Source organism: Ruditapes philippinarum, unplaced genomic scaffold (genome assembly GCF_026571515.1).
Source record: "Ruditapes philippinarum isolate M1 unplaced genomic scaffold, ASM2657151v2 ctg1157_1_1_1_1, whole genome shotgun sequence".
Lineage (NCBI taxonomy): Eukaryota > Metazoa > Mollusca > Bivalvia > Venerida > Veneridae > Ruditapes > Ruditapes philippinarum.
This window is the reverse complement of record NW_026851538.1, coordinates 132,482-185,558: the sequence shown is the minus strand read 5'-3', so window position 1 is coordinate 185,558 and position 53,077 is coordinate 132,482. Positions and strand designations below refer to the sequence as shown.

At 31.7% G+C, this 53,077-nt stretch overlaps 4 protein-coding genes across 4 annotated transcripts; 3 read left to right on the top strand and 1 right to left on the bottom strand.

Annotated features, from left to right (window-relative positions):
- Window positions 1-14,219: 14,219 nt before the first annotated feature.
- On the top strand, window positions 14,220-15,098 carry LOC132739869 (ryncolin-1-like). Its single transcript, XM_060727727.1, has one exon. The coding sequence runs from the start codon at window positions 14,331-14,333 to the stop codon at window positions 14,877-14,879; it is 549 nt and encodes a 182-aa protein (XP_060583710.1). The 5' UTR covers window positions 14,220-14,330; the 3' UTR covers window positions 14,880-15,098.
- Window positions 15,099-22,997: 7,899 nt separating this feature from the next.
- Window positions 22,998-27,304, top strand: LOC132739777 (fibrinogen C domain-containing protein 1-B-like). Its single transcript, XM_060727610.1, has 2 exons — window positions 22,998-23,244; window positions 26,407-27,304. Exons 1-2 carry the CDS (start codon window positions 23,139-23,141, stop codon window positions 27,063-27,065), a joined length of 765 nt encoding a protein of 254 aa, XP_060583593.1. The 5' UTR covers window positions 22,998-23,138; the 3' UTR covers window positions 27,066-27,304.
- Window positions 27,305-41,859: 14,555 nt separating this feature from the next.
- Window positions 41,860-45,310, top strand: LOC132740624 (angiopoietin-related protein 4-like). Its single transcript, XM_060728603.1, has 2 exons — window positions 41,860-42,256; window positions 42,673-45,310. Exons 1-2 carry the CDS (start codon window positions 42,116-42,118, stop codon window positions 42,916-42,918), a joined length of 387 nt encoding a protein of 128 aa, XP_060584586.1. The 5' UTR covers window positions 41,860-42,115; the 3' UTR covers window positions 42,919-45,310.
- On the bottom strand, window positions 45,026-52,496 carry LOC132740532 (uncharacterized). The gene is made up of 5 exons (XM_060728488.1): window positions 52,453-52,496; window positions 51,933-52,002; window positions 51,239-51,449; window positions 48,621-48,764; window positions 45,026-47,637 (listed from the first exon to the last, which is right to left on the bottom strand). The coding sequence occupies exons 3-5, from the start codon at window positions 51,441-51,443 to the stop codon at window positions 47,468-47,470; spliced, it is 519 nt and encodes a 172-aa protein (XP_060584471.1). The 5' UTR covers window positions 51,444-51,449; window positions 51,933-52,002; window positions 52,453-52,496; the 3' UTR covers window positions 45,026-47,467.
- Between the last annotated feature and the right edge of the window lie 581 nt (window positions 52,497-53,077).

The following is a 53,077-nucleotide window of genomic DNA, read 5'->3' as shown; positions in this document are numbered from 1 at the left end:
TGTACTTGTACGTGTTGTTACATTGAAATGTGCTTTATTTTTACAATTTACAGGAAAGAAATCTACGTAAGTCTTTTGACTTCCTTTTTAATCCTGTTTATATAATGTTGTTGTATCATAATTGTATATGTTTGTATTATATAAAATAAATACTGTTTAAACAATGTCAGTGTTGTTGTATTCCCTCGTATTTATTTGCTGTATTTTAATCTTTTAGATTTCATTATTTTTAATTAATTAAAATCTGTAAAGCACCATGTTTGGTGTAACTTCTGCTTGTTACTAATCCAAATATGTCACCGTAAACGGTAGTAATATCGCTTTTGCTGACTATAATAATAGTCATTTTAAAAGGTTCATATATAAATTAGGGCTGAGGTATAAAGTAAACTGAGCTAAATTAAGCGTAGAAACGCCTTAATTTCTATTTCTGTCTGATCAACAGTATATGAACGTGACATTCAAAGAATGTTACATATATCTGAAGATAACTTCAAAGATTTATAAAAGTTTCAGCAGAAAATAATGTTAAATACGTCAGAACCGGTATTGAAGAAATGGAAAAGTCAATCTTGATCTTGATTGAAATACTTAAGACGTGACCATAAAAGTATATTACCTACCCTTTAATATCGACATAATGTTCAACTTTAAATTAAATAAACAAATTCACGGTTATACCAGAAAACGCCTGTTTCAGAAAATTGCTAAGTTGTAATGTTAATCTTTTCTAAAATTGTGGCGAATATTACATTATAGGATATAAATATTGTACAGGTGCCTCTAATATAAAACGCCTAGACTTATAATGAATTGCTTTGTCTGAAATGCATTATCGTTCTGGTTTTTAGACTAAATAGGTCATATTGAATGAGTGTAGGTTTAATACTAAATTTATTGAACGACTTTATTGTTCTGATATAAAGGATAATATGGCGTTTAGGTGCCTCTTAATTTATAACTTAAATGCATTATTTAAATGGTTTATATGTTAATATGGCATATAGGTGCCTCTTAATTTATAAATAAAATGCATTATTGTTCTGGTTTCTAGATTAAAAAGAAGCGTTTAGGTGCCTCTTTATTAATAAATTAAATGCATTAATGCACTGGTTCAAAGGATAATAAAGCGTTTAGGTGCCTCTTAATTGACATCCCAACATCAACTAATAATAGGTACAACCTAAGAAATATTGACAATATTCCGGGAATATATGCAAGAACTACACTTTATTTTAACTCTTTTTTTCCGACTGCAATAAGGGAATGGAATAATCTTCCACACGACGTCCGTAACCTTCCAACTATCACATCATTTAAACAAAATTTGAAGAAAAACATACGGCACACGCCTAAGTATTACTTGTCTGGTGAAAGAAAACTTCAAATTCTTCATACAAGACTTCGAACAAAGTGTAGTTCTCTAAACTACCATTTGTTTTTGAAAAACATAACTGCATCACCTTTATGTCTTTGCGGCCAAATAGAAAATAACTTTCATTTCTTCTTCGAATGTACACAATTTGACACAGCTCGACAAAAGTTACTTCGAAATTTAAATAACTTTGACATTGATTTAAATGTTCTACTTTTAGGCAACCCAGACCTTTCTGACCAAACTAATGACATAATTTTTTCACACGTACACACTTACATCCAAGAGACAAAAAGATTCATTTAACACCCAAACACTTAAACATTATATTCCTATACTTTATACCTCATTATTTATCTTTCTCCTTCTTCACTACCTTTTCACCTTTCTGTGTTCTTTTCAAATACTATTCTACTTTGTATGATAATATTTATTTGAATGTTAATTCAATCTATTGATATATTCATTCTAAATATATATTCATCCTAAATATATTCAATGGAACATATACAATGTTTCTTAAAGCATTTGAATACATATCAATTTCTGTGTTTTCTTTTTCTCTAATATATTTTGTTTTCAAGATTTTTTTTCTATATTATATTCGTCTCAGATTATAAAATATGTAATTATTTAAGCGCCTATTACATGTCAATTACTCACTTAGGAGAAGAATTTCATAAGACATGTTGTCTTTCATTCTAATCCTGTTTTTTAAGAATATTTGAATTGCATCTGTATATTGTGAATTATAACATGTATATATATTCTGAGAAATAAAATATGTTTAAACTAATTGACATCTTAAATGTATTATTGTTCTGATTGATAGGATACAAATTGGCCTCATAATAAATAGCTTTTAGAAAAGGACAAAATGTTTGATCTGAAATGCATCATCGTGTCTTGTACATTAACCTGCAAGATTGCTAAGTTATTTGTAAAACACTATTTTCTGTCGCATTTAAAGTTACATTAAATAAATTTCATAAAAAAGAAATATCGACATTTCATTAATAAATTGGGTTTCATATCGACTCCAGATCTTATTTTGGTGTCCAGACAACCAAAATGAGTTTAATGAGCATACAAATGTGCAACCTCATTGTGGCAAATTCGGAAGTACAATTTCTGTTTGCATGAGAAACTCCGCCTTCAGATCATCCGTACATCAATATTAAATCAACAAACATGACTATATGTAGTAACTATAATGTAAGTAGCATTCCTAATTTAACGGTATATTTCCGCATTGTAACGGATATTTTCATACAAATTTAATCTTTTTTATGAGATGATTACTTTTTCTGAACCACAGGCCTAGTGCACCGTGAAGCATAAACGGTAAAAGTGTGTTTGCACAAGAAAATCTTATATTTGCTGTGTTCCGGATAGCAACTATAACACCGTGACGTAGCGCATACACGAGCTGATTATAGTCTTCATTTGCATGTAAAAATTCGTATACGAACTTTAGTGTTACCGTGGGGTTTTCCGTTTAAAATCCTAATTTATGAACAATATTTGATGAGATTTACAACATAACTGTTAAAAAGGTTTATGAAACTGTATAATGCTTGGTTTTTAGGCCGACGGCAAAATATTTTTACATATTTATTTAATGTAACTTTAAGTTACAACTGAATTTTAGAGATAAGCAAATATACTTAGAATGTTACAATTGATATATACATATCAACAATGAATATAATTTAGAAATGGCGGCACTGATGTTTTATTTTTTGTTACATGTATATTTGGAAGTTCAAGGAGATGCTAAATCTTACTATCATTATCTGTAAACAGGTAATTCACAAAGATAAGGCTTTGTAATTTGCGTATACTGTTGTAACTTGTGCAAATCTGATGAATATTCAAGATTAACAAAGAAACCTCAACGGCCAATTCATTCATTGAAAAGAAGTCAATTATCTGGCCATTTTGTCCTGTTTGTCTTTATTTCAATAATTATATTTCTTTTGTTTTGTTGGTTTTATAATGTTTCATTTATTTAGGGTGTGGTGGCATTTGTCATCAATATACATAAATTCCAAAATCCAATATAAATTTATACACAACTTTATTTTTAGAACGATGGATGGTGAATGATGTTAACAATATATTTTATAATAACGTCGGTAAATTATAAAATAATTGCATGAGTATGTAATTAAGTAAAACTAATATTTAATTGAAATTGTAACATTGATTGTATACATTCTTACAATAGGGGAAGAAGCAAAATGATATACATATACAATTAATTTAACCAACATAAGTAACAATTTATTAATTAGCTTGGCAGTGAAAAGGTATACCGAGATCTTGGTCGATGACTTAACCCGAGCAAATAGGTACTTAATTAAAATATAGAAATTAGCCGAATCATCTTGTTTTATTGACCAATTTATTTAAAATGTATTTAATGTGCACAAAGAACAAAATAATTAATTGAACTTAAAATACATTGTTTGCAGATAATAATTAAGACTTTAGATTTTAAGAAAATAGTATAAAATAATTCATGTAACAAAAATTTAGCCTGATGTAATTTAACAGATAATAATTGATAAATAATGCATGTTAGATTTAAATTTTCTATCCTTATATTTAATATTTTGTTACATTCTTTTTTTATACTTAAGAAATATCAAGGCAATACATTAAAGTAGATAGAATATTATAGCATATTGCTTGATATTTCGCTACACAAGATTTATCAGCATAATGCTATTTTGTACTACAAGTAAACTTGTACACACATTACAATGTTATATACAATAAAACTAAGAATAATAAATGTTAAGAAATTAATGAAATATCATAATTACAAAGAGTACAATATCTGTGTACAAAAAGTTTTAAAAAAATGAAAGAACATAGAAATAAATTTACCTGAAAATCAATATAAATTCCAAAATCCAATATAAATTTAAACACAACTTTATTTTTAGAACGATGGATGGTGAATGATGACCATAGAAAAATCCACCAAGTTTTTATACAGAAAACTGTCGAAAGCTGTGAAAAATAACAGGAAGCCATTTCCAATAACTTTGCAAACATTAGTTAACAACAAATCACCTTTTTATTATTTGTATTTGTGAAAAGTTATCACCCTGGCTTCCTTGTTTGTATAATAAACAAATTGGCTTGGGCTTAAGCCTTTGAGAGTAATTGTAACTAATCAGTGCCACTATTAAGCAGGAAGACTTAAAATGCCATATTGTATTAAAATTTTTTGCTTAGAGTTGTTTTTATAATATGGGAAATTTTTAAATGTTTAAAAACAATTTTTAAGAAAAAGCTCCTTATTGAAGTAAACTTGCAATTTACTGTAATTAAAGTTCCTAACAAAACTCTATAAAAACATATGATCATTTTGATACTAAACATGACTATATTAACTTTAAGGAAAAATATAAAAAATAATTACATATACACATACAATACAATGTTCATAAAGTTGAAATGACATTAACTTAAAAATGCATGGGTATAATTACAATACTGATTAATAACTTGCATTATAAAATTTACATTAAAACAAAATACTAAGTAGTTGTTATTGTTTTATGATGTTTTGTGTCTGTGTTTCTTTATATTTTTTAGAAGGCCGAATTTGAAATTAAGATATGTAATCTGTTTTCTACGATGGTATATCTTCATGTGTAACTTTCTTTAAATAAAGATATTATTAATATTATTATTAATTATTATTTATTGTTATTATTATTATATAAATGAGGGAACTAAATTATGTGATAACACGGTTTACTTTATGCACGATAACACGATTAGATGAAATATGATCCTATCTAACTACTAATTTGCTTCATGTATTTATAATAAAGTAAGCCGGATTTCATATAATCAAGTCTAATGAGGACTTACGTAAATAATCATTTTTAATGAAATTAATTAGTAGATGAATAAACATACTAACAAGCCTTCATATGTTTACGGTCAACAAGTGTATAAAGTGTATATAGTTAAATATCTATAATCAAATACATTGCGACATTTTCAAATCAAAAGCATAAGAAAGTTTGGATTTAGCTCATGATAACTATTAATGTACATTAATTACACACACTGAACATGCCATGATTTATTGGTAGGATTTTGCAAATTTATATTAGTTGAATGCTTGTTTTCGCATTGTATATAACATTATTTACCTGTTAGTAACTGTAATTTTAAAAAGCTTTCTGATGTTAGATTCTAGCAAAACAATTGTGTATTTTATATTTTTATTTCTGTCTTTTAACCTTTGTAGATAATGTAAAATAATATTTGTAATACTGCGCCTTATTTTATTTAGTTAATACATCTCATTACTAGTTATCTAATAAACTTCGGTAATATTATTAGAAATATAACTTATGTTGCACGATAGGTAAAAATAGGAAAGCATATTTTTCAAAGGTTCATATATAAAGTAATCTAAATGAAGAAAACTGAACTATATTAAGCAGAGAACGACCACTGCCATCAACTCTATTGATTAACAAGTTGTAAACGTGACATTAATAGAATCTTAGAATAACTTCAAACATTTGTCATAGTTCTAGTAGGAAAGAATGTAAAATACGTAAGAATTTATATTAATTTGAAGAAATAAAAATGTCAGTCTCGTTTGTCAATAGTTAAGACGTGACCATAAAAGGATATTGACCTTTAATATCAACATTATGTTTAGTTTGAATGGTAAAGAAACAAATTCACGGTTTTACCTAGAAAAAGTATATTTCAAAAAATCGTTTGCCATACCAACCTGACTTGTATTCTCTGTGCAGTAAGGTACTTTACAAAGATTAAGCTTGGCAATTTGCGTACACTGATGTTGTTTGTGCATATCTGGTGAATATGTGAACTTAAAAATCTCAGCCTTCGTTAAGATTTTAAGCATGTCTATTCATACTACGCAATAATTCAATTCTTGGAACTTACTAATACCAGTGCAATATGAGAGACTATAGTTCAGAACTGAGGCAGGCTCAAACCCACAGTCTAAGACGTACACCTACCTTTCTATTTTGAGACTGTTTGTTATTATAGATATAACATTGTTTTACGTTCACGTACATTAATACCACCATGGTGTTCCAGACTCTGAATGCTGGTGCTGGTTATCAATCAGAGACCGGTTTTCAATGTTTTTATAATTGTTTTGATTTCAATAAATCATGACAACTGTCTAGCGCAGTGTAAGTTTAGTGCATTCTGGTTCCTCCGGATGCAAGTTTTGTCGCTTTCCATAGCACAGTTGAAGTTTAGATTTCGGAATGTAAAGTACGAATCTTGTATGTTTCAATTTACTAAGTTTTTGAGTAAAAATCCTACATGCTGCTACTATACGCTGTATACCATACACTGATAGAAATAATCTGAAATAAAAGTGGAAATACTTGCCCAAGCACTTAGTGAAGCTATCGTAGTGTCCCTGTAACAGCCAGAGAATATTTGTACGTGTTCTCCGCTTAAATTAGTGAATGTATGAAGCGAACACAAGTATAGACGTGTTCTCTCTCATTCTGCAGTATCGAACAGTTGGAAGCGTATAAATGTGTTCTCTACCCTCTCAATGACATAACCAATATTGAACAGTTGTAAGAGAACACTAGTATAAATGTGTTTGCTCTCTAAATGACGTTACCGTTATTGAACAGTTGTAAGCGAACACTAGTATAAATGTCTTCACTCTCCACGTTACATATGGCCATCTTCACATTATATGTTTTTCCTTTGTTCGTGTTGTTGTTGTTTTCGTTTGTATGTTGTCTTTTTGTTTTGTTTTTGTGTTTTTGATTGTTTTGTTTCTTGTTTGGTTTTGGGGGGATCGTTTTGCATCCACATACAGAGGTCTGAAAAACGGAATATTGACATGTCCGCCGGTATATTTCTCGCGTATAGTAAACGGATAGCCATCAAAGGAAGCACTGACTAAAGAAGAATACTGGTTTAAACATATTTAATTATTTATGCTCGATTGCGAAACAAGTTCTTGCAACTTGTATTAATCACTTTCTGGAACCAACCAGTACTGGTGTTACATGAAAAAAAACATGATAGTGGCAAGATTAGGGCCGAAATCCACGATCCCTGTGTTGAGAGGCAGGCACCTTAACCACTAAGCCATGCCAAGAAGAACATAAAACGAGGGAACTGGATGAAATGATTACTATGTTGGCTCTTTGATAAAGTAAAATATAATGCTATGCCATTATTCGAAAAGGCGGCGGTCAATAAACAATGACTATTGAGTGGGCAGTATCTTACAGAGTGGCGTCTAAATCTAAGGAATATCTTGTTGGAGATTAATATGCTATAACTAATAATTTAACTAAAACGTATTGCCGACAAATCAGTTCTTTGGTGTACCATTAATATTTCAAGTACGAGTTACTATAGGTTGCGTACGACTCAGATGATAATAGGAGGATTCATCGTGCTGAAGAGCGCTCTAAAAAAGCTGACAAAATCATCTCTCTTTATGGTATATTTTTGCAAGTTCTTTACAATAGAATGTCTAGTGTTATGGAAGGACGGCGCATCGATCAGGGAGACATTAAATGGAGTTAATTTCCAAGAAGTCACTGAATTATCTATTTGAATGTCAAGGTCTGGGTTATTTCATTGCTCCTTATGGCCATCTAGCCTAGCTTACACTATGATTTTCAGACATACCTCAATTCCTAAATATTTCATTAAGGACGTTATTTTAAGCCAACACAGCATGTTAATGTACAAATTCAATTATCGGAAATAAATAATTTACTAGGAAAGTTTCAGTTGTGTGACTTGACTGAAAATCTTCTTTGAATGGGAGGTAACTGCAAAATGAACTTAAATTTACAGACCGTTAATTATTTACCTTTGTATATTTTTATTGATATGCAGGTCTGTTTGATTTGTGTAGATGAAAAGAGTTAACAGACACATGCGATAGTTCTGGTTTTCAAATGCCCGTTATTTCAAAAGTAAAACAGACTATTCCGGCAAGCAGAGAAAAAAGTACAAATTGTATAGTAAAACAATATACGAACCTTTTTGAAAGAATTTCTTAATTGGCGAATATCCCATTATTCTGTGTCGTACATTAAGATGAAAAACTAATCAAGTGGAAAGTTAAATCAAATATGTAAGGCCATGTGTTGGGCGCATGGAACTGCATATTGTTAAGAAAATCCTTGTCTAGATAGATGGTATAGAATATGATAAGAAGGCTATATACATGTGAATGAAAGATTTTATAGGTCGGTTCAGAAGAAAAAACCTATCGCTCGTGATGTGCTGAAATTACTTATTATACATTTTGTTAAAAGTGTTCATTGACTGATCTAAGAATTGTGACATGATTTGTGTCACAGTTTTGAACAGTTCACTGTGAAATTTGGCGACCAAGATGGGACCATGACTGCATATAGCTCAGAGTTTGGTAAGCAATTTCTTTAATCCTGAGAAATTCGGGGACGAATTCAATAAAGCGGAGGAATATACCACAGTTCAGAACACTATTTATGGGAGAAAATGTGTAAGTGGCCGAAAAGGTCAATCGGTAGAGCCGCGCGAGGAACTTTATTCCGAAGGCCCTGCTTTCGAGTCCTGGTCAAGCTGCACATTTTTTCACTGTGACATTTGTAATACGTTCTATTGGCTTTCTTAGAATTTCAGGAAGTCTTAGTTTCAAATGTTGAAATAAGATGATCATTATTTTTATGAAAGTGCTTAAAAGATTTAACAAACACTGAAACGTTTTCTTGTCCTGTACAGTCATAACAAGGATATGTTACAGAAGCCGGCTTGATAGAATGTTATGATCAGTTGAACAAAGTTAAGTTGAGTAAAAAGACAAGTTTACAGGCATTTAGAAAAGCGTACATATGCCCCACTTTCTTACACAAGAACACGGGAGCTTTTCAATAAACTATGAAAAAAGGTCAACAAGGAAGTGTGACATTTAGTAAACGCACGCCCCTAATAACTCTTATAGTATAGTATTAGATAGTCGTAAATTAAGATTTCATTCATAAAGGTCAGGTGGGGCAACATTTTGTACACTTAATAGACTTTGGAAAAAAATATGGAGGTTGGCGTTCAGAGACAGCTAATGATGGATATGCTAAAAGCACCTTGAAAGAATTTTAGTTTTATGATGAACGAACAAATCTTTTGTCTTACGGCGCCGGAAAAGTAAAGATCATTTTGGCTCATCTCGGATGTTACAAACTTAAAGCAACACCAGAGGTCAAAAGCATCTCACCTACTGGAGCTAGAATAGGAATGCTGAGTTGGATTAGAAAATTATATTAGCTAAAGCCTACCATAGGATGTAAATCTATCGGTTAGATATTATTTTATTGATGGGTTAAGATCGATTTATTTTAACACACCATATGGAGCGTAAAGTCGTGCTTAACACAATGTTATGAGAATATTTCTTAAAACCATGGCTAGCTATAAATATTCTTGTGGAGATTAACCCTTGATTATTATAGGTATTTAAATTGCCATCATCTTGGGACAAAAACAGAGTACGACAAGATGCTGTTTTTTCTTGCTTTCTTTCTTTGTGGAAGATTTGCTTGTCGGACTCCGACCACATAGACCCATATGTTGTAAATCATAGTCTTAATCTTTTGTAAAACAGTTCTTTCTAAGGTTTACCGATTATCTTGCCTTTCTCGCCGCCGAAGTAGCTTGCATGGGCCACAGTTTGGCCATAGTATGCTTGTGAAACATTTTTATGACACCTTATAAGGATTCTGTTTCTTTAAATCGTTTCTCTACTAAAAAAGACGTTTCATTAAAATTGAACTAATCTTTTAAAAATGATCCTTATTTTATCAAGATTTAACGCGTGATGATTTCACAACGACTTTTTTTAATCAAAACTTAATGTTGAATAGCTGTCAGGGTCAATCTTTAAAGTTAAAAAATGAATAGGTTCAGTTTTCAACATTTTAGAATAACCCATAGGGTAAATTTTTTACGGGTTCAAAATTTAATGTTACATCTTTAAAGCACTGAGAATAGTCGAGTACCTTGTCCAAAAAAATCTGCAAACAAAGTGATCCCTCGGAGGTATTAATCACAACAAAAATTGCAAGAGAATTGCAGACTCGGTTTGATTGAGTCTGTACATGAGGGATGATATTGAATACGTGCCTTACGCCTCCTAGCACCGGCTTGAGCGGTACTCAATTCTCAACACTTAATAGTGCTGGCATCAATTATCCCGAAGGACCAGAAAAATATAACAACACTTAAGTGCAGTACGGGGCAACTTTTTACAGCTGCCACACAGCATTTGACACCATAAAAATCTGGAAACAAAGTGATCCCTCGGAAGGAATAATCACAACAAAATTATAAGAGAATTGCAGACTCGGTTTGATTGAGTCTGTACATGAGGGATAATGAAATCGTGCAACATCCCTCACACCCCCGAAGGACCAGAAAAATATAACAACACTGAAGTAAAAGTACGGGGTAACTTTTTACAGCTGCCACACAGCACTTGACACCTGCTGTTGTGAAGTATAAACCTTTGTTACAAGATTTAACTCAGATTTTAACTCATTGTATAACCTTGTGCTAACCCTTTTTAGGTAATTTTTTTATGTATATATGACCACATTAATAGTAAATATGACAACATGTTTAAAGATTAGATAAAATTATATATTTATGAAGCTATTTCAATTCATTACTTATATCATGCTCGATAGTTCTGGAAAAAGTTTAACTATTATTCTAAATTATTGATAATTAAAAGTCACTGTACCTATTGGACTGTAGAAAAAGTAGGACTGGTGTTTCCTCATGGTTAACTTTCATTTCATTTGAAAAAAAATATCATCTGGATAGGGTTTTTCTTTTACATTAACATATATATCTTTAAAGTCATATTTAGTCTCAATCTAAATTCTTTCTCTGCAAGAAAATTGAACTTATTTTGAAAGTTGAAAATACCATAATGGTTTGGATCATGAACATTGTCATTGTTTATACATTGGTGGGAATCAGTTTTAGTACAGAATGGAAAACTTCAAAGGGAACAATTATGTTTAGGTTGACATATGTAACAGATATACCACATATGGATAACTTTGTCAGTTTCCGGCAAAATATTCCCTTACCAAAATGTAAATTTCTGTGTACGGATCTGAAATATCTACATCGAAAACAATGAAACGTGTCTTTGTAGCTCGGAAGTTTATGCTAATACTGAAATCAATGCAAACGCTGGTGTCATTTACGGAGTAAAGACAGCTAATGCTTCAATTGCTTATGTACAGGTAAGCTTTTTCTATTTGATTTATCAGTGCGTGCGTGCGTACGTGTGTGTGTGTGTGTAAATTTGTTTATACTCGGCGCCGGAATAACCATATGTCCGAGATTATGGCATCCTTGCCGGTCCATTACGGTAGTCACATTGGGGACGTCTTTTTCAAGCCGAATCTTCTAGTAGCCCGTTCTTTGTTCAGTGGTGGTAAAGGAGACGACAATACTGTCAAGGCATCAGCTTCCTGACCGACGATAACAAAAACGACATTCGTTAGCGCCAACCCTCCAGAGTTAGTCACGACAGGTCAACCAATCATCTCTGGTACTTAAGGTGACTTGACCTTGACCTGCCGCGTGCCTTCTTTGCGACGTGCACGCCTCTGGAGGGATTTGGACAAGAAATTAATCAGTTCACGTGTGTACAACACATATATCAGTTCTTCAATGACGTCATATCATTGTCACGTGTGATATAAACGACAAACAATAAATTCGCAAACTTAAAAACTAAGTTAAGTACTAACTTATGTCATGTGAAGAGTAATCCATTTTTTAATATATTTAGAAAATTTATATGTTATACCAATCTGATTATTAACTACGATTCCAGTTTAAATAACAGCCAATTATTGTATCAATGAATATTTAATTCCGAGCAAATTTCATGATTACGTTATACTTTATTATCTAAATTTAAATATGAAATTCAGAAGTGGTATACTGATATAAACAATTCTGGTCGCCTGCAAACTTATAGCATTTTTAAACATGATTTTAAATGTGAAAAGTATTTTGATTTAATTAAAGACAAAAATCATAGAATTGCTCTTACTAAATTTAGAACGTCATCACATAACTTATGTGTAGAATCTGGTCGATATGAAAATATACCAAGATCAGAAAGAATATGTAAATCTTGTTTAATGAGACAACCTGAAACAGAGTATCATTTTTTGTTAGTCTGTCCACGTTATAGAGAATTGAGGAAAAGGTTTTTTAAACCTTATTATTGTCACTGGCCGTCTGTTATAAAATTCGACAGCCTAATGTCTTGTAATTCTAAGAAAACTATATGTGCTTTATCTAAATTTATTTACTTAGCAAATAGACAACGTATTTCATAGTATCTCTTCTAGTAATATCTGAAAATGAAATATATTTGAACCATAATTTATTTTTTAAGATGTTTGCATTTGCATGTATATCTTTCAAAGGAACTGACTTGCAACAGTGAATATTACGTTTAGTATGTAGGACTTTAGTGTTCTTCATGTCTTTATATTTTAGAAAATGACAGAATAAGTTAAGTGCAAACTATTCAGGATATTGTAGGTTGGCGTCTGTTTATTTTAAACTTATGCATGCAAGTGCAACATATATATTAAACATGTAAAATATTGAATATTAAACATAATATTCTATGAATCATCCTATGTTTACTGGAAAATCTATGTTTTGATCTCCATATATTGTATATATTACAATTAATACTTGTTATAAAATTCGGTAGCCTAATGTCTTCTAATTCTAAGAAAACTATATGTGCTTTGTCTAAATTTATTTACTTAGCAAATAGACAACGTATTTCATAATATCTCTTCTAGTAATATTTGAAAATGAAATATATTCGAACCATAATTTATTGTTTAAGATGTTTGCGTTTGCATGTATATCTTTCAAAAGAACTGACTTGCAACAGTGAATATTACTTTTAGTCTAAAGGACTTTAGTGTTCTTCATGTCTTTATATTTTAGAAAATGATAGAATAAGTTAAGTGCAGACTATTCAGGATATTGTAGGTTGGCGTCTGTTTATTTTAAACTTAAGCATGCAAGCGCAACATATATATTAAACATGTTAAATATCATATTGAATATTGAACATAATTTCCATGAAACATCTTATGTTTGCTGGAAAAATCTATGTTTTGATCTCCAAACATTGTATATATTACAATTTATACTTGTTATAAGCATTGTATTATGCTTTATACAAATAAACTTTTCGTATTCGTATTCGTATAAAGAACGTAAAATTCACTCATTTTGGACACCAGTCAATCAACACACTAAATAGATTAAATTTTATAAAATCAGCTAAACATGTTACAAACATAATCATCATTATGACACGCGCTATTGAACAATTATCGTCTAGTTTGTGTTTTTACACGTCTGAAGGGAACATACGAAAGAAAACTATTACTCGAGATAAACAAAGGATAATAGTGTGAAAATAACTGTTGGGGCTAAAATTGTACATCGAGATACTGAAAATATCGAAATAAAAATATCGAGACAAACAAATATTTCCAATATAGATAAAGAAGGAAGAAAATCAAAATTTCATCGAGATAACGAAATATCGAGAAAAGCGATGTCGAGATAACGATAGTTGACTGTATAAAGAAACAAATAATTTCTCATATTGATGAATAATATTGAAGGAAATGATGTTTTATTGGGAGAATTGTATTTTATTTACTATATTCTTTATATGTATAAATTGTAATTTTTTCAGGGAGGCAATCAAAAAGTAAAAAGAGTACACAGGTAACCAGAGCTCGTTGATTGCCTTGCACTATATCAACAAGGTTATACCGAAGACGGTGTTTATGTGATTAAACCAACTGCACATTCTCTTACTGATGTATGGTGTGACATGTCAAATGATGGATGGACTATTATACAACGACGTCAAGACGGATCAGAAGATTTTTACAGAAATTGGGAAGAATATAAAAACGGATTTGGGAATACCACTGGAGAGTATTGGCTCGGACTAGAAGATATGCATTATTTAACAATTAACACAAGTTCACTTTATGTATACATGGAAACGTTTGAAAATGACAATGTTGATCCGGTTTCTGCCTATGCTGAATATTCAACCTTCAGAATTAATCATGAGAGTGATAAATACAGATTGTCGGTTGGAGGATATGGCGGCTCGTGTGGCGATTCCATGTCGAATCATAACAATAATCAATTCACAACAAAAGACAGTGATAATGATCAAAACGGCGACAGGAATTGTGCAGTGTCCTATAGCGGAGGTTGGTGGTACAGACATTGTCATCGTGCAAATCTGAATGGACTATATCTGGATGGAGCAGATACTGATTTCGGCCGAGGTATCAATTGGAAAATGTGCTGGGGTTATTATTACTCTCTCAAGAAATCTGTAATGAAGATTAGAAGAAACAATTAACACTTTAATTCGTTTCATTTGAAACCTTTAATTACACTAGTTTAAATTTAATTATTATAGAATATATTTTGTTGTTTGCACATGCTCCAAGAATTCTAAATGTATAGACTGACAATCCTTTTACAAAGTCGAAGATTGGTTGACTCTGTTTTGTCCAGATGACCAAAAGTGTGCATATCGACGACATGAAGAACGCTTTACCGACGATTACTTATTGACCGTCCTCATGTTGTCGGAATGTGACGATTGCTTTCATGGGAGGAATTTTAGGGAGACTGTACAAGGAAATGTCTACGTTAAAAGTGATAAATGCGAATCGAACTGTGGTAAAATATTGGAATTAAATCATCATATCTATTGCAGTCCAAATGTGCAACAGCAGCAAAGCCTAATCATCCATCATGGTTTTAACTAGATATTTGTCGAGCCTTTCTGGCAAAAATTGCCGTTAACCTACTTAAATGGTATCCGTATAGTCCAGATTTGTTCCAAATTGAAGTCTTTGACATAGGGTAAAGAGTCGTTCGAATCTCCTGCTTCACTTGACAAACCTCCAGCTATTTAGGGGGTGGGGAATAATATATAAATATAAGAAATATATACACTAATGAATGGTATGCATCCAATAATCAGGGTTGCGACACATACAGGTGGAGCATTTAACATACGATTTTATATTAGAAATAGGTTAGAATCTATTAATGTTTGGATAATTTGGTTTATGAAATATATCTTTTAAACTAATATTGACTATTGCATTGAGTTATAACTTCTGAAAGTATACCTTGTGTTTCTGTTTTTGGTTGTTATACATGTATAATTAATAGTTACCATATATAACAGTGTATAAAGCTATATATCTGATGAAAAAAATTATTGTTAATTTTTTTCAAAAAAAGAACGTGTTTTTTAAAGCGTCAATGAAACCGAGTCTACAATTTTATCTGATGTTCGAGTGTCTCCATTTCCAGATATTTCCAAATTAATGATTTATGAAACTGAACAAGAAATATTTTACTAGTAATTTATCGTGATTGAGTGTCTATGGATTATGTTTATATCTTAAACAGAAAATGTGACTGTGTAATATATCAGTTTATAACATTTTTGTAAGATAATAATAGGTTATTTCAAATGTTGTCATTTCGCATAATATCTTAGAAACTCTATACATAAATCATGTAATACATGTATATCTATTTTGTATATGTCTCTTGGCATTTAATGATTTTTTTTGCAAATATTCATGCCTTATTTCTGACGTCTTATTATAATGTTGTCATTTTTCATAATATGTTAAAAACTCTATACATACATCATGTAATACATGTATATCTATTATGTATATGTCTCTTGATTTTTTTGTTTTTGCAAATATTCATGCCTTATTTCTGACGTCTTATTAGATCCCATTCCAACCGTTTAGATAATGTTGATACCTAAGCTTACTATTTAATGCATCATCGTCTTAGAATCGGCGTTTTGTGTTTATCATGAATATCAATGGCACTCAAATAACGAAAACATCGTTACTTACTCAATACCACATGACATTGTTCTAGCGCATTTTTTTTTGTTAATTTTTTTATACGTTTTAATATTCGTTCGGATTAAAGGTCCATTTTGTCCATAATATGCTTTCATTTTTATTTCTCAAAAGCTTTTTTTTTTTTTGTTATCTTATAGTTTCTAAAAAGGCTTAAAAAGGGTACTCAATGTTTGATCTTTTTAAATGTGCCTTTAAGATAAAGATCTTATCAATCATTCCTTGTAAGCACATTTTTATCATTTAGAACATCAAATTTTTAAACAAGGAGAGACATTATCTCCCATGCTATTTATCCTATTTTCTAAATAATATTGAAAAATGAATATATCTTAACAAATATCGAATTGCGACATTGAGCTCTTGTCTAAAAATTTCAGAATGTTATCAAACTTTTTGTACATTATTTCAAAATGCTTATTACCATTGATTGCAGTGTTTTCCCTTTTCTTCTAAGACTTGTTATTATTGTATAAAAGAAAAAAATTGAGTTGAATATTTTTACTCCCATGGCTATCATAAATTATCGCATGGTTTGGAATAACTAACCCATGATACTCTGTACACTTCAATGAGCATTTGAAAACTGTATTGATATATAGCAGTACATTTTTTTCACTGATTCATATAGGGTTATATATCGGTTTTTTTCGCACCTTATATATATATGAAGTTTTTTTCATAGAGGCTCCAATGGAGCAGTGGTAACGACCATTCCCAGTAGCAAATAAAAAATAAAACAATGGAATCAATAAAATAAAATGAAATAAATATATAAATACAATGAAAAATATAAACAAAGATATTAATGAAATGAAATTTACTCGCATTTAATCAAAAGGTAATCTGCTGAATGAATTATTACCACTGAAAAAAGCCCTTTAATCTTGAATCAATCTTGATGACAGTTTACAATCCGCCTTTAACATTGGATGTCTTTTGTTTAAAAAATTGCGGCAGCGAAAGCAACTTGAAAAAACTGCCTTATCATAAATAACTGTAATGTAGCTAACGAATTATTTATTTATTTATTTATTTGTATTTCTATTACAAAAAAAAGAAAACATTATGTCATTGCGATAAAACAGTTATAGTATATGAAACTCGTTAGTTACGGAGGTATAACGCTGGCTGGGGCGACATCTCGGAATGTTTCTGAAAAAAAAATTCTCGGCCTTTTGGCCTCGCCATTTTTTAGCAGAAACACCCCTTGATGTCGCCCCAGCCAGTGTTATATCCTCGTAACTAACTCGTTTCATGTACTTTATCTATTACGTAAAACATTCAATAAGTACACTATATAGCAGTCATTTTGAAATATCGATTTTGGTACTTTGAATTTGCGGCCTTTATTGTAAAATTATAAGGTTCGTTTTACAAATCATTAGAAAATAGAGACTCAATGTTAATACTGGAAATGGTTAATAATTTATAGACCAAACATTGATTTTGTAATTCATCTTTTGCTGTTAAATATGTGTCCAGAACAGACAAAGACTTGTGTGACTGGTTTTACGCTAACATTTACATATTATATTTCATATTTATAGAAGAAAAATAATAAAAATGAAGAGAGAAAATAAGTTCAGCATTTAATAATATCAAAGGTATTGCAGGTATATATACATGTACAAAGCTTTTACTATTGCTATGGTGTTGTTACAAAAACACATAAAGCAAGAAGACAGCAATTCAATTTATACATTTCATATTTCAATCAATGGAACGAAACTCATTGGGAAGTTACGTAAAATATAAAATATCATATTTATTAGCATACTTATGAATACACAAAATGATTGAATAAAAATGTTTGGTTGTTCAAAAGTAAACAAAATATAATCAAAATACCACTTGAGATCATTTTGTGACAACATTGTGATTAAAATTTACAACACAATTCTTGGTATATGATTTGAATAAATGTTTGGTAATTCAGAAGAAGTGTCATAAGAATATTTTTCAAGTTTCAAATTTTACTCTTGTTTGCAAAGCGATACAGAATTTTTCAGCTCACAGAAATCTTTGTATCTCTGATATATATTTTCTCATCAATGTATTGTTTTTATTATGTTATTATATCACAGTTTAAAATTGTGTATTGACGGCAGCGGAAAAGATTATGCACGTTATTTCATCCGAAAGTGTGTTTCCTTCTCTGTCTTATATCGTGCATGTGTAAATCTCGAATTGAACCAGGGAAAATCGAAAGTTTCAATTTCCGTTGCTGTTGAGTCACCAGTGAAGTATCATGAACATTGGGAATTCCTTCTGTGTTGTAATTTTCCAGTTGTTTTGTCTGCTGAATAAGTTAATATTTGAGAAAGAAATCTTTGAGTTTGATCTAAAGATATTCTTAGATTTCCTCCAATGTCACTCAATATTCTCAGTTGTTACCAGTCAATGTTGAACTAACTAGATCTATATTATTTAGATTCAATAATGATATTTCGCAGTTTCCTTATCACAATTTACATGGAATTATATTTTGTAAACCCGTTGTGGTAGGAAATTTTTAACTTTAAATGTGTTTTTCTTTTTCCCCGCAGGTAATTGTGTATGTATTGTCCATTTGTTTACATCTTTTTATATGTCCTTTTTACCATGGTATGTCAACTTATGTGGCTCTTGGGCCAAGTTTAACATATTTTGGCCTTATATCTACTGTCGATCCACCGAGCTGGCTTTTCTATGTAACTAGTATGCAAAGTGATAATGACATTGAAGGATAGAAATTACCTGTACGAAATTTTGGCACGGATTCTGGGCGGAATTGGCACGGAATTGACACGGAATCAGTGATTTCTGGGCGGACCAGGAACGGAAACGCAAATTCCGTGTCATTCCGTCTCACAAGAAAAATATTTTGTTCACTTTTCTGGGCGGAAAACTAGAAAAATTCCGGCTGGAATTTTATTTGGAGCAGAATTTATACTTAAACATTTCATCTTGGACAGAATTTTCAACTTTGAAATTTTCTTGGGAAGGAATGGTCTTCACTATGAGTGGAATTCTATACTTAAACATTTTTCTTGAACAGAATTTCACATATAAGATGTCTAAATCATAATTGTTAACTCTTGTTTTTGCACTTGCAGACATTGAAATTTTACCAACTGTACTTATTATTTTTGTTGAAGCATGATACTTGACCAATAATTACAGGTGTTTTTTTTAGAATAAATAGGGTTATTTTTTAGACATTACAATATGCCTAAACAATGTTTTTAAATATTGTGGCAAATGATATATTGTCAGACTAATTTAGCAAATCTTTTTTGTACTGAAAAACAACTGTAATAAATCTTAGTGTAGAACTTGAAAACATTCACCTCCAAAATGCTTAAGTTTATAAAAAGCAACATTGAAATAAGAATGCTGTTTAAATTTGAATATCAGGACAGCCACAGGACAAGATAGTGTGCTTGCCATTTTAAACTCTAAGAAATCATGATTTTGTTATAAAAAATAAACAAAAACAAAAACATTGCATGAAATAATCTTATATAGTATGCCCTTTTAATCTATATAGAATTGATCAGCCAATATGCCCAATAATTGCTTTCATTTAGGTTAATAAATACTACAATATATATCCACTGAGATTTTACACTACACAGATCAGAGCTCTGATAAAACTCAACTGACCAGCAGTTTCCCACCATCTTAAATTCTTTGCATGACTAATTTACTCCACTGGTCATTCCAACAGATCAGGCTGTTCCATTGAATTATTTTGGGGAGAGATAACATTATAAATTTCATATGCAGAATTTGTGAAGGACATTGCAATTTTTTTTTGTTCAGAAATTTGTAATGATTTTTAAATTCTATATATATATCTATTTGTTACTTGAATTTTTGTTACATTCAATGAATGGAGGTTGAGTAAATTAACCCTGTTTTACATAATGATTGACCTGTCCATGCAGTTATACAGTTGTGAATTTTGAATTCTAAGATATCTGGGTCAGCAAAAAGAGTGCAAATAACAGAGTTTAACATTTTTGGAGATATACTTTTGTTTAAGATCTCAAAGTGTTTTAGTATTGGTATGATAAATAAGTGTGAAAACATGGGACAAGGAGATGAACCAGACACATAATCAGGTAATTATAAACCTTTAGTTACATTAATGCTGAAACAAGTTTTATATCAAACTATCAATGGTAGCAAACTAAAATTTGTAACACTGAGAGGTCAATGTTGTTTTTATATTTTCAACTTCATACATTTGTTTTTTTTTTCTGATAATTGTTTTATATCTTTATTACATGTTTAATGACTGTAAAATATAAATTATTCAATGATTCTATATAATGATTGTGTGTATTGTATAAATTAATAGCATGTAGTAGATCTTTTTCATTTCCTGGAAATTAAACAAATTAAGTCAATTTGATTAAATAGGAATAAATGGTACAAATTCAGAAGTTTTGTACAGCTGAACAAGGTCATCATAATCATTTATTATTTTACATGTATGTGAACGTGTTTCCAATGGAACAATCTAAAATTACATTTTACACTCATAATTTCAGACTGGGAGTTAAGTGCTGACTGTGAGATGCAAGGTGTTTCAATAAAGATGTGCAGTATTAATTCTGAAAAGGTATATTTTTAAATCTCAATACTTTACTATTCAACATCTTTCCTTCAAAAAATACATAACCAGTAATAAATAGTGTCACAAATAAAGCAGTTAATTAATTCTTATACAGAGCAATTCTTAAACACTTGTGCACTGAAATATGATACTGCGTAAGCTTTAGTTTTTTTGAATATGCATAAGCACTGTTAATATTTAATACTGTTGAAACATAAAATTTGATATTATCAAAAAACATGAAATATAACTGCATATAATTATGCAATCAAACATAATTCATTACTACATTTTTGTTTAATTGATTATTAATCTTATTATTAAAGGTGAGCACAACCACAAGAAGTTCTTGGAAACACAGGCAGTGGACTTAAAACAGACATCAATTAAAGAAATAGTAATTTAAATAATCAGAAACATTTAAAACAAATTTATGATTGAAACACTCTCAGCAAAAAAAAATTGCAAAAAAACAAAGTGTTGGATTCTAAGAAAACCAGTACCTACCAAAACCTGCAGGTAGAAAAAAACTGTTTGTGTTATAGTGAATGTATGGTATTCTATTCTGTATATGGACTAAAGGATATGTATTAAATTTTGTGAAAGAAAATTTAATGTGAAACATTATTGATAATTTTATCCCAAAAAAATGTGATAATGTTAAACTCATAAAAATTCCGCCCCCATGAATTCTGTCCGAGAATTCCGCCCAGAATTTTGTTTGACAATTCCGTTCCAAAATTCCGTTCCGAAATTCCGCCCCGAGATTCCGCTTCAAAATTTCGCCCAAAGATTCCGCTTCAAAATTCCGCCCCAAGATTCCGCTTCAAAATTCCGCCCCAACTCATTTGCATATTTCGTCCCAATTCCGCCCAGAATCCGTCCCGTTTCCGCCTGGAATCCGGCCGGAATCCGTGCCAAAAGCAAATGGTTGAACACTTGTATATTTAGGGGAGAATTTAAATTTCTGGGCGGAATCTGCCATTGAATTCCGCCTCATTTCCGTGCAGAAAATTTCGTACAGGAAAAGATAATGAATGATTTAAAGTGCTAGAGCAGATATGAGAATCACAATGAAAACTGCTGACTTTGTGATCAGATAGTAATATATCCATACGCATCTTGAATTCTTAAGGCTGAAAAAAGTATATGAGAATCTATTAAATATGTATAACCTTTAAGTGCTTAGAAGGGTTTACAAGATTGTCTACGAGATTGTTTCCAAGAAGGATCATAACGGCATGACAATGAGCTGAAATGTTACGTAAAAAGTCGACAAGAATAATTTTGACCATTGAAATAAACGCTATATATTTAAAAGGTCCAAACAGAGATGTATAACCTGTTTTTGTTTTTTGTGTACTTCATTTGTTAAAATGTTTTGGATTTTTACTAATGTCGAAAAGGAAGTCTAGATATAAGAACTAAAATCCATTGTTGTCAGTGCAAGAAATGAGAATTAATATTAGTTCAACATGATAATTTATTATGAGTCTAATATAAGGACCTGCTCTAAGTTAACAATCAAATACTGTATCGGGATATATTTGTGATATTTGTTGTTTTTTTTTTCACTTATATTCGCGGATTGAATAAAATATTTCCGTATTTTTTATACATTTTGTCTGAAATTTCAGGACGATTACCGAGGTCGTGGAGATACAAAATCCTACTTAACGGTAATCCTACAACAAGTTCCGTTGAAAAAAATAATATTAGCATCAAATAGCATTTAATAGACGTCAATTTGTATACGATTCTATATTATGTTGTACGTATATACTGAGACATTATAAATATTAGTGAAGACTATGGTGATTTATATGGTCAGCCAACATAACAAATTGGGACTTACCAATTTGAAGATAAAATAGGTGCTATGAAATTAGTTGCCTTATCTGAAATGTATAAAAATCGACGTGTTTATTCACTCTTATGCTTTCACCTTATTTACTTTTTTAATTATTTGAATATAGATGCACAAAATGTGCTCTTGAATCATGCATTAGATGCACACACACGCGTCACGTCTGTGAGAAATGTGACACGTGTGAGTTATACTCAGTGCTTAACACATTTCAAATGCAATACTCAACATGCCAATGTCATGGTGTACAAAAGAAGATTCTCCTTATGTTCCATGTATAATGTTTCCGAAGAATTGGTATATAGACACGAACCTGGTTCAGTGCTGGCACACACCACTCTAATTGGTAAGTTCGGCACCATACATGTATACATGTATAATAAGAAAAAGGTAATGTTCTGCCTTATTATTTCAACAATAATTTTGGTGGCTTTGTTTTATTTGACCCTTTTTATTATAGAAATTTGAAATAATTAATTTAAATTATGTTAAGATGATAGCAAGAATTTATTCGTTCTCGATAATTGATTAATAGGAAATTGATAGAAATAATACGTTTCAAATTTAGCAACTTATAAGCTTCAAACAAGATGGCAGATAATGCAGTCGCGTGAAATTTTTGCTTCTTTTGGCTTGTATTTTTATGTAAGTTGTGAGATGGGATATGTGTATAGTAAAAAGGTACCTTTAAACGTGTATCTTTAGGAATACTGCATAATTTAAATACATAGTAGGTCGAACATAATCAAATAATATCTGATTTTAAACTGTCTGTTCGAAATCAATTACAGAAAGATGAAAAAGTATTCGTGATTTGGCGGCCATACTGGATTTTCTGTCTTTTACATACATAACTTCAAACTTGATTTTAACATTAACTGAACGAGTAAACTAACCTTTAAACTAGGTTTACTAACCTTAATGCTTAGTTAAATGCCCTTTGAACCTTATAACCTGCATCATTCTCCGTGGTATAGACTTGTACAGGCTCTGAACATAGGCGGGTGTAATCTCTTGCCAGATCCGGAAAAAAACGTCAAATAATATCTGCTCAATGTACTGTTTGAAAGTTTCCGTTTAATATATAACCAGATATTTTCAAATATGTTTAAATCAGGTGATTGTGCTGGCCAAAACATAGATTTTATACCGTTTCTGGTCTTATAAAGATTGACACTGCGTGCACGATGAACAGGTGCGTTGTCGTCCTGAAATGTGTAAGAGTTATCGGGGAAATGACGAGCAATAACTGGCCAAAGATTTTCTTCTAAAATTTCCTCGTATTTTTGAGCATTAATGTTACCACTGACTTTCGCTAGAGTACCAACACCTTGCCAAGTGACACACCCCCATATCATCACTTTGATCACCTTCTTGTTATTGGAAGATTTCGGAGTCAATAAATCAGGTCTATACCCTTCGTCACGCTTCCTCCATATCAAAACTCTATTGTCACTGCCTATTACAACTTGACTTTCATCAGAAAATATCACACGATCCCATTCACCTTCTACTTTAGACCTTCTTTTTTCTCTACACCAAGAAAGGCGCTTTGCTCTATTCACCTTTGACACAATAACTCTTTTCTTATTCACTCTTTTAGAAAATCCATGTTTATGTAAATGATTTTGAACAGTTCTCTTACAAACTGGCTTTGCTCTCCCCTCATTAAATTTACTCGTTATGCCCGACGATTGCACTTCACAGTCCTTTCAAGATGGCGATAATCTCTGTCTCTCACTAATCGAGGTCGGCCCGGTTTTTGTAAATTTTCCACTGATCCTGATGATTTGAATTTTTTTAAAACAGATGAAATGGTACTGTGAGGTTTCTGTAAAGTTCTCGAAATTACCGCTATTGACATTCCATCATTATACATACAAACAGCAATATTTTTTTACATCAATGGTCAATTCTGAACCTTTTCTACCCATTTCAAAATAAGCGCAGAAGTAAACATTCAGTGACGTTTTTCTAGCATAATTTTACGTCAGCATGTTTTTCCAATAATTTATCTACAAATAGACTACACAATAAACAACCAAGGTCATTTAAAATCGTTATGGTGCAAGGGAAAGTAATCTCTCGGTAATATCGTTATGACGTTATCTCCCATATTAACGAATACTTTTTTCATCTTTCTGTACGAAGGAAAAGGGGACAATGCGAATATACAACTTTCCAGGTAAGGTTTATTCCATCACTGTTAACAAGAAACTTGCACATATTTTCAATGAACTGTGATTTATATGAATCGAGCGTTTCGTTATTCAATTATCAAGTGAATCATAAAGGAGGTGAGGTGGTCAATGTTACAAAACTGACTAAATAAGTGTATTGGCGTAAAAGTCAATATATTGAAAGTTTCGATCAAGGAGAAATAATCTCAGTTTCAGAGAAATTGTTTATAATAGACAAGTGAATTGCTTGACATTGAATTTCTTAATTAATTAATGAGAGATTTACCTAGCCCGAGAATAGAATTTGCGATTAAAATTATTTAACATCTACAAGGGGTGTTCAATGAATAACGGAAAAAAACCTTATCATCTCCGACGTATGTTGTTTATGTCTCGTATTTAAGATCTTGCAACTCTTTTTTTTTAGTTTTAATATCATAAACATGATGCTCAAATGAAAATTTATCAATATTGTAAGTTCGTTCCAAAAAGCATCATTTGTTGTAAAGATATTACCAAATTGACATTTCATGTAAATAAAGGGATGTAATAATTTTTTTTCGATAAAGTCTAAGCCAAATTTTTCAATAAGAAATTAATGCATAAACTTTAATGAATACTTATAATGCGCATATTATAAACATTTGCAGTACATATTTAACATATTATTGGATGTCTGGAAATTGTTTAAGAAGATAAATTATATAATATATATAGTTTCACTTAAGTGATGTTGTATCCTGAATTACAACAAACAGGAACTTCAACTCTTTAGATATCATGGAGACGTTTAGAAGAAATAACGTACAGTTTATACAATCTTACTAATGCTTTGTTTTAATTAAGATCTTCCCAAAGATATACAAACTGCTACATCGAAATTTTTATAAATGCAAAGCATATGGCGTCCCACGTCGGTTTATAAGCTTTATTTCATTGAAACAAACTGATCGAAATAAAACGATTATATGTCTTCATAATACCGTGCTTTCAGTGCTATGATAATCGAGCATTTAATTATACAAAAATGATGGATAATCTAACATTATATTCATCTTATTGAATTAATTATAAACTGTATTTGTCAATTCTTTTCTCTTTTTAGAATGATTTGGCTTTATATTCGTTTTAGCATTTCACAACGTACAAAGACTATTTTGTAAGCTTTTTTTAATGAGATGCTTTTAAAACAATATGGTTCGGATAATTTGGATTTCTGAGACTGGAAAGCATATTCGACGAAATTATTGTCTAGTACTATTTGTGTTTAGATATCGGAAGTTGAGCTTTATGTTGATTTACTTTTGAGGTGCTTTGTGTATTTACAGAAAATAAAGATTGTCTGGCCCTTCTCGAAAAGGGCTGTAAGGAAGATGGTCCATATACAGTACATCCCGTCAGCGGGTTTAGCATTCAAACATGGTGTGATATGACAAACGGGGGATGGACAGTAATACAACGTCGAATGGATGGCTCAGAAAACTTCTACAGGACATGGACAGACTATGTTCATGGATTTGGTAACATAACAGGCGAGTACTGGCTCGGACTTGAGGCAATATTTTGGCTGACTGTTGTTGAAAGTTCTTTAAAGATTGAAATGGAAGCATTTGGGGACGTTTCACCTTTACATGCTTATGCAATTTATAACGAGTTTAGGATTGATAACGAAACTTTGAATTTTAGATTGCATATAGATGACTTCACAGGTGATTGTGGCGATAGTCTTTCTCGTCATAATGGAAACATGTTCTCGACAAAAGATAGGGATAACGACGGTGCGGGTTTTAATTGTGCTAACAGATTTAATGGTGCATGGTGGTACAAATCGTGTCATTTGAGCAATTTAAACGGACTTTACCTACCTGGTAATCACTCAACGTACGCAAATGGTATCAACTGGTATACATGTTGGGGTTATTATTATTCCATTCGTAATGTTGTGATGAAGTTGAAAAGACACAAGAAAAATGCTATAGAAAATTGAATGGATTATGTGGGTCGGACTCGTAGATGTTTACTTTTATTCCGTGATATTTTTATGCTGTAATGGGTCGTGTAAGCTGTTTAACCATTATAACCGTGGTTAAGCGGTTAGAGCGTTTAGGTTATATAATAATGTCCCAAGTTTAAATCTGCAACTGCCCATATTTTAGTGTTTTTTTACTTTTCGAATATTTAGTATAGTTTGTTACGTGTATGTTCTTTATTATGTCTTTAATAAATCTATTAACCCTTTCCCCCATGAGCATATTGTGAAAAATGGCCATTTTCACTGAAAAGCCTCCTCTTACAAGTTCAAACTGCTATGAAACTATGAAAAATGCTTCAATACTAATCAAACTTGGCACAAATGTTGACTGGACCATTGCCTTTGTAATGACATGCTCAGTCTTAAATTTCCTGTTACCATGGCAACGAGGGGACATCTCAAAATTGCCAAAAATCACTTTTTTGCCTCGATTTTTTCCATCAAAATTTATTTCAAAGTGCTGCAACTTCTCAAGGAATTGAGATAGAGTCAAAGGCTTTTCAGCGTTGGTTACACGTTACCTTATGATCGACCTGGGGTCATTTTAAGCCTCTCACAAGTCCAAACTTTTCTTGGCGATGAGGGGGACTCCGCCCCCCTTCAAACCCCCCAAACAGAAGGGGGCACATCCCCCTTCTGGCAACCCCCTGATATTTTATTTGGATGGGGGACGGCGCCGAAAAAATGGTCACTTTTTTAACAACATTTCTCAAACGCAAACCAGTGTTTGGTGTCTAAATAGGACATTTTTTCACTGCTTGAGGCCTCAAAAAGGGGGGGGGCAAAAAGCCGTCGAAACACGCTTATATAAGGGAAAAGGTTAACATGACAGTGTTTCATTATAACCGTCCATTGTTTTGCACAGCTTAAGCCATAAACGTAAGGAATTTAAGCAAAATTGATTATATTTAAATTTTAATAGTCGTTAAAAATGTATGAATTATAGTATTTTTATTAGTATTTTTTATTATTATCATTATTTTTTTTTTGGGAACTCATTTCATTAAGTTCATTTCTTTTACAATTTTGACTATTGCTATTTTATCCGTCATTTAGCACCTAAGTCATCGACTGTGTTGACTTTTACTCTGTTAAAACTGTGTAAATCTAAAGAAATTCATCCAGCTAGTTGAATTAATAGAAACAGAAATAAAAAAATGACGTGTCTAGGATTCAAACCAGTGTCTCTTCACCTACGAAGCGAACACTTTACCTCTTCACTTGTACGACACGATTCAATTTGTAATAGATTCAGGCGATATAAAGTATGCTACACCCCAATATGATAGTATTGATGACAGGAATAGCGATGTCGATGTATTGTGTAATAAAGACAATTGATTTTACTTTAATGTTAATAAGATGTGAGGAAACTTTTTCATGATGTTGCACGTTTGTAAACTCGCTCTTTCATTGGATAATAGTGATGTTTATATAAACTATATACACGGCTACTGTCAAGTTTATGAATATATTTTTATCAAATAACGATAATTGTGGGATCTATAAAATCGTTATAAAGATTTTTGACAAGTTTTATTGCTCTATGTAAACGATCGTTTGCGATATATAGCCCTCGCATAGGACATCTGTTTATGTACCCGCATATTCGTGATCTTGCATATTTTGTAAAACACTACATTTGACATTGCAGAAGATATGAGTAAACAAACGTGTATTTTATTTAAAAGCCCATTATGCCACAGAAATGCTTTCATTTGTATTTCTGAAAATATTTTTTTTTTTTTTTTTTTTTTTAGTTTCCAACTGTTATTCATTTGCCAATTACCTGACCTGACTTTTTACTTCTGTTTCCTTTTGGCAGTTAGTACATTTATAGTGATTTTGAATTTGTATGATAGTCAAAATACTGTTTTATCTAAACATTTTGCTGCTTTTATGACACATTATTTTACATTTAGCTCTACTTTATTCAGGTAACAAGCATCTAACATGCTCTAAAACTATTATTTAAATGCTGGAAAAATAATGTCTGACCTTTATAAAAAAAATATTTATTCATTTCTGTGGCATTATTTGTTTTTAATAAATTAAATACATTCTTGATCAATAGTAAACATAAGTCGAATCCGGGTAGCGTTTACATCAATCGGTTGTACCATTATGATATAATGGGTGTGCATGTTATTTTGTTATTACATTTTGCTTTTCTATTGCAATACAGAAGAATACACGTTCCGTGTAGCGTAGTGGTTACAGATTTCAGATTATGAAGAGCTCATAATTATTATGAAAATGTTTTATTTATTTTCGAGTTCAAATCTGCTATTTTCTATTCTTTGTGTATATTTTTTACTTTCATGATAAATTGTAAAGTCTTTCATGTAACTTTTCATTTTCTCTTTTACAAACCTATAAAATATCTAGTGTTGTAAAGTTAAACTTATGACGTTTAAGCAAAATTAAATGCTTTTGAGTTTAACAGTCATTGAACAGATTGAATAGTATTAGTTTATTCTATTTGAAACTCTGAATTCCTTTGCTTTATCTTGAACAATTTTGGCTCATTTTTCTATTAATATATTTTAATTTCTTCCATTGCTCATTGATCACCCTAATCACGACTGTGTTGTCCTGAACCCTTTGGAAGCGAATAAGTGTAAAACTAAATGTTCTAGTTAGAAGTGTGATAGAAATTCACGAGAAATCCAGTTCGTTGAAAAATATCTAAAAACGAAAAAAAATTGGATTTTTCCAAGCTAATACCCCCGATAGCTTCACGGTGCACTACCGGGTCAGACTGTGTCGCTTATTTTTGAAGCTGTAACTGTTAAACAGTGTATCCCCGGATTAGCTGGGGAAACCCACAAAATATTATGAATAGACTTACTCCGGAATTAAGAATATTTTTTTCCCAGTATAAACAAACTTTTACATTTAAAGCTTCGATAATAAGCGTAACAGATTCGCTAATCTTACTCATCATGTAAACATTGGATACGCAAATATCAATACTTGAGGCTGATATGAAAGTTGTGAATTCAAGTGAAGATGACATAAAATGACATATTGACTAGCAGAGCGTTTGATTATCTGATCAGAATGCGCTCTCTGTGTTATCTATAAGCTAATTCCTGGATTTAAGAGGGGGGAGAAAAGAAAAAGAAAACGCCCGTGTAAGAAAATCTTAAAACTATGAACATCTTGTATATAGTTATACATGAAACGTTAGGTATAGCGTCGGTGTATGATGCGTTTAACATTGTCAGAATCCACAGTATTACGCCAAAATATGATAACAAAATAAAAAAAAACCGGCCCGTGGTAGTTATGAGTAATCATTATCCGGACAGATCTTTGTGAAACAACACTTGCATGATCTATGACATTCGTATAAAATAAACAGTTTTCAACGCTGCACGGCAAACAACTGACCGCGTCACAGTCACATTCACATGTAAAAGTAAATAAATGCATTTCATTTTAACGTACATATAATTATGTCTATCACAGAAAATTCAATAATACATGCCCGATATCTAGTATTCTATTTCACAACCTTGATGTCTTGTTTGCTGTCGTTGCGAAAACATTACCAAAATATCCTACAATTTCTATCATTGAAATCTGAAGCATTAATGTCGGTGCATGTTTTATTTCCTGCTGGCTGGAGCGTGCAGGGTATTGGTATGCGATTAATTTCTGAGGCATGGAGGAGCACGTGACCTGTTTTCGGTACATGGAGGAGCACGTGATCTGTAAAGCGTACTTTATTTGGTTAATAAACGTTGTAAATCTTTGTAATCTAAATAATTTAATAAAATCTATATAATTATGGTAGTTTTAAAATGGATATAAGAAAGATTAAAAAAACAAAAGAATTAAATGTAAACATGAAAATTACATTTATAACCAACCGAGCCTGGAAGAGGATACACTATTTATCTAATACCTATTTATCTTTTATTCGACCGAGTTTGGAATACGCCGATGTTGTCTATCTAAACTGCACACAATATAAGACATTCGAGTCTGACAAGATTCAAAATGAAGCCTCTCGTATTGTGTGCGGTGGTATAAAACTGGTATCATAAGTGCAACTCCATAGTGAAGGTCCTTGGACAGCCTTAGAATTTCAAGAAATAATCATATGCTTAGCTTAATTTATAAGTTAAAAGGTGTATTTACACCAGATTACTTGCGTTCTTTACTTCCACCTACTGTAGGTGAAAATTCAAGGTACAATCTACGCAATGCTACAAATATTTAACTTTTATCGAACCTATACTCTTTATCATATGCTTTAATGCCCTGCTCTGATATGGGAATCGTCCTCTAGGTGGACAAGATTTACGATCTGTCTCTTTAATTTCAAGTATGAAACGAAGACTCTATTATGTCGATTATTTCTATGAAGGCGATATAAAATGGCAGATCTATCATGCTCGCCTTTGTACTGAATGTAGTTTTCTGAAAATAATTCTTCTTCTTTGTCAATGTGGCATAGTGGAAAGTAATTACCATTTTTTCTTTGAATGTTAACCTTTTGTTGACAGCAGGGCCTGTCTTCTTAACACTTTATTTACAATTTATTCAGCAACTCTCAAAATGTTATTAAATGGAGATCCAAACATTAGCGACGATGCAAACAGAAGACTGTTTGAAGCCGTTCATACTTACATCCAAGAAAGCAGGAGATTCTCTCGAGCATATTGACATCAGCTCAAATCACACTCAAATATGCTTCCTATTCAAATCGTCGAACTATACGAATGATCTACATTTTAGTTATCTCTTCTTTTCTTTCTATTTTGCTGAAAGTTTCTTCCTTATATTTTTTATCTTTAGTTATCTTAAATTAGGTTATTTCTTTTTAATTTTATATAACAAAATTATGCAGTCTTGTATTCTCATTCTTTGTATTTGCTTAATATTATAATTCAATGAAGGAAACAATTTCGACTTTAATTACTAAAAAAGGATGTAAAATCATAATATTTCAAGCATATTACGTATGCTGTCATACAGTACTTTATGCACTATTAATCTGTAAGGAGAAGGCCTTTATAAGCCCAGCTTTCGGACCAAATCCTCATTAACGTACAATTATCTATTATCTGTATATAATATATATATACTATATTGTGAATTTGGTCGAATAAACTATGCTTGATTAAGACTAAAACTTTTTGTATGATCATTAGGCGTATTGCAGGTTCTTGGATGTCAGACCGACGACCTTGGTTTAATCGACCCTTCGCGGTCTTTTGACGTCACTACCCGTCTCTAAATTTCTATGTACTTTATTTCGAGCAACGTTTTTCAAACATTTTTGAAACGATCAAATGATATCTTTAATTATTAAACTTTCCCAAGCAGGGAAACCTTTTTTTCACTTGTTACTGGCCATTATTTCTCTCTCAAACACAATACAAACTAAAGAATTTTGCTTGAAGGGCTAATTTCCGAGCTAGCTCCATAAATCATGTATTCGAATCCGACAGGTAACGAATGGCTGAACAAAACTAATTTTGCGCAATAACTTTAACACAATACCAGCCATTGAAACTTGAAATAAAGCAATTTAAAATATTTAGAAGCTCAGCTATTCAATTCAATTTCAAATTTGTTAATTTGATCCTGACCAATTCAAAACTAAACGAATGAAACTGTAAACTGCCTCCCATTGGAACTCGGGAACGGGACCGCAGATTGCGGCGCATATTTTTGTTGGTTTTTCCCCTTCTACTATTTTTTTCCAGAATTTCGATCCAGTCTATCAGGTATCGTCCGGATACAACTTGTTATTGTTTACATGTGTTGACATTGTTTAGCGGTATTATTATCGTTGTATTTGTGGGTTTTATTTGTTCAACATAGGAATTAACAGGGTACTGAGTAACCATGATGCAAATGATGTGGTTTAGATGAAGAAATATATGCAGACATGGTATAGCTATGCATGTATTATGGCACGAGGGCTACGTCACCGGATTTCGTCTGCTAAGAATGTCAAGGTTTGTCGTGCAACTAAATTAATGAGTGATATAATACTGAGGACATTTTTAAAATGAAAGCATGATTATACAATGTTTGTTTAGTATCCTAATGTTCGTATTTTACTATTGGGATTTCAATGTAATTTTCTCATTAGTGATTACCTTTGTCCAAATTTATCGGACTAATAAAGTTTACTCGTTTTTTTTCATTGCAAACGCTATTCTTTTACCCTCAAAGTATTGCAGAGACATGGGTTAATTGCTAATTGGCATTATCTGTGCAAGAACACGCTCACACATTTCCTCTTATTCTAAGATTATTCATTTTTCATGATGGTAAGGTATTTAGCGATTTCAGGTCTGATCTACTAAGACAATGTTAAGGCCAAAAATAAAAATGGCACATTTATCTGAAAGATCTAACAAAAGACGCTAAAATTATAATGCAATATTTCAGGGAAAAGTTTTCATCCTAAAAAAGGAATTGTTAAATCGCGCTTTTAAGTCAGATTACCTTATTGTAACATGGTCAGCGTTTGGCTGCAAAAAGTACAGGAAAACCCGTAAGATTCAATGGGACATCAGGTTATGGGATGAAAATGTGATATTTGCAAGAAAAAATTTATGAGAAAATTAAAAACTACTTTGTTTCTTGAAAATAAACTGTTTTAAAAGTCCGGGAATAATTTGCATTTAAAAAGGTTTTCGGTTTTTGTGTCATTAAAAAATATCAGTTACAAGGGGGGGTATCATTTTTTGGACATTTTGCGAAACTATTGGTTTGTCAACCCTATATAACAATATCATTTTCATGTGAATTAATGTGACTTATGTGAACGTTATCAATATTACGTATTTGTCTGAGTATAGCAAGTACATCTACACAAGATTTTATGCAATTGTACAACGCCTTTCACTTACGCTTTTTGACCACTAGTTAATGTAGACCTATCCCGGGGCCATTTAAAGTTTTTTTGATGACACAGTTATACGTACTCTTTATCACTGACACGAAACACAAAATGGCTTACAATTTCTTATGAAAAACTGGTATGCCACGGCTATCTAAAAAAATGACAGAAATCAGGCTGTGGTATGCTTAGAGCCGACATGTCTGTAAATGACGTTGCTCCTCATTGCGTGTGTTCTATGCAAACATTTCATAACCTGAACACTATGTATGCAACTACTTGGTCAGTAACAGGATTGCCCGAGATCAGGTAGGTCCGAGTGACGTCATGCAGAGATGACAGCTTCATTACATTAACACATTTACATAATCGCTTTACCCCAGCAACGGTATCTGCACGACCGCTGAGGATCTCGACTCAGACGATACGTAATCGTCTTAGACAATACAGAGCACGTTTCAATGTATCTGCCCATTCCCGTTTAAAAGTGTCTATAAATCTACGTTTAGAAATGATAGGGAACACTTTTACATGAAAATAATCTTCAGCAAAAATTTCAGCAAAACATAACTCCAGACGTAGCTTTGTTTAAACATTTGAAACACAACTGCTGTGCCCTTTATTACAATCAAGTAAACCTTATTTTGTAACATTGAATTCTAAAAGCCTGTGTTAAATATGCATAGTAATGGTGTTGAGACTTTAAACAACCATTTAAATGAATAAATGAATCAGTCTCACCTGTTAAAGTTATTTTGATAATTTTAAAAGACCTTTGCCAAAATATGTCTGTCGTTCTTTTAGATCGTACTATTTGTGATGATTTTAACACAGGTGTTCGAAGTCCGTAACTTTATGATACACGAAAGCTTTGTCAGTGTATGTTTGTCAGAAATATGGGCGGACGTTTCTCTTCAAATTCAATCTTAAATATATTTAAATATCGGGTGCTCAAAATGTTGAGAATCTTATTCTTTTGTTTGGTCTCAGAATATTTAAAGATAACGAAATGACTTTAAGAACTATCATGGATTATGTTTTCGCAATACTGGTTTTCTAGTCGAAAGCTGTTACTTGCTAGTAGTAATGATCCCAGGCTCTTTTTGGAAAATTTTAAGAGAGGTAAAACTTCAAGGGCTCTAGATACTTTGGAGGACTTCTTTATGATGAAAAACGCTGTTGCAATTGATCAGCCTTCTGATAATTATATTGACCCTTCTGCAAGTTTTCTTAATGAACCATTTACTTTAGATGAGGTGCTCAGATCTATAGCAAACTTGTCTGTTTGGAAATGTAGTGGCATCGATGGTATTCCGGCTGACTTTTTAAGACTACTATGGATGATATAGCTCCAATATTTTTAGCATAGTTTAATCATATATTCTCAACTGGTAATATTTCCATTATCTTGGAGGTCGTCTGCTATAACTCCTGTTCATAAGTATGGACCAAGTAACATTCCTGGAAATTACAGAAGCATATAAATTACAAATATATGCATAAGATATTTTCGGGTATCATTAAATAAACGGTTGTACGATTGGGCTGAAGACAATGATAAAACTAATGAATCTCAGGCAGGTTTTTTGGAAGGGTTATTCAGCTGTTAAAGCTGCAATTAAGCTTTCAACAGCAAAAAAAATTTTATTGACAAAGTTTTGTTGTGATACTAGGATGGAAATAAACATGGATAAGACTGTTTTTTCGAAATGGTGGTCCTCTTCGTCGATATGAGCACTGGTCGTATCGTGGAACGCAAATTAATATTACCTCTGAATATAAGTACATGGGTATCTTACTTACATCAAGTTTGTCATGGTCATCCGCTCATTCTTAGTAAGTATCTCAGGCACAACGAGCTCTCTTTGCTCAGATATATTTTGGTTATTTTTTCTGTAACAGTTGTTGATTTATTTAATATTTTTGATTCAATTATCAAACCGATACTTTGTTAATCATCTCACATTTTGGATTTATTGAGTATGCTTTATGTACGTGGAACTACTTATACATGTATGGTTGTTTTTGAATGTGTACTACATTTTATATAAATAATTTAATTGCATTCGATATTTGTGTAATTTGTTAACTATGCCATCCCATAGACATCCAAAAAAGCAATTTTATAAATGTTAAAAAATCCCTAGATGTGCCGGGTAGAAAACAGCTGTATAAATATGGATTTCAGTTTAATAACGGATAAGTCAAAGATGTTAGCGATGTCAATGCTTTTATTAGAATGTTTAAACATGGAGTTGTTAACTATTGTACTCCAGACTTCCAAAACAGCTCTTTAAAATCTTTAAAGTAGATGTAATCATTAAATAACTCTAAAACCTTCTCACTGTTGAAACATTTGAACTATGGATATTCATTTAAAAAATATAAATTGCTGGGTAAAATTTTTCCCCCTTTTTCATATCGGGGCTAAATTTTAAAATTGGGGTTAATACAAAACATTTTAATTTAAACCCAAATAAAATTGGGTTTTTAAAATCCATCCTTTTTTAAGGGTTTAATATGTTTATGTTAGAAAAAACGATCTATTTAACTGGTGAAATTTTGGAAAAAAACCCAAGTTTTTCTATGCTAAAAACCCTGGAAATTGTTAAAATAAATTTTTTAAAGGTGTATAACAGGTCCAAAATTATGTTAATTTAAAGAAAAATTTCCCTTATATTTTCCCTTAAAATGGTGAAAAAAAAAAATAAATTTATTATGATATACCTTAGATCTATATCATAAGGTACAAAGATCAATGTAACAGTATTACCGGTGTTTATTAAGCAAAAAGCATGAATTCTTATAGTTGATCATTTGGGATTTGGGATTTACTGATATAAGATTATTTTGATACCAATAAAAGATTATCTTGATGTAATAACAAAATAGGATAATAGATTAACCAAGATTTAGCAAAAACGGTATTTTGGCTCTCCTGAAATTTGAAAGCTGTTGTAAAATAGCTGTAAAATGGCTCTTATAACAACTTACCTCAATAAAATGACTCTAATAACCCTAGCTCTTCTTAATGTTTTTTTTTCATTTTAGCTTTTTGCATTTAAATTAAAGATGAAACATTTGTTGATTTCATACTATCCATTATCCTTTTATTTCTATTCAAATATGTCATACGTTGATTATTTTAATTATACTGTTTAATATCGCCTATGCAATAGTCCAAAAGTAAAAAAAGTAATAGGAACCCATGCAAATACTTGTAAAAAATGGGAGGTTGTCTTAAACTTGAAGAAACAAATCAATTTTCAATAATATAATATAAAAAATCTATGTTTACAAAATGTGGTTTTAAACTTCAAGAACTTATTATGTCATTGTTGTTGCTACATTTTCCACAAGAAATCGAAATCTTAGAAGTAACATACCGGGCAATTTTACCTCCGGGCCGGGAGTCTTTTGTCAAGTCTTCTTGTTGGGGTTTAAGTTTGCTGGATCGTGTGGGGGTTGCGTTGCCATTGAAAACCCCGCCTTTCCTGGTTGATCCTTGTTTTATCAATTTTTTTATTAATAAACTCATCAAACATAAAGAATTGCAAGTAAAAGGGACTATAAAGGGAAGGGTTGCACTGTAACCATGTTAGTTGCCCATGATAAATAAGAATAAACAACATGTTAACAAATCATATGCCTCACTGACTATTGTATTTAGGATCATTTCAATCAATTGATTCCTATTTTCACAAATTGTTAGAACAATCAAAGCGCTCTATTATTTATAAGCTATTCAAATAATAAAAAAATTATGACAGGAACACGCTCAAAATTTCTATTTTTGACAACATTGTAAAAAATTAATTGTTTCAATGATGCATATTAATTTTAGATTGATTCGTGACCTTAGTGCAAGGACTTAACCCGTTACTGCACTAATGTGACAGATTGTCCTAGAAACAAGCAAAACAATTATAAACAATCTAGCGTAGAAAAGTTTGTTTTTTCATGAAGTCAATATGATACTTAAGGTTATACACCTCTAATGCACTATCTCCACTTTTGGAAGAGTATTCAAGAAGGCTAGAATCACTGCCAAGTGTATTGAAACTGAGGGGCGTGGGTTCAAACCAAGAGTAGGCAACTGTTTTTCTTTTTAACATTTTTTATGAATCACTCAGATCCCAAATGGAAGAAAAAGTGTTTAATTTTAAATATATAATTATTGTAGGTATTTATTCGCTAAATAATGCCAAATTTATTAGCAAATACATGTAATTTAATGATACCAGATATTTTCAAAGATTTATAAAATAAAAAATACACAGTAAAAGTATTTTTTATTTTGCAAAACCAGCCAATATACAGTTAAGAAAATTTAGGTAAACTTTGAAACCAGCCCCTCATTGTGGATATTTTAGATAACGCTTTTTTCCATAGGGAAATGGTCAAATAAGTGTTTTAAAGTTGGTGGGGTAAGGTTACATTTTTATGAAATTCAATATTAAAAACATTTCGTTTAGAAACAATCGTTTTGCTTGTTTAATTTGTTACCTGAATGTCATTATTTGTTTCTTAACAATGAGCAATATAAAAATATATTTCATAATGATGATATAATAGACTCTTTAGGGTTTCTTCATTTCTGAAAAAAAAGACCTTCTAATGGCAAAATTTCAGTTCAGAAAAGTGTCCATAACTCATAAACCACACGGTAAATTTTGTTTAAATTTTGCATACAGGTTATATTTAAGGCATATAACTGTCCTATGTTGTCAATTTTACAGTTCCTTATTTAGTGCTTAACTGAACATTAAAAGTTGTTTTGTTTGCTACATCAAATATAACAAGAAAATTTTTACAAAAATTCGTATACTAATACAAAAATTCCTATACAAAAAAGCATTATAATTTGTTATCAATTGATCCAATAAAACCCCGAAGATACGGTTTTGTAAATATTAAGTATAGGTTAGAGTGCATATTAGGTGTTCTTCGTAAATAAGAAAGCTAAAAGGGAGCGGAGCTTGCGAAGCGACTGTAGCTTTCTTATTTACGAAGAACATCCAATATGCACTCTTACCGGCTTAGTGCTCCGCCCAATTTTTTCCGCCCAACACACTGCGTGACGTCACACGATAGCCTAAATGTGTATATTATAAACCATGTTTGGACGACGGTAGCGGTACACATTTTCGGGATAGCTAATTCCCCCATTCTGTCTAGGTAAATAAGACAATATGGAGGCGAAAAATGATAGCGGTGATTTCGATCTCCTCGGTCAATTCTTCAATGAAGATTTCGAAATTTTATCAATTGTGAAACATTGGAAGGAAAACAAAACAATTATTTATCTTACTGATAATTATATAAATAAATGAGCCAAATTTGCGAGTTCCTGCATGATTCATAGCATTTGATAAGGTCAAAATGTAATATAAGTAAATGTGTACACTGATGTATAAAGTAATAAAATAGACTTGAAGTTACTTCTTAGGGTTTTATAAGTAATAAAACTGTTATTTTGCCTGTTTTCATTTCAATGAACCTCTTTTTTTAATTCTATGCCGTAGTGACGATATACATGTGCGTGTACGGAAAAAGCATGATGCATAAATATTGATTAGTATGAGGAGTAAACTTCAATATCTCTGCACATGCGTATATTGCACTTTAGCGCTCTTCGAAACTTAGCTCCGCCCACTTGCCTTTTATAATATAAAACGTCCAGTTGATATAAATTCTGTTCTATGCATAGGTTAGAGTGCATATTGGGTGTTCTTCGTAAATAAGAAAGCTAAAAAGGAGCGGAGCTTGCGAAGCGACTGTAGCTTTCTTATTTACGAAGAACATCCAATATGCACTCTAACCGGCTTAGTGCTCCGCCCACTTGCGTTTTATAATATAAAACGTCCAGTTTTATATAAAATCTGTTCTATTAAGATTTGTAACCTGAAAATTTGAAAAATCCTCGTCGGTGATTGGCTAAAAAAAAATTGGCGAGGACTAAAGCCGGTTAGAGTGCATATTGGATGTTCTTCGTAAATAAGAAAGCTACAGTCGCTTCGCAAGCTCCGCTCCTTTTTAGCTTTCTTATTTACGAAGAACACCCAATATGCACACTTACCTATACATAAATGTAAAAAGGTATTTCCTATCCTATACTTCGCGCCCAGGTTAGCTATATTTATAATTCCCGCGCCAAGTCGCGGTTGTGCTTGGATAATCACGTGATAGTGTAGGCAGCCATCCTATGATATGAAAATGCCTGGCCCTACTCGGACAGATTTTTCTGCCGAAAATATAGTATAAAACTAACACTTGCAACTCAAAGTTTGCTTGCTACATAAAGAATATCGATTCACTAATAGAAAACTTTTTTTCTGCCCGACTATGTTGATGATTTTCATTGGCTGAAACCAACACGTGATCAATGCACATGAAGGTGTGAACTGATTTCATCTGAATTAGAATTATGCCTTTAATCGGACATATAACAATTTTAAATACAAATAATTTTATTAATTAATCACAGAAGCATTTAAGATAATATAATCATTGCAAGGTAATAAATGCACACAAATTATAAATTTGTCTACGACAACTAACCCCCTAAACAAAAACATAATAGCCTCAACCAAAACAAGCGTCTGCCTTCTTTATCTAATTCATGTAGTTTGCATGACCATGATTTGTAAAAGCCAAATTTTAACGACTAAACCTATGTAGAAATAATACTATGACCACAAGCAGATTTCGTAGCAGAAAAAAAATCATGAAAAAAAATATTATTTAAGATTTTTCACCTAATTCAGATCACTTTCCCATTAGATTAAAGATTGTAAGGTATAATGCATAACTTAGTTCCCATCCTAATATTATTTTACTAAAGGATAAATATTTTTGTCACCAATGACAATAAAAATGAATAAACAAGGAAAGGCCGGCGTTCAACGAACGCAACCCCCCTCACGATCAGCAATAAAAAAGAGCCAGTGGCAACTAGAGAAGAAGTTGTAAGGTATATGCATAACTAAGTTCTTTCTAAACTCTTTAATATATCAGCCTTTTTATAAAAAAACAAGAAATGGACGTGACATATATATATAAGTGTCAAAAGAGTTGCTCGAGTGTCCTAATTTATTGCTTTATTTATTCTTTTGCAACCACGTTTTTCTAACCGGAAAATAAACGTAGGTCTAACACCACTAAAAAAACTTCTGTTACCATGGCTACTTCGATTGTACAACTATAGTAATATATGAGCCGCGTCACGACAAAACCAACGTAATGCGTTTGCGACCAGCATGTATCCAGACCAGCATGCGCATCCGCGCAGTCTCATCAGGATCCATGCTGTTCGCTATCAGTTTTTCTACTTGTTATAGGGTTTGTAAGCGAACAGCATGGATCCTGATCAGACTGTGCGGATGCGCAGGCTGGTCTGGATCCATGCTTATCGCAAAACCATTATGTTGGTTTTGTCGTGACACGGCTCATATATATTATGTGTGACTCATTATATATGTTCCAACTATCACACTCGGATAAAGCTTCGTTCTGTTTCCTTCTTTTATATTTGGTTTATTGATGAAGTAAAAAAATATATAATATTTAGGAGAAAAAAATCGAAAAATTGATTCCTATTCAAATCTAACTTACATGCAAAAATTTGTCTTACATCTGTTGGTAACCAAGACAGCTTTTTCTACATGTATTTTGTTGTAAATGTGGTTTTGTAGAACTAATCCTATTAAATACAAGTAAATTGATCTTTTGATAGATTATCAATATAGCCAACATACTATTATTCTTTTATGTTCTTCTCATTTCAATAGCACTGCAAATTATTCATAATTATTTTTTGCATGCATGTTTTGTTATTTCGAAATTGTTTAAGCGAGTTCAGTTTGCAATTTGCTGTCAATTGGCTAGGATAAAATTGAAAAGTAATTTATTTGGTGCGACAAAATGGTTGCTGTATTTCTCAACAGAAAATTTCATTTTTATTTTTCTTGCGATTTATTTTTGTTGTTCAAAGGCACAAATTTTGGAAAAGGAATGTACTAAATTTGAATCTAAATTAGATAGAGTGTCTTATATCCCACAAACAGATGCGAAATTAATTGTACTTCATGGTAAATCAAAGGTGTCTTGCATTTATCAATGTCAAAGTCTTGAAATGCCATCATGGTACTTCGTTGAAAATAATTCTACATGTTATTGTAGTTCTGATGATTCTTACAACATTGACAAACATGATGATGCTAACGCAACTATTATCCGCGGAATAAGAAAAAGGGTGCCAATAAAGTGCATTCAAGTAAGCATTATAAAAATAATTATTTGCTATATATTTTTTGTGTTAATTATCTAGCATCTTTTTTCTGAACTTTTCTTAAAGATTTGTAGCTGTCAATTTTAGTACTTTTGAAACAATTATTATTATTTATTAATCATAAAAATATATATTATAAACTAAATCGCCTAACGTTATCTATATCAAAGACTCTGCCAATTTGGAGGAGCTCATTTTTAATAGTTTAAAATATTACATGTATTTGTATTTAACGTTTAAGATATCTAATGATCTCTTATAATCTCATAATATATAATATACATTTTTATTTTGAAAATGATCAGTTGACATGTGTTTAACACACATAGTGATTTATACAGATTAAAAAAATCAACAAAATGTTTAATTTTCAAGGAAGCGTTTATTATCATGTTTTACAGGAAGGCAGTCAAAAAGTAAAAAGAGTTCACAAGCAACCCGAGCCAGTTGACTGTCTTGCGTTTTTTCAACAAGGCTATACCGAAGACGGTGTTTATGTGATCAAACCAACTGGAAGTACTGCTACTGATGTATGGTGTGATATGACCAATGGTGGATGGACGGTTATTCAACGCCGACAAGACGGATCAGAAGATTTCTACAGAAACTGGGAAGACTACAAGAATGGATTTCGGGAACAGGAGTAGCGAGTATTGGCTCGGACTTGAACAGATATACTATTTGACGATTGCCGACAGTTCACTCTATGTATGCTTGGAAACGTTTGAAATTGACAATCGTAATCCGGTTTCTGCCTATGCTGAATATTCCACCTTCAGTAATTAAGGATGAGAGTGATAAATACAGAATTGTCGGTTGGAGGATATGGCGGCTCGTGTGGCGATTCCATGTTGTTTCATAACAATAGTCAATTCACAACAAAAGACAGTGATAATGACCAACGCGCCTACGCTAATTGTGCAGTGCAGTTTAGCGGAGCTTGGTGGTACAATGATTGTTATTATAGTAATCTAAATGGATTGTACCCACACACCAATGGTTTAGAGACAAATATGGGCATAACTTGGACAAAATGCTGGGTTCATTACTCGCTCAAGAAATCTGTAATGAAGATAAGGAGAAACAATTGAATTTCTTTCAAATTTCAAGTTTATTGACAAATCGACAATGAGCATGGTTTTTGGCCGACTACATGGCAAAGACATTTAACATCAATATACCTATAAACATGTTTACATTTTTAAACTGATACAATCAAACAAATGTATAGATAATAACAAGTTAATAAGCAACAATTTTATACTTCAGAGATAAGGATTTAATTACTCGTTAAGAGCCTGTGATGAGTTCCAAATAATTGTTTCGACATTTCATCGACAAATCTATATATTACTCTATTTTAAAAAGTGTAAATTTTACTTTTTGTTGACATAAGTAATATTTTGATGAGATAATTTACATAATTTATTCAGTCTATAAATCCAATTCAATCTTCCTTTTTCAATTTCCAAAATTATGCGAAAAGATTTAATAAATCTTCAAATTCAAAAAAAATGTTTAAACTGACAATAGTAGTGTAATTTCGGTGAAAAATTAACTGTATGATTCCAATCCTGAATTAACTGGCCTCGGGTCCTATTTTTTAACAAACTTAAATAATTTGCATTACAGTCATAGCGAATACTTGTAAGACTTAAATGATCAATAATTGAATGGAGTTTAGAAGCCCAACAATTTGTGATAGGTCTTTATATAGCATGTACATAGGGAGTTTTCAACTTTTATAGACGTTTCTTTACAAATAACTGATGACGGGAGTCTACCAAGTATACCATGAACGTCAGATGTTGGAGTTTTATTGTGTGTGTGTGTGTGTGTGTGTGTGCGTGTGTGCGTGTGTGCGTTGGTGTGTGCGTGCGTGCGTGTGCGTGTGCGGATGTGTTTTCTTTATTTCTTTTTCAGCTCACATGTCACAAAGTGACAAGATGAGCATTTGTGATCACAATCCGTCCGGCGGTCGTCCGTCAGTCCATAAACGTTTACTTTAAACGATATCAGCTCAAACACCTCTTAGCCGGTTTAATCCAACTTCACACGGATGTTCAGTTGGTGGTAAACTTTAAAAAATGTTCAAAGCAGAACTCTGGTTGCCATGCAACTGAGAGAAAAAAACTTTAAAAAAAAATTCTTTAAAAAAGCCAAAGAGCGAGAGCTTAGATATTTGGCATGAAACATCTTCTTATAGGTATCTACCAAGTTTATTCAAATAGAACCCTGGGTCAAAAATTTGAGTCATTGATTTTCCTTATATGTATTTAGTAAAAAACTTTCAAAATCTTCTTTTAAAAAAAACGAAATAGCTAAAGCTTAGATATAAAGCATGAAACGTATTCTAGTGAGTGGCTACCAAGTTTGTTCAAATAAAAGTCCTTTGATCATTTATTTTCGTTATATGTATATAGTAAAAAATTTAAAAAAAAATCTTTTGCAAAAACCCCAAAGAGCTAGAGTTAGATATTAAGCATAAAAAATCTTCTTATGGGTGTCTACCAACTTTACTCAAATAAAAGCCCTTGGATCAAAATTGGCCCTGCCCAAGGGGGTATTGATTTTCCTTATATGTATATTTTAAACACTTTTTTAAAATGTCTTTTTAAAAAGCCAAAGAGCTAGACCTTAGATATTTGGCATGAAACATCTCCTAATGGCCATTGGGTGTCTCCCAAGTTTATTCAACTAAAACCTCTGGGGTAAAAATTGGCCCGCCCCGGTATATGTACACATCTCTTGGGGTTTCTCTTAGCAGTAGCAACTAGAAATATTTATAAACATGCACTTTTTCAGATACAAATATTAACTTTGAGATATCAGTTTAAGAGTTAAATTTTATATCTGCTTTTTTATAGTTTACAATATTACTTGTACGTTGTCATGGAGAGTTCAGGTGAGCGATTTTTAAGGCCATCACGGCTCTATTGTTTATATTTCCATACTTCTTCTTTCACGTATACATGTATGTCAATAACTTATGTGTGAGGGATATCTGTAACTTGTCAAATCAATAAATAAATTGCTGTTGTTGTTGTTGTTTTTGTTTTTTGTTGTGAAAAATGATGAAAATAACATGTACAAATACCATTCTCTGTCTATTAAACAAATGTTTTGCTGGCAACTTGTTAATTTGTTATAACATAAGTAAAACTATAAAACTAAATATTCCATTTAAGAATGTAGTACATTTATTTTCAAACAGTATAAATATAATTAAGGGTTAACAAATATAAAAAAAAAACATACAAAAGTACAGCAATAAAAGGCAAACTATTAGTGGTGATTATACAAGGCACTAAAATTAAAATTTAATTATCAATTAACTTCGCAAGCGTAACCTTTTATTCCTTTCTATAAATATACTATTTACATTTTTATGGTAGGTTTTAACGTCCCACCTACACAGTATAATTCATATGGTGACTTTACAGCTTTACTGGTGGAGGAAGACCTTAGGTGCCCTTCTGTGCACTATTGCAGGTACAAAAACATGTACCTGAGTAGAACAATCTTCCGTAAGTTAGCTAGATAGTTTCCTCATATGAAAGTCCCCGGTGATTTTACAAACCCCAAGCGGTGAGGGGCAAGTGGTTTGAAGACAACGACCTTAACCACTCGGCCACGGACGCCCCACCACTTAAAATCAAACAACAATTAGATAATTAGTAGAAATATATTTACAAATCGATATCTGTCGGACAACAACAAGCTTTGACTTGATATTATTGTTTTAAATGTAATCAAGCTTTAAAACACGATATAAAATATTCAACGGTAGAATGATATTTGATCACTTCGGAAAAGATTCTTCTATACATCTTTTGCAAAATGCAAAATGAACAAATCAAATCAAATCAGCTTAAATGAATTAATTGGTCCCGGTACATTTATGGATAATAAAGTTCTAGAATTAGATTAAAGACGGCTATTCATTGGGATATTTTTTCTCAGTTTGGAAGTTTTAAGCAAGCTTAAAGAAAGTGAAAATCTTCTTCAACAATTCTAACATTACAAAAAAGCATGTAGCTTAGTACATGTATAGCATAAATAAAAATCCTACAACATTTAAACCATGAAATGAAATGCACTGTTTGCTAGTCAGTCAGTATATGTGTTGAATTTTCCCTAAAAACAAATGATATATGGTTTGTCCAGCTTGAAAAAAACAACAGGTCTATTTAAGATATTTAGCGTGGTTATATGTTCTCACCGCCGATCAGATCAACTCGATCGTCCCGATCACATTAATGCCCCGATGAAGCCCGACCAAGCTGGATCAAATGCAAATTCACGACTCCTACACGACCTCAAGTCTACCATGTTTACGACTTCTTCTCGACGACAACCCGACCAACATCCCGACTTCTTCTCGATCACCAAGACCTATACGCGAGTCATACACGATCTCAACTAGACTAACTGGACCTCTGCTCGATCGTTGCCAGATTTCTACCTGGTAAGACATGTAAATCCGATGTATACCCGACAAAACTAGATCGTTACACGATTTATTCTCGATCAACTAGATCTTCTACTCGATCACTATACGATCGCTTCTCGACGTCTTATCTACTCGATCGCTACTCGAATTTTTTTGACATGTCAAAAAGATTCGGGTAGGAAGCCAGAGCCATATCGACCAAGGTAGACCGCTCCGACCAACCCCGATCACGCATGCAGACCGAGCTAGACCGGTACCCGATCGCTTGATCGTGCTTGATCGAGTTGATCTGATCGGCGGTGAGAACACAGCATATTATGGTTAACAGTGGCAAGATAAGCGGAAAGGATAAATTGTAACATGGTGAAACGAAAAAAAATGTTGAAAACTTTATAAAGAAAAGTTATTGTGACTGGTGAACACGTGTTCAGTATTAATGCAAATTTTACATATATTCTAGATCGTTTATTTAGTCTGGTAGTCAAAATTGAACTAACCATGCGTACGTTGAAATAAGATGAAATATTCATATACTTTCTTCGAAATGCAGCAATATATGCTCATCTCTCAAATACTTTAACACTTAGAATTACACCACGTGATAGGTATTAATATTACTCTTGCTATAATATATATAAAACAGTGTTTTGCATTGCGTAAGTTGTGATATAAGATAGAGTTCTCTATCCTTGTTTCAAAGTAGTTTCTATAGTTTAGTATTTTTGCGTTGAATCAAGCCGTGATTATATTGAGCTATATCCCGTCGGGCCCCGTTTCGCTTTTCCTACAAGAGCTGCAGACAACAATGCCAACACGGCAGATACTATTGCCAGTATGAAGCATACACTGAATGATGAACTATCCTCTTTTGTTTCAGATCCAAACACTATCACAGCAATGGTTAGAACAATACCTTAAATAAAAAAAACACCATGCATTTCTCTTATTTTAGTTTAAAGCGGCCTTCAAATTTAAAATTTGCCGTCATTAATTAAAATACAAAAACAATAAGGTAACCCTTAGATACCTCTAATCCACCGGTCCGCTCTCTATAAAATAAGTAAGATCCGATCTATTTTTAGAAACAAACGTCACTGTTGCGTTATGAATAGCTCAAGAAAGCTACTTTAACCCTTTCACTGCCATATGGACGGCTTAAGCCGTCCCTGTTTTTTTTTCGGCGTATTTGCCATATGGACGGCTTTAGCCGTTTCTATAATAATAATAATAATAATAATAAATTAATAATATTAATAATAAAAATAATTAATAAATATAATGAAAATTATACCATCGACAATAATTATTATCATACTAACAATTTTGAAAACACATATAATTATTATAATACTAATAACAAATAATAATAATTATATTAATTAATAATAATTTCTTAGAAAATCCTCTGGCAAATAGGTGAACAATAAAACAATAACCCTCTGGCAGCGAAAATGTTAAACATATTGCGTCATTTTAGTTTAATTTGGAAAGAAAGTTTTGTAACTTTTAGACCTACATTTTGTATCACTTGTTTTCGTGTTTAACCACCTCCTTACTAAACTCTGTTAAAGATGTCAGCAGTTTAAAAGCTAGGCTATTGTTCTATTTATGTATTATTTAAATTCATTAATTGAATTAATCAATTCAGTATTTCCATTTCTTTGAAAGATTTTTAAACGTCTTTAAACGATTAATCAAATTAAAGGTTAAACAACAGAGAATTACAATGAAAAAAATGCATTATATTTATCTGCTTTCTTCAAATTCTTACATTTTTTAAAGAGATAATACAAATTTTTGCCTTGCTTACTAATACAATCGTTTTCATGACCGTCCATAATATTACTTAATAAGAGAGTCCGTAATATATAATTAGACAGACAGAAATGTACAAACCTCCAAATAAAGCCATGAATATCGTGCCTTGTGCGCTGTTCTGTGTGTTGAACTTGCAGTACAATAGGCCAAGAATTGTACTGAATGTTAAGCAGGCATTTCCGATGATCATTAACGCTTTAACAGCTTTCCACCAGCTTGTCTCTGTTATAAAAGAAATATAAGCTGTGTACTAAAAAAACTAAGACATTATGCATCCACCGTTTATCCCTGTGTCGTCATAAGAAGCGACTAAATGGTTTCGAATTACTGGAGTCAATGCATCTCAAGACCTTAGCTCCAGCAGGTGACGTGGTTTTGACCCATCGTGTTGCTTTAAAGCTTGTAACACTCGAGGTTAGCCAAAATCACCTTTCCTGATTCGGCGCCATAATTATGACCTAAATTACGTTGGTACGCCATAAAACCAAACAAAAATAAACAAAATTTATGCAAAATTACATTTCGCATCGTATATGTAACTTAATTCTAAAAATATCATTTACAAGTCGTCAGTCGTGGATGTTACTGAAGTCTAAATTGATCAATTTTCATACATAAATGTTGTCCTAAAATATAAATGCCTAAGCCGGTGCTATAGGGCATGGGGTAGCGGCTGTAGGCTGTAGCCTGCATTTACTACTACCATCCATGTACAGGTAATGGATGGATTAGATGATAGACAAGATTTTGAAATTAAGCAAATATACTCATATAATGATTCAATGACAGGTAGTACAATGAAAAACTTCCGTAAATAATAAGCAACATAAACCTTGTGTTTACTAAATAAATGGTGTACGTTTATCACAGGGTTAAGCTCACTACAGTGTTGGAGCAGTACCTATAGACGCTTGCAGAAATCATGATCACTTAGTAGAAAACTATTTTTCAATAACACGTATTAAAGGATATAAATCTATATCTTATGAAATATTTTTATAAAATTTATCAACAGTAAAATTATATCGGTTCAATTGTTATATGGCTGATTCCCGGAAAAAAAAGTTGTAACATAGAATGGCTCTGTTATTTAATACACATGAAAAATGAACTTAAACAGAATAAAATGTTCCGGAACAAAATATTATTTTGCTATTTTAACTAGGGTTTTATCCGTTTAGCAATGATTTTGCGCATTCGCCATTCGCTTTAAGGCAATTTATTGAATTTTTATTTCATACAAACATTTAGGAAGAATTCTTTTTTAAAATCTACATAATATTTTTTGATATATAGCTTATACACTTTAATAAAGTTCATTTCGTTTGGTGCAAGATTTAATTATTCAACAGCGCATTATCCGGTATATACCGGAATACGTTATTTAGTGTTGTGGTCCCACACTTATTTTTAGTCTCACTCTTAATAATACACATTTTATTTCAACTGGTGAAATAATTATGTTTCAAATTCAGCGAAGCTTCACGTGTTATGTCACATGGTAGAGAAATTAGCTTTATATGCATTTAAATGAAATTTAGCTGTACGACAATTTCATACAAATGTAAACACACGATTAAAGATAATTTTGAGGGTTACATGAAAGGAAATAAAAACACTTATAATGATAATACATTTAAAACTGAGATAAGACATCTAATCTAGAGTCAAGAAGTTAAGAGATAAGGAAATATAACTTTATTAACATTTGAATATACATGTATATCGAATTTTTTTTAAAGTTTATTTCAAAGTGACTGTATATGCTCATTTTTTTCGTTGTCAAATTTAGTTAAATTAGTAATATATTTTTTAAAAAAATCTGATTATTATGTTGATTGGCCAATAAAATATAATGAAAATTGTTTATGATACAATGTAAAAATTACCTTAATTATAAAAAGACTGCCCTACTTTTTTTTAACAATGAGCGTTAGCGATTCTAAACGCTATTTATAAACCTTTCCGTTGGTATATGTGTTCGTTGTAAAATATTAAATCGAACACAATTATGGCAAAACATCAAACTGTTTTTATTTTTACCATGTACATTTAGATGTGAATAATGTTACTTTAAACGTATCTAAATTCTATTGTCAACCACAGCTCAAATACAGGGGGAGCGTTTGTCTTACAGTGGTTAAATCTTCTACAGCTCAGCCAAGCGATTTGGGTTCGAGCCATATATCAGGTAACGACCATAATTATATCTTTTATACAACACCAGCACTGGCTAGTTCTAAGCAAACTCAAAATAATTAAAATAGTTTATATCTATCTCTTTAATCGGGATTAAAAAATAATAATGAAACATTAATATTCTGCATTTCTTAAATGTTCTTGTCCATCTGTAATAGTTGCATTATAAGAACTTACAATTATCAATTTTGGGGGATATCTTTATTATGAAAAAAATTAATGAGTCGGCCAATAGTATAGAGCCTGGTCAGATTGCACGGAAGTGCAGACTAGTCTGGTTTCTATATTCGTGGATAAACCAGCGGGATCATGGTTGAACTAAAGAAACACATCATTATAATATTTGAGCCGTGTCACGACAAAACCAGCATAATGGGTTTGCGACCAGCTTTGATCCAGACCAGCCTGCGCATCCGCCCAGTCTGATCAGGATACATGCTGTTCGCTATCAGTTTCTCTACTTGTAATAGAGTTGATAAGCGCTCATTTCTAGATACCTATTCCCGTATCTCCACATTTCGTTCCGCTAGCAAATGACGTTTTATATTTCAAACATGTCTGCCAGAGGCCAATATTTAGGGTGCCCTCCTGTCCAAGGACACTACCATGCACGTGAAGCCAATACGGAATCGCCGTGCTTATTATACTGAGAATAGCAGCAAACAAACACATGAGAACGCCGCAAACCAACAGTTTACTCATGTTTACCTGTAAAGGAAATTATTATACTTTATCTATTTGTAACGAATATGACTATTTATCGATATATGCACAGTCAAATTTGGGTTAAAAGTCACCTCTGAATAACGATAACTCTGCAAATAAAGGCTACTTTTTGGTAACTATTCATCGATAAAAGTGGCCTTTGTTCACAGGTGTCACTGTATGTATATTCATGTTTACCTGTACACATGTACAGTTTTAAACTTCAGTTATAATCAAAGCTACATGACAACATTAAATTCTTAATGTATTTAAATATGAACTGAACTCCGTTGTAAAATGAATTTAATACTAATTAGCAAAAATACTCTGGTAGCACAGATGTTTACTAAAGCAAAATAAACACGTAATATTACAGGGTTAAGATTTTGGTTGCGCTTTATATTATATATGAGCTTTATGTTAAGTATCATCTGATGTTCTGTTTGCTTTAAGTAAAACGTTTAACATATGTACATGAATTTATACCTGTTTACTTTCCAAGGTGTATACAACGGTTTGAACGATGACATACTTTTGTAGTGTACAATTACAATTATTATAATTAGTCAATATATATGATAAGTCAACAATTATTTAACAAACATGTAAAAGAATGTTTTCTATTGCAACTAAACCTGTGATTAAAAGAAAACCAACAGAAAAGAACAAAAGGGGTTCACAAAAATCTTCAACTTTCGTTCTCGTATACATGTAGGTCAAAAAGATCAATTTCAAATGTCAAAGTTAGTTCAAAGTCATAATGAATAAATACATGAAATCTCAGTATCAACTGAAGACAGTTCTGCTTAGCTCTGCTTTATAACGATGAACGAAAAGCTTACCGTTACAGATTTCGCAACACTTCCTTATTGAACGATTTTGGAAAAGGCTAAATATCAGTGAATATAGAAAAAAATCGAATATTTAAACATTAATCTGTTACATTATTAACCTACAAACACATGTCTAGATATTCTTTAATAAATCATAAACAAATTTAACATACCTTAACTTAGTTGTTGATGCTAGGTAATTTAAAATTATCCCGTGACTAATCGAATCACGAGTATACGTCGTTTACATACCTTTCCGTTATGCTCTATTACGTCAATATGTACGACAGGTGTATAAAAGTAAACCAATATCAACTAAAAACCATGACTGTTTCATTAAAAGACGTCTTTTCTCACTTAAAGGCCCATTATGCCTCAGAAGTGCTTTTATCTTTATTTCTCAAAAGCTATTTAATTTTGGTGTACCTTTATAGTATCCAAACATTTACTCATTGGCCAATTACCTGAACCATATTTGGGCTCCTTTAAAATTTCTAGCAATATTAACGTACTGATCAGTTAATTCCTAAAGACATAAGATAAGAGATAAGATAAGATAGTTTATTAAAGTCTCATCATCATGTACAATATTAAAATAATACAAATATAAAACCTACGACATTGTACATAAATGCCACTCATAGATGAGTTATAAGAGACTATACATAACTTTACAACAAATCTAACATACTGGACATATCTTCAAAGTTACTTAAAAATAAAACCAAGTATTTTTTCTTCTTTAAAAAAAAACAAAACAAAAAAAAAACAAACAAAAAAACAAACAAATAAAAATAA

Excerpts from the sequence above, each read along its gene's own strand:
- LOC132739869 (XM_060727727.1), top strand. The coding sequence starts at position 14,331 with ATGTCAAATGATGGATGGACTATTATACAACGACGTCAAGACGGATCA.
- LOC132739777 (XM_060727610.1), top strand. The coding sequence starts at position 23,139 with ATGGTGTACAAAAGAAGATTCTCCTTATGTTCCATGTATAATGTTTCC. Across the intron at positions 23,245-26,406 it reads GGCACACACCACTCTAATTG|AAAATAAAGATTGTCTGGCC; the intron begins GTAAGTTCGGCA and ends GTGTATTTACAG.
- LOC132740532 (XM_060728488.1), bottom strand. The coding sequence starts at position 51,443 with ATGAGTAAACTGTTGGTTTGCGGCGTTCTCATGTGTTTGTTTGCTGCT. Across the intron at positions 48,765-51,238 it reads ATGTGGAGATACGGGAATAG|AGACAAGCTGGTGGAAAGCT; the intron begins GTATCTAGAAAT and ends CTTTTATAACAG. Across the intron at positions 47,638-48,620 it reads ATTCATGGCTTTATTTGGAG|GTATTGTTCTAACCATTGCT; the intron begins GTTTGTACATTT and ends TTTTTATTTAAG.
- LOC132740624 (XM_060728603.1), top strand. The coding sequence starts at position 42,116 with ATGCCATCATGGTACTTCGTTGAAAATAATTCTACATGTTATTGTAGT. Across the intron at positions 42,257-42,672 it reads TGCCAATAAAGTGCATTCAA|GAAGGCAGTCAAAAAGTAAA; the intron begins GTAAGCATTATA and ends CATGTTTTACAG.